This window comes from Diceros bicornis, chromosome 12 (genome assembly GCF_020826845.1).
Source record: "Diceros bicornis minor isolate mBicDic1 chromosome 12, mDicBic1.mat.cur, whole genome shotgun sequence".
NCBI classification, from domain to species: domain Eukaryota; kingdom Metazoa; phylum Chordata; class Mammalia; order Perissodactyla; family Rhinocerotidae; genus Diceros; species Diceros bicornis.
This window is the reverse complement of record NC_080751.1, coordinates 20099258-20171346: the sequence shown is the minus strand read 5'-3', so window position 1 is coordinate 20171346 and position 72089 is coordinate 20099258. Positions and strand designations below refer to the sequence as shown.

Genomic DNA, 72089 nt, shown 5'->3' with positions numbered 1-72089 from the left:
ATCAAATTCTATTGCCCTTGGATGCGGGCCAGCTTAGTGACCTGCATCCAACAAACAGAATGCAGTGGAAGTAACACAGTGTGTCTTCCAAGACTGGATCTTAAATGGTGATATAGCCTCTGCCTTGCACTCTATTTTCTTTTCTTTTATTGTGGTAAAAACACTTAACATAAGATCTACCCTTTTAACAAGTTTTTAAGTGTACAATACAGTATTGTTGACTATAGGTCTAGCTCTTTCTTGGAACACATTCCTTGGAAGCCCTGAGCTGACATGTTGACAGTTTGGCTACCCTGAAGCCGCCATGCTGGAGAGACCACAGAGAGAAGCCACATAGAAATAGAAAGACGCCCAAGGAACCCCAAATGTGCTAGCCCCAGCTGTTTTAGTCTTCCCAGGATTAATCTCCAGATATATGAGTGGATGAGCCTTCAGATAATTCCAACCCCAGCCTTCAAGCTACTCCAGCTGACTTTCCAACTGTCCCCCTTGAGCTCTGCCTAAATTGCACATTTATAAGTAAAATAAATGTTATTGTTTCAAGCCACTAAGATTTGGGTGGTTTGTGATGCAGCATTAGGTAACTGAAAGAGATTAGACCCCATGGCAGGAGCAGTGGAATATCTAACCAAAAATATTACCCAACTCAGATAGATTCCAGGAGTGCAAAGTGAAGGTCACTCTAATTGCACCATCTTACTCTGCTGGTTCCCTCTCTGAGCTTTAGAAAGAAATAGTGTTACCTTGACAGCAAAGATGTCCAGAAAAGCTCCAGGTTGACAAAATATTAACCCCACGTTCCAGCTTCCAGGGAATTTATGCTTTACTTTCCAACTCACACTTTTTTTTTTTTTTGCTAGACATTTTCAACTAATGGTTTCAATGGTATTAATAATGAAATGTGGCTTTTTGCTAGACAGAAGTGGAATATTTGTCCTTTACTCCTTACCAATTAAACCACAGAGATGATCTCATTAAAGTCTAAGAAATTCAGCACAGCAACCAGACTCATTTTTGCTCAAAATTATAGGTGCCCAAATGCAGAAACCATTGCCAGCTTTGAGTCTGCTATGATGGAAATGGCTTTATAGACTGTGGGCCAGTCTCTTCCGTCAGCCCTGATGCTCTCAGTGGATCCCTTTGCCCTCTTCTGGCTGCATTTCTTTTCTAGTTTCTTGTTTAAACATCAAACTTCTCTGTCCTTCACAAGCAATTTACCAGGAATTGAACTAAGACAACTTAAAAATGTAAACTGGTGTTAGATTTGTCTGAAAAATCCAGGAAAATCAGAACATTGCATTTTAATCAGTTGGCAGGTGGTCTATGATCATGATGAATTTCTCACTCTGGTTGATACATTTTTAAATGTTAATGTCCTCTCGAGGAATAAACTGTGTTCTAATGATTGAAATAACGGCTTCGAAGGTGAGCATTCAGCTTATTATGGTTTCAAACCTTGGCACTGTGCGTGGAGAGGTGTTAGGTTATGCACTCGACAGAGAAATAGTTATAACCGCATAATGAAAAGGAAGAGGTTCCGGAGAAGGATTACGAAGAGGACTTGAGTCATGAAGGAAAGAGACTCCTTCAGCAGGATGAAACAATCCTTAATCGAGTGCAGCACAACGTGGAAGACACAAGATCAAGTTTCCTCGAAACTGCACCATTCACACCCAGCAGGGCCCCAGTTTGTGGAAGCATTTTCTTTCTCTAACCTGAAAGGAGAGAGAGTCAGATTTTTTTTCTATCAAAACTCAACTTTCTTTCAACCTAATGCTGGCTCGAGAAAGGCCGGAAACTTGAGAGTAACAGGGTGAGTTCCAGTGTTTTCAACTCTCCAGGAGGAAAGCAGGGCAGACAACCTCCTGGTGACCAAACACACTTCCAGCTGCAGGCCGACTGGGAGAATTTATTTGAAAACAAATAAAGACCGACTGTCAGCAACAGGAGAGAAGAACTGGAAATAGTATCCGGAAAGGAATTATTGGTCTCTTATGGCGCTACTTCTTTACTTTAAGCCATGACTGATAAAGCTGCTCATCCTCTTTGCCGTGCAATTCCTAATTAAACCCCTCAGAGAAAAACATGCAAAGCACTTCACTACAGAAATGCCATCACACATGGAGTACACGCTTAGCCAGACTTTTCATGGTAAAGCCAGGGCAGAGCCTCCTTACCTCTCCTGAGATACAGATAATGCCAATCATATAGGTGCAAAAATTCAGTTGATTGGCACTAAGAAGGCAGGTGAGGGAAAATTGGTTGCCCATCCTCCCAAACTTTGTCTTGTGCCCACGCAAAGGTGGACCTCCAACAGGCACTGTGCATTAGTTTCCTATGCTACATAACAAATTACCGCAAACTTAGTGGCTTAAAATAACACTTACTTATCATCTGACAGTTTCCAGGGGTCAGAAGTCTGGTATTACTTAGCTGAGTTCTCAGCCGAGGGTGCATTTTCATCTGGAGCTTGGGGGTCTCTTCCAAGCTCTCTGGTTGTTGGCAGAATTCAGATCCTCACAGCTGTAGAATCGAGGCCCTCAGGTCCTAAGGACCTGCTATTTCTGCCATGTGGCCCTCTGACAATATGCAGTTTGCTTGTTCAAGGCTGTATACGTCTGCTCAAGCTGCCGTAACAAAATACCACAGACTGGGTGGCTTAACAACAGAAATTTATTTTCTTACAGTTCTGGAGGCTGGAAGTCCAAGATCAAGGTGGTCAGGTTCAGCATGGATGGGGTCTGGTGAGAGCTCTCCCGTTGGGTTGGAGACAGCCGCCTTCTAGCTGTGTGCTAACATGACCCCTTCCGTGCTTGAGAACATGCTCAGGGGTGGGGAGAGTAAGCTCTCTGGTGTCTCTGAGAAGAGGGCACTAATATAAGAATAAAGGCACTAATTCCATCAAGAAGCCCCCACCCTCATGACCTCATCTAACCCTAGGTAACTCCCAAAGATCCCATCTCCAAATACCATTACATCGGAGGTTAAGGCTTCAACATATGATTTGGGGGGGACACAAACATTCAGTCCATAACAGAGAACAACAGGAAAGTGTCTCTAACTTCTTCCATCTCTGACCTCCAGATGTCCTTTTAAAGGGCTCACTCAATCAGGTCAGGCCCACCCAGGATCATCTCTCTTTTGATTAACTTAAAGTCAGCTCATTAAGGACCTTAATTAAATCTGCAAAATCCCTTCACTTTTGCCACATAACATAACCTAGTCACAGGGATGAAATCCCATCCTGTTCACAGGCCTCACACATTCAAATGGAGAGGATTATATAGGGTGTGTACATCAGAGGGTGGGCATCTTGGAGGCCATCCCATAATTCTGCCTACCATACCCTACCATTGACCCTGGAGTGTCCTTTCTCTCATATCCCTTTACCCCTCAGCACCCTCATCTGTCACTCTCACTGCCACACATGCACACACATACACACGTGTGCACACATGCACACACAGACACACTACTTTTCACAGACACCTACGAATTAGCTGCAGGCATCTGGCATTACCTACGGCCTCCCCATCCTCCCTTCCTAAACCCAGATCCATCTTGACCTAAAAGGGCTAGTTTGTTGGAGCACAGAGGAAGGCTCTGAAAAAGGAATTTTTTTTCTTTCTACTAATTATTAATAGGTCTTAGTTTGACCTGATGCCTTTTCTCTAAAGACATTCCCCAGGCACTAATAGTTACCGTGAAGAGCATCTATGAGCTTTTAAAGGACCTACCAAAAATGTTTGAGATCTAAAACAAAATTTTATTGTCTCCAAAATATAAAACTTAGTATTATTAAATAATTAATTAAATGCTTCTAAAACATTTTTTCAAAATAAATAACATATTGTTATATATAAATTTTATTTAATGGGGGATGTGAGACTCTTTTAAGATTTGATATGACGGGGCATGGGGCTCCAAAAATAAGGGCATCTAGGACCTGTGAAGGCTGCAAGCACCTGACTGAGACCCGTGTACCCACCAGTAGAATTCATAGGGCAGTGTTACAGAGGAAAGATCTCAAAACGGCGCTTACTTTACCATACTTTCTACTTTTAAGATATTTTAGCATTCAAGCTTACTTGATCTTACCTATTTCCTTGTGAATTAGAAAAAGCAAATAGATATTATTTTTATTTCACATCTTGGGAAAGAGTAATAAATTAAGGCACTTATCTAGGGCCATGTAGAATTATGTCAAAGAACATGATCTACTCCTAAACTATAGAATCACAGATTCCGCACACCGGACAGTTGGGCACCATCACCTGACAGATGCAGAGAAAATGTGCTGAGCCCAGGACCATACTGGCCAGTGAGTTAGTCGTAGAGACAGGAACCAGGGCTGGTTGACACCTAACCTAGAGGTCTTTCCAATACAATGCACTTTCTCCTTTATCTCTTAATACTAGCCTCATGTTCTTTCAGTCCAACCTCTCTGTCCCAAAGACTAGACCTCACATATATGCATGATTTTCAGTTTTACTTCCTTTTTTCCCCAACCTCACCTAGAATCCTGAGAATAAACAGTAAGCAGAACCCTAGCATCTTGGTAACAGAATGTCTTTCAGAGATCATCTAATCCATCCTCTCTTGCAGGCCGAATATCTCTTTAACAATATCCCTTACACACGGTCAACTGGCCTTTTCTTTAATACCTCCAGTGACAGGGAGTTCATTACCAAAAACAAGGGCAACTCCACTCTGAGCATCCTTAACTGTGGAGATGCTCTGTCTCCTTCTAATTTCACATGTGGTTTTCCAGAGGTTCATGGAAAAGTGGAATTCATTTCAGAGGCCATTGTGTCTCATATTTGAAGATGCCTATCTTTCTCAAATCACTTCTCCCAGAGTTTCTCAGTGTTGGTGTCATTAGCATTTAGAGTGAGACTTCCTCCTCAAGCGGGGCTGTCCTGTGCATTGCAGGATGTTTAGCATCACTGGCCCCCTGGAAACTAAATTCCAATAGCCCACATACACTCACCTGGTGACAACCCATTCATTGTGACAACAAAAGATTCCCCCCATATTTCCAAAAACTCTTGAGGAGGAGAAGGATACAGGCCCTGATTGAGAACCACTATGTGTCCAGGTCGAGAGCCCGAGTGCCCCAGCCATGCTCAGTATTGGACACGTACAGCTGTAGCGTGCTGTATTAGCCCGTGGGGTTCTCAAAGCAGCCGTTATGGGAGCTTCGTGTCACTATCCTCATAAACACAGGATCACAGAGGGGATGAGACAATCAATGAGAAGTATTTAACATTGAATAGAAGGAAACCTTTCTCTTTGCCGTATTTAGGAATCTGCCCTCTTGCACCACTCCCATATGCCCCCCCCCCCCCCCCCCCCCCGTTAAAAGCCACCTCACATTCTCCTATGGTGATTGGGAAGCCTGTGCTGCCAATTAAGTGAATTTGCTGTATTAGAAATCCCGATGACATTGTTTCCCACCCAAGTCGCCATCTCTCAGTTATTCTGCCAGCAGAAGTGCTTTGTAGTTCTTTAAAAATCTTTCATCTTTGGTCATTGTTTTCTTAGCTATTAACAAACTATAGTTATATCTTTTGATTTTGATTAAAATTGCTTAAGTTAGAATGATTGTTAAGACAGAAAATAGTTGAAATCCAAATTGTCCTTGAAATTGCTTTGAACTCAGAGCACAACACCAGCAAGAGACTATGATGTTAGACCATCATCCAGGACCTTCAACATCTTGTCCATTCATTCCCAGAATTTTCTTGACTACATACCTGTTAGCTGTCAGTCTTGGGAAGCAGTGAGCAATGTGCAGAACAGTGGTGAAAGCGTGGGCTTCTTGCTTTGAATCTTGGGTCTGCTGCTACCAGCTGTGTGACCATAGGCAAGTTTGTTAACCTCTCTGTGTCTCAGTTTCCTCTTCTGTAAAATGGAGACAATAACATGTACCTCCTAAGGTTGTGAGGAGTGAACGAGCTGCGCACTATAGTGGCTACTGTCAACATTCCCCCAGACCCCTTGGGAACACTTTCATGTTTTCTCTGCCCCTGTCCCCTGACCACTCCTGGTATCAAGCGCTTTGGGTTTTTTTTTCCTTCGTCTTCTTCCAACTGCCTGTAACTCTGATCAGAAAACTGTTTGAAGGCTATTGAAGCTGCTTTGTGGTGAGGCACGAAAAGCCGGACATACCTGGGAGTTTACATCCCCCAACACCACCATCACCCTGCTGAGGTGGCCTTTAGCCAGCGACTAACTGGGGCTGGAGTCTGAAAGCCCAGTTCCCTTGCCATGAGTGAGGACAAACCCCAGGGTGTAACTTACACTCTGGAGCCCCCCATGCGATCAGGCTGAGGCTGGACCTCACCTGAAACTGCACCCCTGCCTGGTTTCTTCTCCTGCTCTGTTCTGCTTCTTCCAATTCTCAGAGGAATCCTATCTAAGTCCCCTACACAAATCCTCTCCTCCAGGTCAGGAAATCCAGCCTGAGACAGGCACTTACCATAATTCACACCTAGTAAGCATTTAATAAACGTTCATCTTTATTATGTTTGCCATTAATAGCCACTATGAACTCAGTAACACTTTAAAATGAACCTGCATTTTATAAGTCACGACCACTTCTAAATATATTTGAAAAATAATTAAGTGCATGCAAGAAGTTCTAGATGCAGTCTATAACCTGCAGGAGAGTCTGGACTCACTACAATAATCCTACAGCTCTCCATGGCCCACACTTGGGAAATATGGCTTTAAAATGACTCCCTCATTTCACTGAAAATTAAGCCAGGAACAAGAGAGTCTACGTGATGGTCCTAGGCCCAGGGGTAGGAAGTGGCAAGCGGAATTAGAACCCAGGTCTCCTGCTCAGATCAGTGTCATTTTCACCGTAACTTTTATGCTCACCCCAGTTTTGAGAGAGAGCTAAACCTCGGGACCTCAGAGGCCTGCTCAGAGCACGGCCGGTCACGGTCCATCAATGGGTATCGAAGGCCCCGTGTGCGCACCCGCACTGGACATTTTAACAAAAACCAAAGCATGTAGAAACTCCCTGACTTCTAGAAGCTTGTCACTGAGTATAGACAACGGCCAAATGCATGAGAAACATACGAAAATGCCGGAAAGCGTCAGGAGGTTGAAACTGCCCAGAAGTGTGGAATAAACTGAGAGATGGGAGGAGCCTGAGCACGCATGCCGCCTGGTGATTTTCAGCCCATATTTTAAGCAGTAGAATCTGGTTCAAATGAAGGCAGATGCCAAAATTCAGATTACAGAACAGAAAAAAGCAGGAGTGAAGAGGGTGGAAAGCCAGAGCCCTGTGGCCCCATCTCCCCTCCCCTCTCCACTGCCACTGATCTAGTCTGACAACCCACTCATTCACAGAGGAGAAAACTAAGGGTCGCCACCCTGCATACCACGCCCCCCCCCCCCCGAATTCCACTCCATCTCCCTCACACACATTGCTCTGTCTGCAGGGTCCTTCCTACACTGCACCTCCCACTTCACACAAACCCTGTCCCATCAGCCTTCTACCACCTTCAAGGTCCCACAGAAATGCCACCTTCTCCAGGCAGCCTCCTGGGATCTTCCGGGTCAAAAGGGCTCCTGCCCTATCTTCCCAGCCGCAGCCCTCCGCTGAGGCTTTCCTGGCTCCTGCTTCACTCTTCCCCACACTGGGGATATTTGTGAACACCTCACCTTCCCCCACTGGGCGGTTTGATGGGCTTCATTTCACCCATACTCACACCCGTAGGGGAGCACCTTGCCCATAGTGGATGCTCAAGAAAAAGTTCTTGAAGTGGTTGCCCACGATCACACCATGACATTGGTGGCATCAACCTGAAAGGGGACGGAATACCTGGTTCTGGGTGGGGAGCATTTGGAAAGACTTCATAAAGAAACAGCCCACACACTTCCTTGGTGAGATTTGTCATTATCTGTAGGAAAAACCATGACATGAATCTGTTTAAATTATGCAGGCACAGAGCCTTGGGACAATTTTCCAAAAGCCACAACTAAGAGGGTGTGTATATAAATGGATGGGAGGTATTTATCAGGAGGGGGTGAAGTAGGACTGAGGAAAAAGCTTCATAATTTCAACTCCACTGAGGACAAAACCATCCCACTCGGTATTTTTCCTCCAGAAGGGGAATTTTCTTATCCAAGGATGGGCAGTACAGAATAAGTCCTCAGGAGAATGGCCCCTGGAAAGTCCTGCCCTGTCTCAGAGGTGCCCAGGGCCAGCTTGTCATAAAAAATAGAGGGGTGCACCCAATTATCACAAGTACCTAGGGCTGAGGTTCTAGACCCAGAAACACAAATGGGCTGGAAGAGAGAAACGAAACCCCTTGCTGCCAGGGGCCATCTGCAGCATACCCGCCTTTTCTGGGGCAGATGTCCGTGCATTTTCTGCCCAGCTCAGATCTTCCAAATCTACCCAGCAATGTGAAAAATGCAGTTTTGCAGATCTGCTGGCATTCTCTACAAGGAGTGGGCAGGAGAGGCCCGGAGCTAGACAGGAGGATTAACGCTGTCGGCATTCCCTCCCTGTGTCTCAATCACTGGCTTTGTGTCAGGAACACGGCCCAGAAAGGAAGAAGAAAACCAGGGAGTGGCTTCAGGCCTGGGGTCGATCTCTGAGAGCCCAAGGTCACCCCTATTTTCCAGCACTTCCCAGCCCATCAAAATCTGCTTCCAGGAGGGATTCCAAGAGCCATGTTTATGTCCTAAGGGCCATGGTTTCCCAAAGGTGTTCACATATTGAAAAAGGAAAAGGGTTATTTTGCCCACATGGGTTTGGGAAATCCAACATTAAAAGATGTTTCCTTCTTGAGGACTTCTGAGAGCCTCTCAAATCTAAGGAGCACTGGGAAATTCCAACAGTGTGATACAGTATATTGCATTTTCCCAACATGACTTAATCATGGAAGACTTTACCCCAGCGCATCTCCCAGAACCAGTGGAATTTAGTTCAGTTTGTACCCTATCTCCTTCAGCGGGTTCTCAAAGCATGGTCCATGGTCCCACTTTCAAGAATCCACGAGGTCAAAACTGTGTTCATAATAATAGTAAGACATTATCTGTGTTCTTCCCCGTGTGAACCTTTGCACTGATGGCACAAAAGCGTTGGAGGGAGAGGGTGAAACTGCTCGTGCCTCAGCAGGTATCAAGGCAGTGGCCTCCAACTGTGCTAGTGCTCATTGTACTCTTTACCCTCATATACTCGCGAGAAGAAAGAAACAGTTTTACTTAAGAATGTCCTTGGTGAAGTCGGAAAAGTATTAACTTGATTACATCACAATCTTTGAGCATACACATTTTAAATATGTTGTGTAAACAGATGAGATATACACGTAAAGCATGTCTGCTGCATACTGAAGTACAATGGTTGTCTCTGGGAAATGCTCTCGTGCAATTGTTGGAGCTGAAAGCTGAATTGGTCTTTTGTTAATGGGACACAATTTTACTTGACTGACAGACAAACTATGAGTATACAGATTTGGGTATTTGGCAGACATTTTCTTGAAAATGAATGAAATGAGCACATCTTGACAAGGAAAACAACTGAGTGTTTGATGTCAATTACAAAATTTGAGCTTTCAAGCAAAAATCAGAATTTTGGAAAATTTGCATGCGCCACCATGAGTTTGACAGCTTAAGGACTCTAAAGGAGCTCGATGGTGATATTAACATATGTGATATTTTGATATGATACAAAATGAAATATGTCAACATTAGGAAGATCTGAATAACTCAGTGAACTAATATTTTCAAAATAATTGATGCATGATGTTACAAAATCTTCCATGGGCATAAGATCCATTCAAAGTGCAATTTAGACCAAAGGATTTTAATGTAACACAGTATGAAATTTTCATTACTTGGTTTCAGATTCTACATGCGACCTCCCAGAAATTACCACTTGTCAAGATTTGTTGCAGTGTCAAAGAGAAATATCCATAAATGTCTGAAATGACTATTAAAATACTCTTCCCTTTTCTAACTACATACCTTTATGGGGCTGGATTTTCTTCACCTACTTCAAACAAAGCAACATACCACAACAGATTAAATGCAGAAATAGATGAGAATCAAGCTGCTTCTATTAAGCCAGACATCAAAGAAATTTGCAAAAGTGTAAAACAATGCTGCTCTGAGTCTCACTAAGTGTGTTTTGGTTTTGTTTTGTTTTTGGAAAGTATAGAGTTTTTTTCAATAAAAATGTAATCTGTTTTCTTGTAATAGTTTTATTATTGTTATTTTTAGATGAATTAATAAATAAACATTTTAAACATTTCTCATTTTAATTTTTATATCAGGGATCAACAAACTTTTCTGTAAGGATACAGGTAATAAATATTTTAGGCTTCACAGACCATACAGTCTCTGCTGCAACTAATCAACTCAGCCATCGTAGCATTAAAGCAGCCTTAGACAATACATAAACAAATGGGTTCGGCTGTGTTCCAATAAAAGTTTATTTACAAAAAAAACAGTGGTGAGCTAGATTTGGCCCGTGGCCATAGTTTGCTGACCTCATCTTACATGATAAATGTCAGTAGATATAACGGACTTAAACAAAAGCTCATTGGAGTCCTCACTAAATTAGAAGTGTAAAGGGGCCTGCAACCAAAAAGATTTAAAAACACTATTCTACCTAAAGTACAAACACTTCGTCATCTTCAAAAGGAATTTTAGGCATAGGGCAAGGCCGGGGGAGATATATTAGGGTGGGAGCCCTTTATCCTGGGGTCACCAGCCTGCTCTAGGCCCTGTGGGGCAGATCCCATAGGCAACTGATGGTTTGGGAAGGTGAGGTTCTGAACACAACAGCAATCCACTTTTTTTTCTGTGAGGAAGATCAGCCCTGAGCTAACATCCATGCCAATCCTCCTCTTTTTGCTAAGGAAGACTGGCCCTGAGCTAACATCTGTGCCCGTCTTCCTCCACTTTATGTGGGACGCCACCACAGCATGCCCTGACAAGCGGTGCGTCGGTGCACGCCTGGGATCTGAACCCCGGGCCGCCAGCGGTAGAGCGCGCGCACTTAACCACTACGCCACGGGGCCGGCCCTCAGCAGCAATCCACTTTAACATTTCCAGTCACCTCTGGAATCCACTTCATCTAGAAAAAGACTCAGGTTTGGGCCACTGTGGCCACAGCCACTGCCATGAGCCCATCATAAAACTACCCCCCTCACGAAGACAAAAGTCACAGGATGCTAAAGCACATCTGTGGGGTAACCTCCACCCAGACCTGGAAAACAACAGGGGCTTCTCCTGCACTCAGCCCAGTGGCGAGAGGGCTACTGGAGGTGAGGGCAAGAGGTCTGATCCTCACATGAACAAAACACTTCAGTCCTAGATAGCACACAGAAGATTCCAGACTGATCAGAGCATGCCAGTTATAGAAGATTCATTAGGCTTGGCAAAGGGCTGGCCCCTCAGCCCTGGGCTTTTACTGTATATTTTAGAGCAGGAACTGAGTCACACTTGCAAATCCTATGACAAATGATGTTGTACTAACTTTGAAGAGTGCCAGCTCATTTCCTGGGTTCCAAGCCAACCTGACATAATAGGGTCCTTTCAACAACCCACTAGAAAAAGTTGGTATAATGTCCAAAATATTTCAAGGAATGAACGCTTCTTAATTCATTAATAAGTTGTGTGTCAATCAGCTCTAATAGGATAAACGCCCATAATCAGAGACCCAAGGCAAATTCAGAGTGGCTGTCATCACCCTATTGCCTGCTGGATCTTTTTTCCTTGACTGTTCTCTTCCTTCTAGTAATGCTTTGTGTGACAAGAACAGTTTTCTGGTGTCTTTCACACAGTCGGCTCTCCTGTCCGCCAATCTTCTGGGTGTTTTTATTTCACTCCCTTGATGATTTTATTGGATCAACACATCGAGCTGTGAGGTTTTGTCAACATGAAATGTCAACGCAAACACGGATACATCCAGAATAGCGGCGTTCTCTCTCTGCCAAGAGCAAGCCTCACTACCACCCCCAAAACACACACACACACACACACACACACACACACACACACACGTCTTTCCTCAGTCACAAAAGCCATCCAGTTGGGCCCTTCTCCTCAGAATTCTGCTTTAGCTTCACTGAGTGGCAATACCAGGGGTTCCAGTGTTGTTCTTGTTATAAAAGGGACGAGCTCACCAGAGAAGCAAGGCAAACACAGACTACACACATGCAAAGAAGTGGCAATCCACCTTTTAAGGGACAGACCAGGTGGCCTCAGTTGGCTTGGAGTGAATAAAAGCAGCCTCAAGACGAGAACGCATAGTCTTGAAAGGTAGAGAGAACCACCTTCTTAGAGCAGAGAGTCTGCGATGTGGTGCCTGAGCAAGCCGTGAGGAGAGAGGGTTCACGGCGCTGGGGCGAGAGAGAAGGAGGGAACTGAGACCTCTGCAAGGGCCTCAGAGCGCTTTTGAACCCAGTAGGGTAATGTAGGTCCTCCCCAGATTGGGCAACTTTGTGGAGTCGTGAGGAAGCGTCCAGGAAAATTGAGGCCTGGATCATTGAGGAAGGCCCAAAGGCCGGGCATGTGTGATGGATGAGACAAGAGGGCCACGCCACTAAGTTTCCAGCCAAAAGCAGGCATTTAAACCTCAGCGGCTCAGGAAATCTAAGCCCTTCGGGTTGACAAGGACAGACTCACACGGGCCATAACGAAACCTACTCTGCTGCTCACTAGTTGGGTGAACCAGGACAGGTTACTTGGTCTTTTTGAACCCGTTTTCTCATTTATAAAATGGGATAGTGATGGTACTGTAATAGCTCTGGCTGCCGTAACAAAATACCATAGACTGGATGGCTTAAACAACAGAAATTTCTTTCTCACAGTTTTGGAGACTGGAAGTCCAAGCTCAGGGTGCCAGCATGGTCAGGTTCTGGTGAAGGACCTCTTCCTGGCTTATAGATGGCTGCCTCTCCACCATGTCCTCCTATGGTGGACAGAGAGAGCTCCGATCTCTTCCTCCTCTAATAAGCACAATAATCCTGTCATGGAGGCTCTACTCTCATGACCACTCTCCTCTAAACCTAATCACCTCCCAAAGCCACTGCCTCTAAATACCATCACATTGGGGGTTGGGGCTTCATTACATGAATTTGAAGGGACACAAACTTTCAGTCCATAACAAGTACCTACCACAGAGAGTTGTTATGATGATTAAATGAAATCTATACATACGAGGCTTATTTAGCACAGTGCCTGGCACGTCATTGAAACTTATTAAAGATGGCCATTCTTATTTGTCTCAGGGAGTGGGCAGAGGAAGCATTTCCACAGCCCAGCACCACTGTTCACCCAGAGCTGTGTTTGGCAGGCAGTTACGATGATCTTTCCAGCAACGGAAATTGCCTACCAAAGGCAATAAACTGGCCAAGGTAGCCAGCCAGGCCTTGCTCCCTGGTCCCAGGAACCCTCACTCCCTGTGTCTACATCCTAGATGCTACGCAGAGGTCTGCGTTACTGGGAGGGGCAGTCTTCCTCAGGATCTGGCTTCAGGGCGTGTCTGGCAACCAGGCAGATACAAGGGCCCTCCCCGGGTGCAAGAATCCAGGCTGAGTTGGGCACTAGAGGTCACGTCCTCACTTTTTGTCTTTTGTTCTCTAACATGGGCCAGTGGTTCTCAAACTTGAGTGTAAACCAGAATCACCTGGAGAGCTTGTTAAAACCCAGATGGCTGGGCCCCACCTCCAGAGTTTCTGATTCAGCAGGTCTGGGATGGGCCTGAGAATGTGCATTTCTAAGTAGTTTCCAGGTGAAGGTGATGCTGCTGGCTTTGGAACTACACTTTGAGAATCACTGATGTGGACCATGAAACAGAGGCTGCGCTAGCTTATTTCCCAGGACAGGCCAATCATTTTATAAGAGATTGACATTCCAGTAACACCTATGTCTTCCCTCAAGATTCCAAACTGAGGATAAAATCAGCCACTGCAGTTAACAACGCAGGAAAAGGTGGAGTCACTTTGAAAAGTAGAAGTGACAACTCACATTTTAGGTAAGTCAAAGTACAGCTCAGGGAAGTTGGGACTACTACGTTCCCACGGGGTCTGAAAGGGCCTGTCCAGCCTTTGAGAACTAGAATTAGAACTGAGGGAGGGGTTGGAATTCTCAATCTATCCCTTTTCCCCGGCATTTTCCCTGGCATTGGACAGTCTTATCTCTGACACCTGGTGTGAAAACAAAGTATGTCAAATACTTGTCCCGCTTCCACCCTTATGTCGCCCTAGGGAATAATTTGATTGACTCTTGTTTGTGCAAAGAATTCTTTGCTTCCTGTCTGCTGTGGGATCAAGTTTCCCACTGCACCAAACTGGAAATCCAGTAGGTAGAAACATTAAATGCTCTCTATCCACCTGCATACTGGAAGCAATCCCCAGGGAATTCCTGCTGCTTACTGTATTCCCAGATCGTTGTCCGTCCAGGGTGTGCCCTGGAGTGCAGGTTTATTTAGCCCTTTCTAGTCAATACCATTTCTCTGAAGTACACCAGGCCATGTCTAGCTGTTTCCTAGACACCCTCCAAGCATTTACTCTTTACTTGCTCTTCATGGGAGACTAGGCTGTTATCATTGCCACATCTAACATTGGTCTATTTCCTTCCCTTCCCAGGGAGATCTGAACCCACAGCCATGAACGTGAAGGCATAATTACAGCATAAGGCCCTTTGCTTAGTTCACAGCTTGAATTGTTCAATCCAGGACCCAGGTCTTCATGAAGTCCCTCTTATTGAAGAACTCTACCCACTCAGCACTCTAAGAAATTCAGTGGAGGAGCCGGCCAGGTGGCACAGTGGTTGAGTTCATGCACTCCGCTTTGGCGGCCCAGGGTTCGCAGGTTCAGATCCCGGGCACAGACCTACAAACTACTCATTAAGCCATGCTGTGGCAGCATCCCACATACAAAATAGAGGAAGATTGGCACAGATGTTAGCTCAGGGCTAATCTTCCTCAAGCAAAAAGAAAGAGGAGGACTGGCAATGGATCTTAGCTCAGGGCCAATCTTCCTCACCAAAAAAAAAAGAAAAAAGAAAGAAAAAGAAATTCAGTGGCGGCTTACCAAGTTACTTCAGGACACCAGCCAGCCACCACCTTCTCTAGAGATGTTTGCTTCTCTCAGACTAAGTAGCACCACCAGTGAACCCTCATTGCCATACAAGAATTCTTCAAAGATATACCTTTTATTCTTATTTTACTGAGAGGAGGTAGTTCCAATGCAAAGGAGTAACCCCAAGGTTTTTTTCAGGTCATCTTCAATCTCTTTTCCTTCCTGTTGGGTGACCAGAAAGCCTTCAAGTACCCTATACAAACTTGCTGCATGAGACTCACATGCACTTGATCTAACTCAGTGGTCCTCAGCTGGGGGCAGTTCTGGCCCTCAAGGACATTTGACAATGTCTGGAGACATTTTGGTCACTACTGGAGTGAGGGATGCTCCTGACACCTAGTGGAAAGAAACCAGGGATGCTGCTAAACATCCTACAATGTACAAGACAGACCCCACGACAAAGTAGTATCCAGCTCCAAATGTCAATAGTGCAAAGTTGGAGAAACCCTGATAAATGACCGCTCAGAGGGAACAAGCAGCTCTACTCCTGAAGACTCACTCCCTAAGTAATGAACAGGGTCTCTGGTTAAATTTCCACCCTAAGAGCATTCAAGAAAACCCCTAGAACAGTGTAGCTTCTTCACATACATGTGAAAAGAATGAGAATTTAAAGCCATGGCTTCATCCTTGGATGATGGGAATCTTAGGTGAGGTCTTCCCAGAAGGAGCAAGTGTAAGTGGTTCATTTGGGAGGTGATCCCTGGAAACCTCAGTAGGGGGGAAGGGAGACCAGGAGGGAAAGGAAGTCATTAAAGGATGTTATCAAACAAGTTACCACTGTGGGCAACAGGAGCTAAATCCCACCAGGGAATGCCGGGGGAGACTTTAGAACGTTGTCTTCAGTTATCCCAACCGAGAGACAAGGAAGCTGTGGTATTTACTCACACATCCTGTCAGTCAGTGGTTGAGGGCTCCCAAGGGCTGTTAGGACTTCCAGCCCACCTAAACACAGGCAGAGCAGGCACTCGAGCTGAGTCCTCACACCAAGAATCTCAGGTGCTGACGGTGAAAGTCAGGCTGGTGTGAAACTGATAGGTGTGAGTGGCGATGGGTGGGGGCATCAACAGCACCTGCCACGATGGGATTGCCCGGTGCATTCATTTTCTCCATTGTATTTCTCTCATGTTTGAATATTTACCATGGGCATTTATTACATTAGTAGCAAGAATAAAACACTTATAAATAAAAATACTAGAGGGAAATGCAAAAAGCAAAATTAAAAGGTGGGATTAAATGTAGCTCTAGATATCAGTTAGGCTGTCCAATTCAAAACTCAGAACAAGGTGATTCAGAATCATATTTGACCCAGCAGGAGACAGAGATGACCCACTTTGCGGTGTGGGCAGCATCGTCTTTGCAGACCGGTCATCTCATGTGCCACAAAGCTCTGAATCAGAGGATCTTCTTGGTCATATTCCTAGTGACTGCAGCAAGGTCCTGAACGAGACGGATGAAGAAGCCAAGGTTTCCTGGTTTCCTAACCTTCATGCCTGGCTTTTGATCACCCTTCTACAAAACTTGAAAATTCAAAGACTTATAAAAAGTATTACTCCAATTCCACTAAAAAAAAAAAAACTTTTAGCAAAGTAACTCAAGCAGAGACAAGAATGTTACAGGGAAATCAACTGATTTCAGTCAACATTGGAGCATTAAAACTACCCAGTCCATTTGGGGAGACCTCACTTTCCAAAGTCTGGTGCTTGTGGATTCACATACTACATAACTAGGAAGTCTAGGTGTTATCAACCATGAAATATTTTATTTGTTACCTTTTTTTTTACATTACTTTTTAATGCCCAACAGTCTGAACCTCCACTCACGTAATACAGATAAAAGAAACCGAACTTGTTTCAGTTGCATTAACACAAGGTGAATTGATTAAAATGATAATACTATTCAGAAAAATGCAATATCAGTCTAGGATTAATTTTAGCATCTTTCTTACCAAAAGAAAGTTCTCAGTTATTCTAAATTTAATGAAAATAATTTAAAGTAAATTTAAACAAATTTTTCAGATTTCAAAAATACCTCAGAAAATACTTATTATTTATTGATGTATATATTTGTTGTTTGCTATTAGCTCCAATTTAAAAGATTAACCATGAACATTAGGGAAGGAGCAAGGGCGGAGACTTTTGTGATGCCAGATAAGGAAGATCATACTAAAATCCAAAACAATACTTTAAAAACACACACACATTTGTCTTTTTAAATTAATAAACATATTTCAGACATTTTCATTCAGCATAAAATATGTATCATTTTAACTAGAAACACACATCCTTTTGAACTATCAACTATTCAATAATTAATGTAAACTAAATAAGAGGATTCTTAAAAATAGAACGAGTAGATTATTTCTACAGTATCAACTTGAGAATTTAAAGTATTGAGTATGTCATTGAAAATCACACTTCAACCAAAACAAGCCTCATAGGACAGTCCTTTGGGAGCACTCTACCTGCTCTGGCTCATTCCCAACACCAGATATATAGGTCACCTCATCCAAGAATCTATGGATAAACGATACCTGGAAGAGTCCTTTAAGCTAAAACTTAAAGAAGGCAAAATAACTTGCTGAGAGTGGCTGACTCACATTCTAGAATGAGAATGATAAACGTTTTTCTATGGCTGGCCTGGGGAAATGGACACAGCAAACATGGAGTTCTGATATCCAGTTCCTCCTCCTACCACCGTGGTCAAGACCACAGTCTTCAGCCTGACCCTCTCTGGACCCTTCATCTCCTTACGGTGCCTCATGGTCATGAAACTTTTGTCTTATATCATCATGTGCTGAAACTTCAGTTTGTTTAAGGTATCTTACAAATGGATCATCATTTCAAAAATTCTTTTAAACTCTTCACTCAAGGTGGTGAAGTGAGGTGATGCTTTGATTCACCACTCAGCTCCACAAAGAAAGCAACGATAAAAGTGTAAAGACAGAAAAACAGAAGTATAAACTTGGGCTCAAAAACCTGATAAAAATCTCTGTGGACCGGAAAGGAATATAAATGCTAAGCAGTGAACTGGGCTGAAGCTGCAGACTCGTTGGGGTTGTGTCAAACGTATGGGGCAGACAACCTGCAAAGCCTCCCACTGACCAAAGATGGACAACTGGAACCTCAAAAACAATAAATTGAAACACAATAAAAGTGAAAAATCCAGTGTTGATAATGATACTTTTTTAAAAAATTAGTCACCTTTTGAGAATGCTAGAGAATCAACTCATTATTCTGAAGTCCGGCAAACAAAGGAAAAGAATCCAGTATTTATTCTGCCTTGCTGGTATGAACTATGCTGCAGAGTAACAACAGTTGATGAGGGAAAATTCCTCTTTGGGAGAAGAGTTCCACCTAATAAATAAATAAGAAATGATAGAATTAGAATATCACCATTTTGCAACCCCTAATGAAATAATGGATGTGGGCAGTTACCACCAATGGCTGCTAAAACCAGTAAGTAAACAGCTGATCAATCTTAATGTCACGAAAAATAGAAACAGATGTTATGTGCCTCCTCTTGGGTGCCATTGGAAGTGTACACCACCAGTGATGAAGTGTTCTTGCAAAAAAAAAAAAAAATTGAAGCCAAATCTCATCAAGCCTCATCTAGACCTATTGCTATTTTACAGGTAATGGAAGAGGTGGAGGAATATATTAAACCACATCATGGAGGAAAAGAGAAACTGTACACCAGTTAGCTTGATGAATTATAAGAAAATAAGAGGGGAAATTTGAAAACTTTCTATATATTTGATGATTTTGAGTAGTGTCAATTTTTTTAGATGTAACAATTGTATTGTGCTTATGCTTAAAAAAGATTCCTGCTGAAGTATTTACAGACGAAATGATATAATGTCTAATTGTAATTCAAAACAATCCATTGTGGGAGAGAGGAGAGGTAATAGAGGATATAAGACCTGCCATATGCTGACAACTGTGGAAGTTACATCACTAGTTGATATTATATGTATACACAGAGAGAGAGGCGAGGGGAAGGTAGGGGGGAGACTGCCTGGCAATTGAATCTATACGTCTTTGCTAGTCAGTGTGGTTCAAGGACCAGCAGCATCGGCATCACCTGCCAGCTTGTTAGAAGCGCAGAATCTCAGGCCACACGCCAGACCCCTCAAGCAGAAACCACATTGAAAAAGATCCCTTGGTAATTTGTGTGCACAGTAAAGTTTGAGAAGTACTTTTGTAGATCACTTTGCAGAGAATTATTATCCTCCAACCCTTGAACTGCTATACTACTCCATTTATTTAGGTCTACCCTAATGACTCTCAATCATTTTTTATAGTTTTCTGCAGAGAGATCGTATTAGTCAGCATGGGCTGCCATAACAAAATACCACAATCCAGGTGGCTTAACAACAGAATTTTATTTTCTCACAGCTCTGGAAGCTGGAAGCCCAAGATCAAGGTGTCAGCCAACTCAGTTCTTGGTGAGGGTCTCTTCCTGGCTTGCAGATGGTCACTTTGTCCTCACATGGCCCCTCCTCTGAGAATGAGCAGAGAGCCAGAGAGCTCTCTGGTGTCTCTTTTTATAAGGACACTAATCCTATCGGATCAAGGCCCCACCCTTATGACTTCATTTAACCTTAATTCCTTCCTTAGAGGACCCACCTTCAAACACAGTCACACGGGGAGTTAGGGTTTCAACATATGAATTTTGGGGACACACAAACATTCAATCCATAACAGAGGGCTTGCACCAAGTTTTTTGCATTTATTTCTAGGTAGTTGATATTTTTAACTGATTTATAAATTATGATCATTTATCTATAAATTCTTTTAAATTTTCTATATGCATAATCCTATCATCTTCAAATAAAGGCTGTTTGATTTCTCATTTCTCAGTCTGTATACCTTTTGCTTTTTTCTTATCTTGTTCCCAGACTCACAGGGGAAGCATGATGTGTGCTGTGGACTTTTTGTGGTTACTCTTTATCAGAACGAGGAAGTTTCTGTCTATTCCTGGTTTACCAGAGATTTTATCATAGACGGATGCTGAACATCAAAAGCTTATTCTGCATCTACTGAGATGGTCTATGGGAATGCCCCCCTTTCCATTCCTGGCATTGGTTGTCTGTACCTTAGCTATTTTTTTCTTGGTCTTTATTGCTAAATACTTTATTATTAACTTTTGGCCTCATTCATTTTCTCTTTTGTATATTTTTTCCTATTTCATAGATTTCTATTATTTCTTTTTTTCTCCTTCATTAGATATAATTTGCAAAATTTTCTAGCTTCTTGAGGTACAAGCTTAGATTATTGGCTCAGACTTTCTTTTTTAATATAAGCATTTAAGCCTATAATTTTCCTTCTAAGTATTATATTAGCTGCATTCCATAAGTTTTGGTATGACACATCTGCATTCAGTTCAAAATGTTTTCTGATTTTCATTGTGATTTCTTCTTCGTCTCATGGATTATTTAGAAGTATAATTTCCAAATATATGGGGATTTCTCAGTAATCTTTCTCTAGTTAATTATCTAGTTACCTTTTAAGTTTGTGTTGTGATCAGAGAATATATTCTGTTTAATTTCAAGTATTTGAAATTTGCTTTATGGCCCATAGTCAATTAAAAAATTGCTCCAAGTGTGTTTGAAAAGAATTCTACAGGTGTTCAGTGCGATATTCTATATGTCAATTAAGTCAAGTTTATTAATTATGTGACTCAAGATTTCCACACCTTTACAATTGCTTTTCTGCTTGTTCTCTCAATTACTGAGAGGTGTGTTAACATCTCCAACTAAGAGTGTCAGTTTCGCTATTACTTTTAGTTTCCATCCATTTTTGCTTTATCTATTTGAGATGATATTATTAGATACAAAAGTAGAATTGTTCCATCTTCCTAGTACCTCCAATGCTTTACTTGCTCCTCGAGCATTTTAGTGACTGATTCTTTGATAAAGTCTACTGTCTTACTCAGTGCTTTTCACTTGTCCTGTCCTTTCCATGGTTCTTTTTCTCTTCTTTCCTTTCAGATTTGATTGAAAAAAATATGTTTTATTATTCCAGCTCCTTTCCCATTAGTTGAGAAGTTATGTGCTCATTTAGTGGTGACTCTAGATAGCAACACATATCCTTTGATTTATCAAAATCTAATACTGATTGCTACTTTTACCCTTAATGGACAAAAGACCTCAGAACACTTTAATTCCACGTATCTGCCCTTAACTTACACACCATTTGTCATGTATTTTATACAATTTAATTAATTAATTAGTTTATTTATTTCCCCAGAGGACATTATTATTACTGTTTTATACAATTAGTATTCACTTAGATTTACCCATACACTTTCTTTTAGCGGGAGGCTCTTCATTCTTTCCAGACTTTCACCTGGATTCATTTTCCTTCTGTCTAAAGAAAACCCTCTGAATCTCCTTTTGTGTGAGTCTGCTAATGACAAATTCCATAAATTTAATGCTTGTCTCTAATATCTCTATCTTCATTCTTGAAGAATATTTTCAACAGGCTTAGACTTCTAAGTTGGTAATGATCTTTTTTCAGCACTTTAAAATATGATTCCACTGCCTTCTAGTTTTCATCATTTCTGTCAACTATCAGTTTAATTGTTGCTTCTTTGAAGGCAATCTATCTTTTTTTAATCTAGCTCTTTTTAACCGTTGGTTTCAGTAATACTACCACGATGTGCCTAAATATGATTATATTTATCCTGTTTCAAATTTGTAGGCATTCTTTGTGGCTTGATAAATTTCATCAGTTTGGGATAATTCTTATACTTAATTTGTTCAAATTTTGCTTCCACTCCATTCTCTTTCTCCTCTGCTTATGGAACTACAATTACTCATAAATTAGAGATCTTCATTTCACCTTCCATGTCTTTACCCTCTATTCTGATTTTCCATCCTTTTTGTTTCTCCACATTTTATTCTGGATATTTTCTTTAACCCATAAGGCAGTTCACTAATTCTCTCATCAGCTGTGTCAATCCACTGTTACATCCAACTAGTCATGTGTCACTTAACAACTGGGATATGTTCTGAGAAACGTGTGGTTAGGTGATTTTGTTATGCAAACATCATAGAGCGTACTTACACAAGCCCAGATGGTATAGCCTACTACACATCTAGGTTATACGGTACTAATCTCACGGGACCTCCACTGTATTTGTTGTTCGTCGTTGACTGAAATCTCGTTATGCAGCACATGACTGTACTGAGATCTTCCAATTTCATCATTAAATTTTCTGTTCCCGATTTTCTATTTGGTCTTTTTTTAACAATTTCCACATCTGCCAAATTTCTCCATCTTATCCTTTACCACCTTCACCAAAGTAAGTATGTTTATTTTACATTCTATATCTGACAATTCTTACACCTGGAGCCCTTGTGAGTTTATTTCCATTGTGTTGTTTCTGTTGGCTTTCATTCATGTCTTCTGCCTCTATGTTTTTTATTATGCCCTGAAGACTGTATTTGCAAAATTCCTTATAGAAGTAATTTGAGGCCTTGGATAATGATATTGTTTCTCCAGGAGGAATTTATATTTTCTTCATTGGGTGCCTGGGGATCCTAGCACTCTGAATCAAATTGCCATTCACCTTTCTCTGCTCCTAGAGTGCAACCTTTTGGAGGCCCAACTCAAAGTGGGGAAAGGAAGCACTAGAACTCTTTCTCAACCTTGGTGGACCCTGGACACCAATTCCCGTTGCTTTAGCTTCATGAGGCATGAAAACCATTGCATGACCACATGACTGCTCAGCCTCCTCTGCAGGAAAAGGTGAAAAGCAGCCTCAACTCCAGGATCAGCTCTCTGAGCCTTACCCTATCTCTAGACCTTGGACTTGGAATTCTTTGCTGTGTTCACTTTCTGGGCTCTTCAAGCAGTTTTTGTTTGTTTGCTTGTTTTGGTCCAGCTTTTCAAACTGGACACAGCAGGAGGGACAGTCCCAGTTACTCTGTTACCATTATTAAAAGCAGAAGACAAACATAAAACATTTCTTTTCAATCTTAAATAAGAGGAGCTAGGAAAACAAAAAATTTTCTAATTCCTCCTATTTCCAAGTGGTTCCTCAATATATAAATTACTTAATCTGAAGTAACCAAATACTCATTTGACCAAAATAATGTCTTTTGAAAGTATCAATTTGGGCCGGCCCCATGGCTTAGTGGTTAAGTGCGCGCACTCCGCTGCTGGCGGCCCGGGTTTGGATCCCGGGCATGCACCGACGCACCGCTTGTCCGGCCAGGCTGAGGCCGCATCCCACATACAGCAACTAGAAGGATGTGCAACTATGACATACAACTATCTACTGTGGCTTTGGGGGAAAAAAATAAATAAAATTAAAAAAAAAAAAGAAAGTATCAATTTAAACAAATGGTTCTATCAGAATGTAAATGTGACCTCCACTTCAAAATCTTAACAAAACTGCGCTTCATAGCCACAAAGTTTACCATAGTTGATATAACCATAGCAATAACTAGATACACACCCCACAGGAAAAACAACCTTGGAGTTGTTCACTGAGATTACAGTTGTAATAAGACAGCTTAAAGATATTCCAAAGCTTGCTGTAACTTTTGTAAAGTTCTCAAAATGCTTACAGTCCGTAAGTACATTAGCCCAAGCACTATCTAAAAATTGCCATTCCTGTCTCATGATGTATTTTCCAATTTTACTGTACTCAAATTTTAACCCTTTAAGGAAATCCAATTTAAATCAAAAAACACTGATTTTTAGAACCTCTTCAAATTAGCATTTGAGACTGAGAAATTGCTTTACAAACTTTGAAATTCACTCAACATTTAACAAACATTTGTTGAGCACCAACAATACATCAAACATATAAGTATATCGCTAGGTCCGTTTTTAAAATATGTGAGACTCTTGCTCATGTACTTTGCTGATTTATGTGTCATATTAAACATTAGCGTCTGTAACATAATCAATGAAAAGAATATTTCCTTGTTCTCTGTATAATATGTCTTTCTAAGACAGCCTGGAAATTTAATCCAATGTCTGCATTATCTTACTCATAAAAAGGGAAAAATGCAATTGATAGTAAATGACACCAACATTCTTTTCCACTCACCCAGCAAAAATTATCACCTGTGGTTGGAATTTTTCTAAGCAAGTCTATAGCTAACTGGAACTTCAAATCTGTACAGCAGCATTGATGTGAGAAGTGGATAAGGATTGTAGAAGCAGCAAATAAGGTCTCTGGCTTGCCAGAATCACAGATGCAACCCTTTTTTATAAGTGAGGAAACTGAAGTTGAGTGAGAATAAAAGAAATGTTTAATGTCCCAGCTAGCCAAATCTATGGCTATCTCCCAGGTCAATCTTCGTTGCACCACACATGAAATTGAGAGCTTTGATTCTACAACGGATATCCTGAATGTGCTTTTGTTTGTGTGTATATACAAATGAGTTAACATCATTATTTGAATGATTTGAGTTGGTAAGGTTTATTTCCTTTCTTTCTTTTTCTTTTTTTTTAATCATTTCAGACAGACTAGAGAATCACCAATTTCTTAAAAACTGTAATTACTGAGTGGGCTCTTGCTCAAGTTGGGGAAAATATTTCTTTCAAATTGTGTCAATATCTAAGAACTTCAACAGTATCTGAGATGGCTCAGGTAAATTTTATGTTCTTTTTTAAGCTCCTTTTAATGGCATTGTGCATAGATAGGTTGGAAGGAATCACCCCTTCCCTCACAATGCAGCCAAGTCAGAATTGTCCCAGGAAGGACCATGGTTAGCTGACAAGATTTGCTGTCTAACTTTGAGCACATCTTTTTTATGTTTTTTTGTCTTGAGATCACAGGTTTGCTTTGGAAAAGTAAGATAAGAGCAAGAAGAAAGTAATGGATGTTGAAGACTGGTCTCTTGCTTAATTTAAGCCTTTTGCAAAGTTGCTGTTCTCTACTGCAGTCTAGATCAGTGATTCTCAACCTTACATGGCCGTTCTATATCCCGAGGAGCTTCAAACAGCACTTGCCTGGGCCCCATGCTGGGAAAGTCTGATTCGTTAGTCTCCGGGGGTGGGGGGGGTCCTGAGTATGGGGAATGTTTTTAAAAGCTCCAAGAGTGATACTTACATGGAGCCAGAGCTGAGAACCACTGCTCTCAATGCAGCTCTGGTGTTAAGAGGAACAATTTCCAATTGTAACAAATACAGGAGAACCCATCTATTCATTGTGGTGTGGCCTTCTTTCTCCAAATGAATTAGAGAAGGGTTGACACTTTCTCATATCATATGATGTCCTTTCCTCTGTTAGAAATTTTTCACTGCCTGACTCCTTCAAGGATGGGACCATGTTCTCAAGCAACCTAGCAAATCCTTAGCTCTCCAAACAGAGGACATAAGACTCCAGGGTCAGGTTTCAGGCAAAGAACTTGACAAGTGCAAGGTCTGAGAACTCTAACTTCCCCAAATGGCCTCTTCAACTATTAACTTAGAGACCTTGTTTGAGACAAAGAAAATAGAGACCAAACTAGAAAAGAAACTTTCCATCAAATTTGTCCAGTTTTGATGTAAAACATCATTTAATTTTAGCACTCTCGACATAACATTTTAAACAGCATTTTCTTCCAAAAACCTGACCCCTTTTCATTTGAATTTGTGTAGTTGAGGGGGAACAATGGGTACGCTTGTGCCTACTTTATAGACAGAGAAGCATATGCATAATTTCAGCAATTTATTCAAAGTCAACTGTCACTGACAGAATCAAGATGTCAGGGGCTGGCCCAGTGGCACAAGCGGTTAAGTGCCCGCGCTCCACTTCGGCGGCCTGGGGATTGGGAGTTCGGATCCTGGGCGCACACCGATGTGCCACTTGTCATGCCATGCTGTGGTGGCATCCCATATAAAGTAGAGGCAGATGGGCACGGATGTTAGCTCAGGGCCAATCTTCCTCAGCAAAAAAAGAGGAGGATCAGCATCGGATGTTAGCTCAGGGCTGATCTTCCTCACACAAAAAAAAAAAATTTAAGGGCTGGCCCCGTGGCTTAGCGGTTAAGTGCACATGCTCCGCTGCTGGCGGCCCGGGTTCAGATCCCGGGCGTGCACCGACGCACTGCTTCTCTGGCCATGCTGAGGCCAAGTCCCACGTACAGCAACTAGAAGGATGTGCAGCTATGACATACAACTATCTACTGGGGCTTTGGGGAAAAATAAATAAATAAAATTATTAAAAAAAAAAAGAATCAAGAAGTCAAAGCTGTGTTGTAATGTTCTTTCTGATGCTCTACAATTCATACTAAAAAGTATCCTATTGAGATATTTACCTCAAGATAATATTTTAAGAATCAGTGATTTAAGGCTGGATCATCAAATTCCATAAAATTTAAAATAGTCATAAAAATAATGTCTGGGACAAAATAAATCCTGAAACTTGAAAGACAGGTCTCTATAGCCTGTAAAGACAGCTACAAATTATATTTAGTTTCAGCTTTTAGTTTTACCATCACTTGCTTTCAAAACAAACTTTGTTTCATTATATTTATAACTTCCTTAATATACTGACAGTCAATACAAATAAATGAAAATCATGTGTCCAAATGATAGACATAAGGGGAAATTTATAGGTGATTATTACTAGGAAGTGTATAGAACTTTCTTTCCTAAAAATTTTCCAAGAGGATTTACAATCCTCTGACCCCTAAATACTCTGGACTACTAGAAAAAGCAAATTTGACTCTTTCGGCAGAGTGACTCTACATAGTTTCTAAATAAGAAATTAAATACATCTCATAAAAATCTACCTTGCATGGGTACATACAAACTTCTCCTCTCCCAGAAAAATTTGCTACAAGGGGAGGGAATGGTGAAAATAAGAATTATTTCTCTCTCTTCCTTCTCGGTTTACAGCAGACACTGATGGCCAGAGTCCAAGCCCAGGAAGGTTATCAGCTATAGTGTCAGATGGGGGTTCAGGTCTCCATACCTATAAATACTGCCGGAACATCTTATTATGTACTCTTACAGGAAAGTGAACGTTGAGACTCTGGTGGCTGTATACCTAATTGGGAGGGTGGAAACTCTCCTATTTTCCAAAACTTCATTTCCACTAAGAGTCAAATAGTATAAGGTTCACTGATCCATATCATACGTACATCAAAAGGCAACAGTAATGTTGCCAACAAGAAATAAAATTAAGAAGAGTTCAGGCCCCAAGCACAACTGGAAGGTCTCGAGCTCAACAGGGGAAGAAACACATCATTCTTCCATGACCTCCAGGAATAAGCACCAGAATGATGCCTTGGCTTCACTTCAGCTCTCAGAACAAAAGCAGCCTTTCCATCTTGCACTTAGTATTTTGTGTAACTCATTTACAAGTTTTCAAATGGGCTAAATATATTTTTATCTAAAAATTAAAAGATTCTTTTGAAGTATTATGTTGAAAAATGTTTGGGAGAAAGGGAAAACTGTATTTTCACTTAAACAGATTTCAAGTATCTTTACCAAAAAATAAAATAAAATAAACAAGTGTTTGTTACCTTGTCACTGCCTCATGACCAGTTCACACTTTTAGTTGGAGCTATCTATCATATATAAGGTATACTCAGCTGGGAACTCAGCCACTGTCACTTTATAGAAAATGGGATGAGAAATAATGAGAAAACTCATATTACTTAAAATATGCTTGCTAAGTGACTTTTAAAAAGAAAAAAGGAAACAAACTCTTCTCTATGGACAAGATCTCCAAACTCAATTTTTCTCCAAGAATATTCTTTAAAACAGGCTATCAAGAAAATGATTTCTTTCCATTGTCTCTTGACATGCAAAATCTCTGTTCACAAGTTTCTTACTAAATAAGTTTTTCTTGGTATCTGGCTTGGGTTTTTTCCTTCACTTTTATAAACAGAAAAGTAATTACATAGGAATCTTGAAAGATATTTTTGTAACTAAAAGGAGAACTTTATAATATAGCTTTGGTAATAATAAAGCATAAATTTAATTTTTTACACTTATTGTAACATACATTTAGTGATGAGATGTATTGGTTACTTGTCAAGTTTTAATCACTGTACTTTTTTCTCCCCATCACCCATGAAATCCAAATAGCTTTTACTTCGTTTCTGTGTACACAAAAGCAGAACAGAGTATCTTCTATGTTCTTTTGCTGCCACCCAGTGGTTCTGATCAGTAAGTGCAATGATGACAGAGCTAACGTGGAAGGGACGGAAGCACACCTTTAAGAAAACTCAAAGCATGAAATTCCAAATTATTAAAAAAGATAAATTTTGAAGAGGGTAGTTACGTTATAAAGGATTCCTTTATGGTGCATAAAGATTCAGGGAAAACCTCCCCTAGATTGTAAACTCAAGCAAGAGTGAGAGCACTGCCCTTCACTCTTCAGTCTCAGAGGCTGGTTGGCCATCAGCATACAGCAGGGACTCAACACGCATTTACCTCAACCCACTGCATATTTAAGTTTTCATTAAAATGCTTATTATAATCAAGTGGGAAAATAAAAAGCACGATGCAAAAACTATATTTGTAGTTGAATGTAAATGGATGATAGGCTGAAAGACAGTTATTTTAAATGTTAATTATCTCCTGGTGTGGGGGGACTTTTTTCTTCTCATTTTCTATAAAAAGCATATTTTACGTTGCTAGGAGGAGAGGGGAATCAATCAATTAAATCAATTAATTTAAGGAAAGAATTATTTTTGAGGAATACGCCAGGTGTATCAACAGTATGCTTCCTGAATGGTTTTAAGATGGTCTGAGCTAGAGGACAAATTGTCAGACCTGATCAAAAATTCAGGATAATTTTCCCATCGCAAACACTATCAATAGAGCACACCATCAGAAATGTGAGATAGCTCCAAATCACGCTTAAAAGTTGGTGTGCAAATCTAACACTGACACCACATAAATCAAAACTGAAACCAGCTACACAGTGTTTGAAAATTCAGTGCAAGTTTGGCCAAGCAGCAAACAGTACCCATGACTAACCCAGGGCCTCTCCTGCAAAGCCTCCTCCGTGTGCGGGTCCTCAGTCGGTGATAAGCTTAGGGTAAAAGCACAGTGTCCAGAATAGACTTGCATCCTAGCCTCACTAATTGTGTAATCTCAGACAGGCCTAACCTCTCTGAGCCTCAGTAACCTTGTAAACAGAAAATAAACAATACCCACCTCAATCGGCTTGTATAGATCACAAATGAGACTTGGTGTCAGATGCCATAAATGCACAGACTCTCACACATGGGTCATGCATGACATTAATTACACACACATATAATTATGTGTGTGTATATAATGTGTGTATATACAATTATACACACATAAATGTACATATAAGTATATACAATTAATTATATATACACAGAACAATTACTACTCAGAAATGAAGGAATGATTGGAGAATCTTTTGATTCAGAGTTGTAGCCATTTTTTAAATTGAATAACCTATGCTTTAGTTACAGGTACTAGTACCAAAACATAGTAAACATTGAGCCTAGGTTCCAGCTGTGAAAATGACAATCCAGTATTCACTTTATCTTGATAAAAGGCAGAAATATTTAAAACAATGGTAAAGATAGCATTAAAAACAAAACCCTAATAAATTCACTTGCGCTTCCAAACTCACAAATTAACAAGCATTTGCTTTTATAGCTGACAAAACTATATACTTGTGGAAGAGGATTTCAATACTTTGCCTTGTAAAAATTTGAACATATTGAAAATGTCTTCCAATGAGTCATGAAATTTAAGGGATTTTAAGATGCATTTTAAATTAAAGCCCAAGTTTTACTCTGAATGAAATGTTCTAGTTGCCAGCTTTTCAGGACACAGAACCTAGCTCCATTCTGACTTTATCATTAAGAAATTGAAGATTTTCTACAACTCCTTTGATCAAGTAAATAATTTTTTTTGCTTTGAACCCCTACAAAAATGTATGGCAGTATCTACAAATAAAAGCTTTAAAAACAAATTACAACACCACCAATTGCTGGTGAGGATGTGGAACAACAGGAACTCGCATTCACTGCTGGTAGGAATACAAAATGGTACAGCCACTTTGGAAAAGTTTGGCAGTTTCTTACAAAACTAAACATACTCTTACCATATGATCCAGAAATCGCACACCTTGGTTTTTACTAAACCAAAAGAGTTGAAAACTTATGTCTACACAAATATCTGCATACAGATGTTGATAGTAGCTTTATTCATAAATGCAAAAACTTGGAACCATCCAAGATGTCCTTTAGTAGGTGAATGGATAAACTGCGGTACATCCAGACAGTGGAATAGAGAAGAAATGAACTATCAAGCCATGAAAAGACGTGGAGGAAAATTAATTCATATTACTAAGTGAAAGAAGCTAATCTGGAAAGGGTACATACTGCATGATTCCAACTATATGACATTCTGGAAAAGGCAAAACTATAGAGATAGTAAAAAGATCTCTGGTTGCTAGGGGTTGGGCATGAGGATGAATAGGAAGAACAGAGGCTTTTTAGGGCAGTGAAGCTATTCTGTATGATACTGTAATGATGGATACATGTCATTATACATTTGTCAAAACCTATAGAAGATACAACACTCACACTGAACCCTAATGTAACTATGGAGTCTGGATGATAATGATGTGTCTATGTAGGTTCATGGAGTGTAACAAATGTACCACTCTCTCACAGGGGAGGTGGATAATGGGGGAGGTTATGCACACAGGGGGGCAAGTGGTATATGGGAACTCTCTGTACCTTCTACTGTGAACCTAAAATTGCTCTAAAATATGAAATTTATTAATTTCTTTAAAATTACATATAAGGGGGAAGGGGAGTCACAGGCAACAAATACATCTCATACAATTTTATCTTAAGATGATTATTTCAAATGTTTCTCTAAATTTCCAGGTAGTACATAAGAATTAAGCTTAGCAACCCAGAGTCTATGAAGATATGTATTAAGCTGTGCACAGTACCTCCCCTAAAAGGATTAAAACATACATTAACGCTATTTCTAAATGCTGCTTTTAGCATGTCTTTTCAATGTTATGTATTTAAATTATCTTAAGTTACTTAAATGCCTAGCTAAGTGAGAGCATGAAATTTAATTACAGGTATTTCCAATGTTACGTATTTAAGCAACATAACGTAGCTGGGTAACTTCAAATAACAACTTGTGCTAAAATAAAATTTTAAGTGATGTCATTAATTAAGAAAACACTATTAGGTTAGTCTTTATTAGTTTTTCTACAAATTTAAAAAATGACAGATAAAAATCTAGCAATCCAATTCCTTAAACCCTAATTTTAATTGTTCTTAGGACAAATCCAAAAATGATTTTACATTTTATTACACTCCTAACATGTATAACTTCTGATACTGAACAATCAATTTCCAATATAATCTAGTTAGATTGCAATGAGAAAACAGATCTTGAAAAAAGTTATAAGCATATTTCCTATGAATTAGCCTCCTTTTATGAAAATTAGGTACAGTAAAATCCCTTTTCCCATTCGGCATTAAGACACTCAAGCAAAAATCACACCATCCCTTACACACAACCCTACTGGTGTGGTGTCTAACCTTATCTCAAGTAACATTTAGAAGTTTCAAAAGAGCACGGAAGGCAGATTAGAAAGTCATTCCCAAATAAAAATTCTTATTTTCTAGCTATATCTGGACTGCAACTTGTCTAAAATCAAAAATAAAAATAAACTGGGCCCAAATGTAGGAAATTATTAAATGCCTATGACATTTTTATATATAGGTATTTTTAGACAATGAAATATACACTACTACACTTAAGCATTCTTATATTATTTCCCTGTCACTGAAGTATTTTATTTATTGCCTAACATTTCAAAAACTAAATAACTAGCACTCACTGGATTATCTGACTGTCCTGCTACTTCTGTGAACAAATGTCGTTGCTGATCAGAGCTTTTTTTCTCATTTCTTTTTACCAAAGAAATCATGTACATGACAAAACAAAACAGAAAAACCTGTGCTCGCACTTCACCTCTGCTCATGTGAGGGATTATCACTTTTAATCATTTCTGTCTAACTCTAGGTTTACCTTTATAATGCATACCTGCATTGCTATTTTTCACTGGACCTCATCTACTGACTCCCCATCCTAAAAATGAGCATTTAATTTATACTACTCCCTCCTCTTACTCCTTCCAGTTTCTGATGGAAAAATTAAAAAGAATAATATACCTATTACCTAATATACCTATTAACTGAAATAAACTTAAAACTGTATTCATCCAACAGTGTTGTTTGTGTAGCATCTGGATTTCTCCCCAGATAAGGATGCCCTCTTCTGTTCTCCCCATTTCTAACTCACTTCTATTATACCTTTACTTTTACATTGTCAAGATTGATTTCGTTTACATTCTCGTCTTCTATGTTTAATCTACTGGTTGATTCTAAAAGCTGAAAACCAGTAAGCAATATTTATAATAGTAAAACAATTAAACTGAGCCCAAATCATTAAGAGTAAAAATCCACTTCAGAATTCTCTAGTACTCAACTTCAAAGAAAGAAAACCAAATAGCACACTATACAGCTAAGAATTTGAAAAAAAAAAAAATTTTTTTTTAAATTCTATCCAGATGAATTCAATATGAGATTTTTTTAAGGTATGTACTCATCCAAGAGCACAAATTACGTACAATTTGTGTAAGATGTGTAAGTATTTATTTTCATTATTTGAACTTGACTGCTGCATTATATTAGGAAAAGACCACATGGCACATAATAATAGGCTTGGTGAAAATCTCCTCTCCATGGAAACTCGACAGGGTGTTCTTTCCTTCAGGGAAATGAGTTTCTTCAAATCAAGGTAACAAAGTTTAAAAGATGGCACACTCAATCATATAACTGACAATGTCTGCTAGAAAGGTCTGAACATTTTGGCTTCAGAAAGAGTATAACAGAGGCCGGCCCTGTGGCTTAGTGGTTAAGTGCGGGTGCTCCACTGCTTGCGGCCCGGGTTCGGATCCCGGGAGCGCACCGACGCACAGTTTCTCCGGCCATGCTGAGGCCACGTCCCACATGCAGCAACTAGAAGGATGTGCAGCTATGACATACAACTATCTACTGGGGCTTTGGGGGAAAAAGAAATAAATAAATTAAATAAAAGACCTGGTTCTAATTTAAAAAAAATAAGAAAGAAAGAGTATAATAGACCTTTGACATTTCAAGGTCTAAGTCTTGAGATCTTTGCCCAAATTCAAAAATATTCCTGGATAAGTTTACACAGGTTCCTGGTCTTCAGAATTACATTTTCATCTTGTGTCATAGTTTCTCACACTTTCACATCCAAGCTATTAATCTTTTTAATTCCTCTCATCTAATGACCATTGTATTAGTTTGCCACGGCTGCCATAAGAAAGTACCACAAACTGGGTGGCTTACACAACAGAAATGTATTGTCTCAAAGTTCTGGAGGCTAGAAGTCCAAAATCACAGTGTTGGCAAGGTTGGTTCCCTCTGAGGGCTGTGAGAGACAGACTCTGTTCTATGCTTCTCACCTAGCTTCTGGTGGTTTTCTGGCAATCTCTGGCATTCTTTGGCTTATAGAAGCATTACCACCATCTCTGCCTTTATCTTCACGTGGTGTTCTCCCTGTATATGTGTCTATGTTCAAATTTTCCCTTTTTATAAGGACACCTGTCATACCGGATTAGGGCCCACTCTATGACCTCATCTTCACTAACTACATCTGCAACAACGCTATTTCTAAATAGGGTTACATTATGAGGTTTTGAGAGTTAGGACTTCAACATACACATTTTGGGGGAACACAGTTCAACCCATAGCAGCCATTTTTCAAATGATAAAGTTTGACATTTTCCTATCACTACATACTGTTTGGACAACTGCTGAATTTCCCATGCCTAAAACGGAAGCTGGAACACAGGAGGAGCTCAATAAATATTAGTTGAATGAATGAGTGAATAAAAGAATGAGACTGCAAGTGAGGAAAAAAACTGTGGATGCTGAGAGGTTAGCTAGGCTAAATCATTAGCTGAGTAATGCCTTCCTGAATGGAATTTAGCAGGAATAAACACTGTGTCTTGGCAAAACTGCAAAACATTATATACCCTATGGACCTCTAAGGTCATTCACACATAGTCAAAATCACAAATATTAAAACTCGCAAATGTCAAAACCCAGCAACTATTATACATACTTGTAATAATGATTTCTTTCTTAAGGAAAAAATAATAGAGAAGAAAATATCAGAAATAGGGTAGCAAATGATTTCAGTTTAAGTAAGTCAAGGAATGCGTTATTAGAGACAGCAAAGGTCACTAAATAAAACAATATCAGCCAGACACATTACAGCATGGTCTGCAGGCAATCCACTGCTATAGCACTAAATCAGAGGTGATTCTTTATTATAATTATTCTTTTGTTATTTTAATAACTAAACTTCTTTGGATAAGGTCCAAGATGAATTATACACTATAGCAAATTGTGTAATAACAAGCCTCTGTTCTTTTTACAGTAACATTTTTCAACATAGCCTCTCAATAGATAAACACCCACATAACAAGGAATTGAAGGTATTCTTTTCTATTTCTCCTAATCATCTCATTCAAATCATATCACCATGAATTTCCTGGGTACTTGGCTTTAAAATACTGTATTACTATAAACTTTAAATTCAAGCCCTGGATAGGTCTACATTCATTTCAGCAGAAGCATCTCGAAATGTTGAATTATCATCTTCAATTTCCTTCAGTCATTTATCGTAGCTGCCAAACTGAAATGGTGCGCCTTAAAGGCAACACTAAACTGAAAGCAAATAATAAAAAAGAGTCTCTTAAATGTTTCATTTATAAAAGCTTATTTTTCCTACCATCAAATTTTCTATACTGTCTGAAATATATCACTTTACAAAATTGACATCTTGCATGCAGTTATACTGCCATGATACATTTGCCAAACTTCAAGATTTGTGGGGGGAGTGGGGGACTAGCATCTTTTCTCAACCTTTTATTAACAGATGAGTTATACAGAGCTAGGTTGGTTTTGGTTTTTGGCTTTTGGAGGGGGGGACAGAATTAAAATTAAACTTCAATTGCCCATAGATATCACTATAGCTATCCCCTTTTCTAGATAGCTTTACTAATCTTCCTGGCTATATTAAAAATTATGCCATAAAATAAGCACTTTAAAAAGGTAGATTAAGTCAGAAGGTGGCTCGTCTAGGACAGCTCACTCTGATAGAAAAACAAATCTGCAAACCAAAATCATTCAAAGCATTTTCTTGAAATCTTGCTCACAAGCAATATAATAGCAAATTAATCAAGTAGAACAAATATACAGAATTCTATTATAAAGTCCTGTATATTTTCCCCCTAACATAATTGTAAATGACACCTATAAAATGCTAATATATAAAATAAACAAAATATGGTTTGTATTTCCAAAACTGAAGAGTTTTAGACCAGGATATAGGGAAAAGGAAGTATTTTTATTAGTAAAGTACACTCAGATCACATTTATATAAAAGGGGTTGCTACCAAGGTCACTCAGTAAAAAAGCCACTGAATTTATCTGAGCCAGTTTACTAACTATGCTATGAAGGAGAAAATGAGAAGCCAGGGCTTCCTGTTCTTCCCTTTATATACCAACTTAGCTATTACATGAGGGTCACAATCACCGTTCAAATCCTTCTCAGTTAATGTCACTTTGTAAAGCCAGAATTTCTGATAATTTATTGCATAAAATTATAGTTTAACTGTATCATAAACTGAGTGATTCCTAGAGCATCTTTTTCTCCAATGACCTACTTAAGAAAAAAGTATCTATATTCACTACATTGTCCATTTTTGAAGGATTTCCTACATTTCTAGTCAATTTTAAAAGCCTTATTTAGAAATAATACCAATCTATTTCTAATAGCTAAGTAGAACAATTTTTTAATCTGCAAGGTATCTTAAAAACCAATCAACTTGACATAACCTCCTAATTCCAGGAATATAAACCATAATTCAAGCTTCAATTTTCCTCTTAACATACTCTACTTTACTAAAATGAATTCCCATCCTGCAACTATGAACAAAAAGAAATTGTACTTAAAATAATATTAAAAGACAAAATCTCATTATTTAGTATTAGATTAATAGTCTATCATTCCAATCTTAAAAATATCTATAGCCATAACCTCTCCAACTTGTTAATTCCCAAAGAGATTAATAAAAGATGTAATTAACATCTAAACTTAGAGCAGACTGTCACTGGGAACAAACTATGCTAACAATAACCATTCCATAGTCAAATAGATCAACCCATCACCCCTTATGGTTCTGACTAAGGTTAATAAGCACAATTTGTCATAAATTTTCCAGTAACTCTAAAAACTGAATTGCATGAAAAGACTACTTTTTTCATAACACTATAAAAATAGAATCAAGGCTGGAGTGGTCTTATTTGTTACCTAGCACAGTATTTGGCAATGTAAATGTCATTAAATATTTGTGAAATGAATACCTAACAAACAAATAAGCAACCCAATGCACTACTACCATTCAGCCCCTTATTATGTGCTACATAATAAGTAGTTAAAATTATACATAATAAAATGGAATATGCTCAAACTGTTTTTTATTTCTACTAATAAACACTGAAAGAATTATTCACCTAAGAATCTTCAATTTAAGAAAATGTAGAGTAGGACTTTCACAAACCAATAATTTGGCTAATGATTTTCTGCAACTGCATGACATTTTTCATTTAACTCTTTTTTGTGAAATTAGAAAATATACAGAAATGCAAGTTATAAGTTTCTTTGCAATAAATAACACAGGGCCACATGTACACTACACTTGATCTTAACATTTCTTTTTCTCATAAAGAAGTTACTTTAAAAAAGCTGGAAATGTGAGAGGATGAAGGTGAAAAAAGGAATGAAATAACTATAAATGTTCTTCCACTTCAAAAACCACCTGACATCTGAGCCAGAAGACTTGCTGCATCTATCAGTGACTTCCTCTTCATGTGTCATAGAAAGAGTTCAACATGCTTTACAAAATCCATTACATTTTAAGACCGTTTCCAATATCTACTACCATAAATCAAGAAATCCATTTATTCAAGGTTACTTATAGAGAATTAATCACACAGAAAATTTTAACAACTTCTTTTTCAAAAATTAAAGTACTTGGCATTCCTACACATAATGATGTAGATTCAAAGACTGAAAGCATTAAGGGCATATAATTAAAATTCATGGGCTTAGACATAAAAAAAAAAAAAATTTTAATATGTAGAATTCTCTGTAATTTTATTCCAGAAAAATAAATCAGAATATAAATACAATGTAATCTCCTTTGGATTTCTCCTCTGCTTAAGGGACATTATATAACATAGAAAGTTGTTCCAAAACACTTGTATATACTTGCTATAGTCACAAAAACGTGTATCAAAAAATATGAAAAAGTGAGACCAAGAGAACTGTGGGCACTATGCATCAGGAAGAGAAACTCAAGAATTTCTCTATTCCTTGTGATTTCTAAAACATATCTTCTTAATTTCAAGGGCAAATTTACTCAAAAGAGAAAAATAAACAGGTAAGCTACACAACATTTATAGCCTTTATTGATAGGGTATAGCCATTATGCTGAAATTCAGCCATGAATATACAACCTCCCATCAATACACAACCCCATTTCCCATCTAAAGTTAATTGAGAATATATTTTACTTTAAATGGGACATAGAAGAAAAGTGCCAAGAATTAAAGTATAACCTGAAAGTTTTAATTTCACACTTCAAATATCAAAAAAAGCAATAATTCCCAAAATCATGAAAACATGATGAACTGCACAGAAAAAAATGGACATTTAAGTCATTTCATTCTTTCTTAATATTATATAGTGAAAACTGATGTATTTATAATTTCAGCTTTCAGATAGCATACTTCATAAAGTCATTTATTCAAGATAGACAAATGTTTACAAAGAACATTTAACTTAAATTTCATAGTTGCTTATAAAATGGTACTTGAAAGACTGACCTATACAAGGAAATAAGAGTCTTGTGAAGAGAGATGGTAAACTATAAATATAAAATATACCACAATGTTAAAAACCTCACAGTAATCACAGGATAATCAATAAAGATAACAATCTTTCTGGAGGAAAAAAAGTATTTATCATTAGAAATTTAAAATGTAAACTTTATATATGAATTCAATACAGAATACATTTAAACCCTGCATTGCCACATAATCATCATTTTGTGATAAACAATAAAAATGATGTACTTTTTGAATATACATACATCAAAACCAAAAAGTTAATTTTTACTTTTTCCTTTATTGGCAACTTTGGATGCATTTTTAGGTTTTGGTTCCCAGAGGGCATTTTTTACAAATCTTGAAGCTGCGCCTCTGTCCAGCTTGCCAGCCTTTTTCTTGTCTGTTATTTCCTTGACTCTGTTCATGTACACTCTGATTCTTTCCTGAAAGATAAAAAAAGAAGAAGAAAGGCAATAGATTTACTAAGCTGTTCCCTACCACTGAGTTTTACGACACTACACCTCAGTTAAACTCAACAGATATGTATTTACTGCCTATTAAGTGGTGCTGGTAAGTGCAAGTGAACAGGGTAAACACGCTCCCTGCTCTCCCGGAGTTCACAGTCTGGGGGAGTTCAGACATTAAAAAGTCATTGCAGAAGCATTCTGAGTGTTTCAAAAGAGGAAGAACTAGACTAAGACATCACTACAGAGAGAAACACTGAATTGTTTATATGTGGTTATACATTTTTTAATGTAGCATTAACCTAAATTCACATATTAACTCTTATGTATCTGAAGTCTATAATCTAAAACAGGGCTCTCATATACTTGCAACATACAAACCAAACCCTTGAAATTTTTCTAAACAGGAAACGGAAGAGGCAGTAGTTAACTATTTTTTTATGTTACCTTTAGTGTCCCAATTAAAATAAGCAGAATGAAAACACAAGATCTTTCATTCAATTTCATAGTTTTGATTGATAAGCACATGATACTTTCTAATGAAATATACAGTTCTAATCAGACTTTACAAGGTGAGAAACTAATAGGCTGTCACACCACTTGGAATCTTCTGAGACCATTAATCAGAATAAAGGGCTATTCTATACATCAATTGGAGAAATAAAGGTGATGAGGGCCGTAAAACAGGAGAGCAAATGATTGATCACTGCTTAAAAGCAAGTTTCAATAAAATAATCAAAATAGTTACATAAACATACACAGAAAAATGCAGAACCTTAGACGTTAACAGTAAGAGTGAAAACTCTGTTCAAAACCCTCTCATAGCTACCTATTTATTTCTCTTAGAGTAAAAGCCAAAGTCCTCTCTATACACTCCCATCCAGCCCTGCCTGAATGACCTCCCCTCGAATACCCACCCAGCCACTCCCTCTCTTCCTTCCAGTCGGCTCTATGTTAACCTGGTTAACAGGCCCTGCCTTAACCATTTAAAATGGGAATCCTACCCAAGTGCTCCAATCCCCCTTCCCCTTCTTCTTTTTTCCCATAGCATGTAACTTTCTAACATACTATATATTCATATATATTTATTATTTGTTTGTTTGTTTTATAATAATGTTTGTCTCCCTCCACTGGATAATCTGGCTTCCACCACAAAGACAGGGATATTTATCAGCTTTATTCACTGAGGAATCATCTCACCTGGAAATAATGCCTGGCTCCCAGTAGGCAGTCAAATATTTGTTGAATGAATAAACTGACTATTTTCAATGCCTTTCCTCATTCATGACATATATGGCAAATAGGTTTCCTCTCACACACTAACTCCGTGATCAATAAGCAATGTCTGACACAAGGTCAGAAAACCGGAATAGGAGGCCAGCCCTGCAGCCTAGTGGTTAAGTCGGCGTGCTCTGCTTTGGCAGCCCCGGTTAGCAGGTTCAGATCCCGAGCGCGGGCCTACACCACTCATCAGCCACGCTGTGGTAGCAACCCACATACAAATAGAGCAAGACTGGCACAGATGTTAGCTCAGGGCAAATGTTCCTCAGCAAAAAAGAAAAAAATAAAGAAAAGGGGAATAGGTTTATGTTATTTATTTGCCAACCCTTGTCCAGAATATGAATGTACTGCTCTATAAAGTGGGTTCTGAGGGAGAAAGAAGACAGATGATTTTATCCTCTTCCAACGACAGAATCAAGTATTAAAATACTCCAAATAACTTTGTGTTAAAGAAAAAAAGAGGAATTTTATGAATGTAAAGTTCATTATTAGAAAGTTGAAAACAGATGACACAATGCATACTTCTTAGGATTTAAAGCCAGTTATCACTGGTCAAATCAAGATCTGTGTATCATATTGCTTTATATTTTTGCTTTAAGTCTTTTTCACAATTTCTGTACTTAAAAATAAATTTATTTTTCCCTCAAGAACTTTAAAAGAAGAAAATGTCTTGGTCCACAAGTTAAAAAAATAAAGACAACAGATCTGGTTTACCCATTTTTTTTTAAATAAATGACCAAGTACTTTACTAAGTTGTAAATAACATACGTATCAACCACCATAAGACTTGAGAACAATAATACAGTGTCAAGTGTATTTCACATATATTTACTTTATATTTTATAAACACAAAGAATAAATTTATTAATATTCTTATTCATAAAGCCAAGTCAAGAAGGTAACCATAAGTTTGATTTCTAATTTTTTTCTTTTAAATTGAATGATTTAATTTTTGAAGTCAGCAAAAACTCCAAGATACCAGACCTTATATACTGTACTTATACATCTAAATGGAATACAAAGACAAACCTAGAAGATTTATTACAGGTTGTAAATATGTCACTAATGCAGAATTACTGGACAGTACACATACAACTGGTGCCAAAAAAGCTTTTAGCTTTGTTGCTGAACTAGATTCTTTACTGCTGAGAAAATGAATTAATGGAAGAATTGAAAAGGTGGGGGAGAAACTTTCCCGTCTTTGCTAGTAAATCAACTAGAATATACTTTTAAGAATTGTGTAAGAGTTTAAACAAAAAAAAAAAGGCAGTTGTAGAGATGAACAGGATTTCAAGAATTTATAGGAAAAATAATATGGAAGTTATAAATAATTACTAGAATCATAACATTGTCCCATCCAGAGATTTATATAATATATGGAACACCAATTCTCTGACACAAGTAAGAAAAAGAAAAACAAAAGACATGATGAAATCTGGCTCACTTTCATAATTTCAACTCTAAATAATTTTGTTCTCCACAATTAGTGTGAGAAAGGTACTATGACTTTAACTTCAGGCATTCTATAACAGACAGACACGTAAAATAAAAAGAAACCCGCTGCAATCTTACCAATTCCTGCTTTACTGGATGTTCCTTAGGATTAACTCCCTGAGTTGCCAAATAAACTATAAAAGAAAGATTTCATGGAATTAAATGGTGTATATATTAATTAAGAGCATTAATTAAAGAAACTCTACTCACAAAAAAGAAAAGTCACACAAATAATTAATTAAATCTTAAATTATTCAACTTCTATGTAATATTAAATTTATGTGTGGCTCATGGGCATCTGGTATGCTGATTTAAAAGAAATAAATATCTGACTATTAAAATTGCCATAAAGAATAACTGTATATAAATTGCAACAATTTAAAAAATAAATCACCTTTGACACAATACATAATTTGCTTTCTAATTAACTCCAAAGTAATATACATACCCCAAAACATTGAATTTAATGTGTAAGCAGAAACTAAATCCACTTTCGCTTGTTCAAGTGGGTCCAACTATTAAAAAAAAAAAGACAGAGAGAGAATATAAAGAAATACACACAAACTTTGAGCACCATCACATGGTATTTTATACTCTCACCAAGCACAATGTATCAAAGAAATGTTTTTTTCACTTCCTATAATCCAATAACCAAATGCTCTGGAAACAATTTGCAAAAAGAAGAAGTTTCGTTAACCAGTGATTTTTGCCCACAAATATTCACTTCAGGGTACCATCTTTAGTTAGACAAGGAATGTCTATAATCCAAGAAAAATTCTTTTGAATTATTTTAATTCAGGAGTTACGATCTGGGCTTTGTATGTCAAAAGTAATTTATCCATATAAACCTGGTACATGATGCATTTATGTATAAGAAGCAGGCTAAAATGCTTAGGCAATACCAAAGATAGAAGAAACATAATGAGATTTGTTTTAGACTGTCAAAGTCAATTTACTCTTTTTGTCCTATAGGGTTTCCAGAAACCCTGATAACATCATTGTAATACTTAAAAGGTCAAAGATAGAGTCTGTCAAAAAGAATGCTATGAGTGCTCCTTTTTTCCAAAACCAAGTCAAAATAAAAATATAGTTAGGAGGTATTTCCTAAGATTGGAGTTTTGTTTTGTTTTGTTCCCCTAATAATACCCAAACACTTACAAAATTGACATAAAGGGAGAAAGGGGCATATATCATTAATCTATTTCTTCTTCTGCATGTTTCATAACACAGTACTCTGTTTTAGAAATCACATTTTTAAAATACCTTCTGCAACAACTCATTTCTAGAAACAGACATCATAGTCTTCAGCATCTCATCCACAGCACCAATGGAATTCTCAAATGTTGATAAATACTCATGAATTTCTACTGGATAGTCTTCATTAATTTCTTCACCTGCCATTATGGCCAACTGGAAAAAAAAATAAATTCTTAGAATTCATATTGGAGACAGAGATTGCTCTTTAGGCTATAAAAAAAGTCAACAGGTCATATCATTTATTCCAAAAGTGCTAAAAGAGTTAAATCCTGAAGAAAATTAAACAAATCTTCTTAGAATATAATTCTAGAACAACTACATCCAAACTTCCCCTCTTCTTAAGTTGCTTGGAGCCAAGGGGGAAGAGAACTCACCCAAACCCACTAACGCTACACGTATCAAACCCTCAACACCTTTCAAGACTAAAGACATGACTATCAAACATGGAATATCAATTATCAAAATCCTACATTTACAAAACTTTCTGTTGAAATTAAAGACCAAGCAAAGCAAAGAAAGTGTGATAAGTATATTGCCTAATGCTTACTGAAAAAAATGGTAAGCAAACCTCTTTTTTTTTTGAAAAACATATAGTTAGTCCTTCTAAATTTAGGTGTTGATCTAGCAACATAGTATATTAAACTGAAAAATTAAAATCCTAGGTCAGAAATATCTTATGATTATTTATCACCAAAATCATTTTTCAAGCCTATATTTATATATATATATTCCTTAAGCTTCTTTAAAATATTCATAAGAAACTCAGAGTCCATAAATCACACAAAGTCTATAAGCAGAAAAGAGGAAACTTGGGAGAAATAAACTATATGGTTTTCATTTAGGCTAGAGCATACCTTGACAGCCCATTCTTTTAAAATTCACATTTATATCATAATATTTAATGTCTATGTGAGAAAAAGCAAAATCCACATCAATGTATTTAATATGGTATCTAAGACCAAATTTCAGAAGCAATTCCAAGCCATATGTACCATCTTTACATTTAAAAAAACTCTTTTTTATTAGCTGAAAATACCTCTTTCATTACACAGCTAAAGAATAGCATGGGCCGGCCCTGTGGCGTAGCGGTTAAGTGCACATGCTCCGCTGCTGGCAGCCCAGGTTCGGATCCCAGGCACGCACCGACTCACTGCTTGTCAGGCCATGCTGTGGTGGCGTCCCATATAAAGTGGAGGAAGATGGCACAGATGTTAGCCCAGGGCCAGTCTTCCTCAGCAAAAAGAGAAAGATTGCCATGGATGTTAGCTCAGGCTGATCTTCCTCACAAAAAAAAAAAATAATAAAAAAAATAAAAATAAAGAACAGCAACAACGTGCAAAATAGCAAACAGCATAGCAGAATTGAAGTTAAGAGACTTGGGCTTTCCTTCTTGCTTGATCACTGACTTTGTCACCCTAGATAAATCACTGAATCTCTCTAGGCCTCAAATACCTCATCCATGAAATAAGGCAGTTGGTCTAACGATCTGTAAAGTCTCTTATAGTTCTAAACGTTATGACTATGTCATTTAAGTTTAAAAAGTACTACTTGAATATTTAGTCATAATATATCAACATTTCTACTCAATGAGTATATTCCACTGAGACATCTGGTTTCATTTAAAGAAAAAAAAAGTGAGGCCCATCTGACTATCACTATTTGCACTGTAAAGTTACTATCCAACTACTGTGCAACCAGTAATTAAACAAAGGACTATGATAAAAGAAAACCACACAGGAAAGAATTGTGACTTTCTATTTCAAAATGCTAACTGAAAATACATATTTGCCTCTCATCCCTATCAAAATTTCTCCAAAATGACAGAAGAAATACAAAAATAAGTTCACAGTAATGCTGGAAACCAAGAGGGGCACACACCCATCAGGAGACCTCAACAGTAGAAATTTTTGTAAGCTAAAGAGAAAATGGGATCAGACTGATAGGAAAGAGAGTCAAGAAGTCTGCAATCCCTTACAAACAAAAGAGAAAGAGAACCTAGGAATAACCCCGAAATGAAGGGCACTAAGAGCTGGGCCATGAGGGCTAAAAACAGCGAAACCAATCTCTAGATCTGTGCAAGGCTGGCTCCAGCATCCGCTGCCCAGATAACGGCATAAGTACAAGGGATATGCTGCAAATATAGAGAAGACAGTATTTCTTCTCTTTATGTAGAATTTTCAACCAATAAATTTGAAAATCTAGATTAAAAAAATGAGGTGCTGAGAAAAAAATCAATTACCAAAACTAACCTAAAAAGAAATTACACAAACCAAATAGATCATTAACCACAGGGAAAAAAAAATTTTTAGTAGTCAAAGATCTCCCAAAAGGCTCCAAGCCTAGAAGATATGATAGGTAATTTCTCCCAAACCTTCAAGAAACAGTTAATTCTATGGTATTTAACTGTTTAAAAACATAGAAAAAGATCAAAAACTTAGATAGCTATTTCATAACATACACAAAAATAAACTCCGGATGAATTAAAAAGGTAAATGTACGAGCATATTAAAAAATTACATAATATATTTACATAATCCAAATAAAACCCAAATGCTATAAAAGGAAATGGCTGAAACACTTAACTAAATAAAAACTGAAAAAACACCTATATGGTAAAAGTATACCATTAAGCAAAGTTAAAAGGCAAGAAACTGCCTGGGAGAAAATATTTGCCAAGATATAACGAAGGACTAAGTAGATTATATAAGGAGTTCCTACAAAGCAACAAAAAAATTAAAATAATGAAAATATCACCCATTAGATTGGCAATAATCTTAAAGATTAGCAAAGTTCAGTGTTAGCAAGGATATACACTGAAGGTGGAACATAAATTGGTACAGAATTTTTAAACGCACATACCCTTTGACTCAGGAAATCCTCTTAAGAATCCAGCCTACAGAAATCCTCGTATATATGCATATAAATTTGTTAGAATAGACTCAAACTCTTCTCTGAATTTTCCCCATTTTCTCTTGCACCAATTTTTCCCTCTGCTGGATCAGTACCCATAAGCTTAAAATATTTTATTTCTCCATCTCAGACAAGAAACAAACATCTTGATTTCATATCCCTCTCCAGCTAAAGCCCCATTTTCTATCTCCCTTTTAGAACAACCTCCTCAGAAGAGTTGCTTATACTAAGAGTCCCAATTTCTCTCCTTCCATTTTTTCTTGAATCTACCACAATCAGGCCCCCCACTTCTCACTCAAAATTGCTCTTATCGAGGTCACCCAGACAGCCACACCGTTAAATTCAATGGTCAATTCTCAGATCTTGTCAGTTGACATCACTGACTCCCTCCTTTGATTCCCAGGGCATCACATTTTCTTGGTTTCCCTCCTACCTCCCTGGCTGCTTTCTTGGTCTCCTTTGCTGCATCCTTCTCATATCCTCAGCCTCTTAACCTTGAAGTGCCCAAGGGCTGTCCTTGATTCTCTTTTCTTCTCTAATTTACTCTCTAGGTGAGCTGTGGGCTTTAAGTTGCATTAATAAACTGACGACTCTCAGGTTTGTATCCCCAGCCCTGACCTCCCCACTGAACTCCAAACGTACACTTCCAACTGCTTACTCAATACCTCTGGTTGGATGTTAACAGATTCTCAAAGGTAAAGTGCCCAAAGCCAAATTCCTAATCTTGCCTACTGCAGTCTTCCCTATCTTATTTCATGCCAACTCCAACTTTCCAATATTTCAGTACTAAAATTTCAGAGTGGTACTTGACTCTTCTCTAGCACCTTATCTTTAAAACATATTTAGAATCTAACTGCATCCTACCACCTCTACTTCTACCACCCTAGTCCAAACCAGTCCAAGTCATCATTGTGTCTTGCCTGGATTGTTGCAGTAGCCTTCTAAATGGCCTCCCTGTTTCCAGCCCAATAGTTTATTACCAAGAAAGCAGAGTGATCATTCCAAACCTAAGTCAGATCATATCACACCTCTGCTCAGAAACTTCCAAAGGCTTGCCTCCTCACTCAGAGTAAAGGCAAAGTACTTACAATAGCCTAAAATCCCAACACAATCACTCGGACTCACTCCGCCTTCTGTGACCTCAGCTCCTCCCACTCTACTCCTTGCTCATACCATTCCAGCCACAACGGCCTCATTGCTGTTCCTCCATCACATCAGGCATGCCCCTACCTCAGGGCCTTTCTACTTCTCCCCTTCCTAGAATGCTCTCCTCCCCGTCTGCTGCCCCAACTAGCAGCCTCAGAGCTCATTATTTCACCTTCAGCCAGCTCTCTACTCAAATGTCACCTACTGGTAAATCCTTCCTGACCACCCTATTGCAAATGCACACCCCTGCCCTTACTCTGGGCATTGCCTATCTCCTTCTCTACCTTACAGTCCTCACTAGCATCTGACATTTATGTTATTCATTTATTGTCTGTCCACCTCCAAAAAGAGGTAACTACCTGAGAGCAGGAATTTTTGTGTTTCATTCACTAGCACTGTCTGGTAGTCAATAAACATTTGTTGAATAAATAACCTATAACAAAATACTGGAAATAATCTAAATATTCGTCAACAGGGAAATAATTAAATGAATTAGAGTACATCCAAGAGAATATTAAAAATAAAGAAGTAAATCTTTATGTAGTAACACATAACGAGAAGTGATGAAAAAAGCCATAGAATGTTGTATATAACACATAATGTGTCTAATATACGCTATTTGTTCTAAAAAACCTGCATATGTAGACATGTAGAAAAAGGTCTGGAAGGAAACATACAAAAACTAGACATTCTCTCTGAGAAGGGGCAGGATTTAGGGAATAGGATCAAAGCAGACTCATTTTCTTAATTCTTCATTCTTCATTGTTTAAATTTTGTTATTTCAAAAAGCATGTATTAAATTGTAATAAAAAATAAACAATCTTTAAATAAAGGCACATTTTAAGAAAGTATTTTGGCTTTTAACAAATAGTGCAAGTATAAAAAACACAAAAAGGCCTTTATTTCAATGTGAATTTTTTCATCCAATTTTTCTATTAGAAAATATTTTCCCTCTCCAGAATCACGATGAGGATTTTTTCTGCAAAAATTCCCGGTCCCTAAGCCCCAATAAACAAGTAGTTATTTATTGTTAAAATGGGTTAGGGTGAATACTGAAAGCAAGGCAGTAAGAATAATTACCCTCATTAAATCTGAACTGAACCACTTGCCTTTTTCCTAACTAAAAAATAAAGGCAAGGCAGACTAAAAAATAAAGGTTCTTCTCTTGTCAGAAACTCCCCCCAATTCAAATGACTTCCTCTAACATTTTATAGAGACAGTTCCTGAATATTTATTCCTTCCACAGGAAAAGCTGCAAGGGGGGAGCTACAGAAACTTCCCTCTGTTCCCTTTGCTCCTCGGATCCCAGGAGGAAGCAGTGAATGGACGGTATCAGCAGTAGTAGCAAACATGTGAACACCACTGCCTATGAGCCTGGCACTGTTCTAAGCACTCCACACTCATTAACTCATCTACTCCATGCAAACAAGAAACTGAGTCACAGTGAGGTTCAATAACCTGCCCAAGGTTGTAGAGGGTAAAATGTCCAAAGAACAGACAGAAGGAAAGAACTCACCTGCCCCTATCCTCACTGCCCCCACAGGTTCTGCAGGTACTTCTCACCCTTCCACCTACTCCTTCTAAAGCACCAGCTGCAGAGGTGGAGAAAGCGGAAGAGGGCCTCAGAAAATTTGCTTCTCTTCGGCCCCCAGTAAGGTCTGGCTGAGACTAAGGGGCAGAGGGGAAACTCTGCCCAGTAATCCCTACAGGATGTTACTGCCACTCCTTCCCTCCTCTCACTGGTTACAGAGCCACAGCACCGAGAGGAGAAAAGGAGGGGTACACGGCATCACACAGAACTGAAGTCATCTCCCTTCCTCCTCTTCTCCATCCTCTACCTCAGGGAGGTCAGTCCAGCCAGGAACCTGGGAGTCACCCCTCACTCCTTCCTCAGGCCCTAAATCCAATCCGTCCTGTCAAAACGGCTTCCTTTGATCTCCTTACACCACAAGCTTTCCTCCATTCTCACTGACTACATTATTTCAAGAGCCTCTTCCTACTGTCAATTTTTCTCCACTCTCAACTTTAGGATGCTACAAAACATGATTTTTCTATAAACATAGTCTGGTTATGGTACACCCTTGATTAAATCCTGCAATAGTTCCCTACCACCCTGAAGATAAATTCCAACTCCATAGCATGTGGGCCCTTGCTTGTCTGACTAACCTCATCTTTCCTCACTCCCCTCTTCCAATCCTATTGCTGTAGCCATGATGGCAGATTTCCAAATGTGCCATGTCGTTCACTCTAACCTTTCACCAGTGTAGTTCTCTATACAGGAATCGCCCTTCCCGATTCACTTTGCTCAAACCCCACTTATTTTTGGAGGTAAGATCAGGTTTCACTTCAGCCAACGAAGACATCTCTGAGTGCCACCCTCCCATTCTGTCTAGATAAACAAAACTGCAAACTGTCATGTCACTTAAAACACTATCTGGTAACATCTGTTGATTTACTTGACTTCCCTTTGACTACAAGGTCCTTGAGGGGGCTGTGTCATACTGACATTCTATCGCCAGTGGTTGACACACAGAATGACTATATGTCTCAATTTGCCCAGGACAGTCCCAGTTTATACCTTTTGTTCCAACTTGCCATCTGCTCAGCTCCCCATTTCTCTCTCAGCAGTCCCAGTATGAGCAATAAACTATACAGTCACCCTAAACAAAGTAGGTCCTCTGACCCTTACCACCACTCCTCACCCCGTTTTTTTAGAGAAGAGGAGAGTCAGGGGAGTGGCTCCTGGTACCAGCCAGCGCTCAACCAGTGCAGCACAACCAGTAGGAGATATATATGAAGAGATTTATTGCAAGAAACTGCATTATGCAATTGTAGGGGCTAGTTAAGTAATTCCGAAATATGCTGGACAGGCTGTCACAGAAGGGCATGCTGGAACTCTTAACTAAAAGCTGAAATTGCTATCGAGAAGTGGAATTTCTTTTCTGTCAGAGAAGTCTCAGCTCTACCTCTAAAGCCTTTCAACTGATTGAATCAAGCCCACCCAGATTATCTAGAATAATCTCCCTAATTTAAAGTCAACTGATTGTGGATTTTAATCTCATCTACAAATATCTTTGCAGCAACACCTAGATTGCTGTTTGACTGAATATGTGGGGGCTGCAGCCCAGCCAAGCTGACACATCAAAAAGACCACTGTACTCCTTTAAGCCTCCAGAACTATAGCAATGAAAGGTATATTCCTGGCATCAAAAGTTGTTCTGACAGCATTTTCCCACAGCAGTCTTGTTATTCTTGATTGTCAGGTTCCCAAGTAATACAACTAGACTTCAAATTCCAGATAACATATGTAGAAGAAATGACAACTTTAAAAAAAAATCACGATTTTGCAACCCCTCGTGAAATTATCGATTCACACAATGATCACCAACAGATAAAAGGATGATGGGAAAGTTCACAATGGAGGAGTGCAATGGTCACTACCAGAGCCCACGGATGGATCTTCATGTCAGTAGAGTAGAACAAAAGCACAGTATGAACCTCTTGATGTGAAGCACTGTGATGTACACAGCACCATCTGCATAGCATTTCCAACTCCCCAAAAAAGTTGAATCTGAATCCAATTGAGCCTTTAGAGCTAACCTCCATTTTACAGGAAATATGGAGGACAGAGAAACAAGTTAATACCACCAGAAAGCAAAGAGACAAATCTAGAATGAGAAATACTCTACAGGACAAGTGACCGGTTTCTGTAACAAGTAAAGAGCATGAAGGAAAAATAAAGAAAAGGGAGCAGAGGTAGAGGAAGAAAAGATCAAGGGTCGATCTGAAACCAAACAGAATGTGTAGACCTTGTTTGGGTCTTGACTTAAATAAACCAAGTGTAAAAAGATATTTTTGAGAAAAGGAAATCTGAACATGGATTGAGTATTAGATGACAGTGAGAAATTATTAATAATTTTGCCAGCTATGAAAATGGCATTATAGTTATATCAGAAAATGTCCCTATCATTTAAGGATGCATACTGAAGTACACAGGGGTAAAATTACATGATCTCTTGAATTTGCATATTAAAAAAAGCTAGCCTTCGTGGATTAATTACACTTAGAGGGCAAAAATAATAACCTTTGTACATTATTTCTATAGCGAAATTAGCTAACTCACAAATTAACTTTTACAATACAACTCAGTTCACAAATTGGAGGAGTACCTAAATAGAAAGTATAGTCGAGAAAACTTAGGCAACTCTATTACATCTCATTTCAATGCCAAATATAATTGCAGGTGAGGGGAAGGTAAGTTAGTGAGTGCTCACCAGATCCGTGATAGTTGCTGAACAAAGCTTACAAAAACAAGACAGAGCCTGTGGCCTCAAATGAGGTTTTTATTACTAACGTTTCCAACGAAGGCTAACATTCCAGAGTCTAATTATTTCAAGAATGTCATAAATTTCCTTTTAAAAAAAAAAATCCTGATGCCTTATATCTTTACCTGGCACTTATAAAAATGTATGCATGTGAAAATAAGTAAATAAATAAATAAACAAACCAACAAGCCAAGTCTCAAGTCAAATGAAAAATTAGGGGAAAATATTGGCAACATAAAGACAGATAAAAGGAACCTCTACGAATCAACTTAACAACAACAAAAAAAAATACCTACAATCCAGAAGAAAAATGAACAAAGAAAATCAGCAGTTCACAAATAAAGGAATCCAGATGACCAATAAGTATAAAGAAAGCTACTCAATCTTACTCATAATTAAAGAAACATAAATCGCCAAAACAAGATGCCATTTTTCATCTGTCAAACAAGCAAAAATTAAAAAGATTGATAGTACCTAATATGGGCAAAGGTGAGGAGAAACAGCCTCTTATTCACTATTAATTGGAGTGTAAACTGAGCATTTCTGTGAGACAATTTGGCACTATGCTTCAAAATTGTATATGTACAAATCCTTTGACCCAGCAATTTTACTTCTCAAAATGTATATTTTCACACAAGGTAATATTCAAGGACATCCCCTGCAACACTTTAAAACACTGAAACCTTAAAGCAGGGAACAACCTACATGCCCGTTAAGAAGCACTGGTTAAATAAATTATGATATACTCATTCAATAAAATACTCTGCAGCAGTGAAAAAGTATGAATAGAGCTTATATTCCTAAGATATATTAAGCGAACAAAACTTGAACAGCAGCATATGTAACACATTCCATTTGTTTTTAAGAAAAAAGATACGCATGTGGAGGCATACTTGTCTACGCATATAAGTCTTCTTAAAGGATACAAGAGAAGCTGTTAACTGTGGTTTACTTCTGGGAAACGAAAAGCAGGAAGGTAAGGAAGCACATTTTATGTTACAGTCTGGAAATTATGCTTTTTAAACAATAATATGTGTAACATATTACAATAATATATGATCATAAGTAAATTTTCAACTATCCGAAATTTTGAAATTTACTTTATTCCCAATGATAAGGTAATACACATAGTATCAGGACCCACAAAATGGAGGCCACCTCGGTGGGCCCACGCTAGTCACAAATCAAAATCTAAGTCAGCCCGCACTTTTGGGAAGACTCACTGTCAAAGAAACCTAAAGTACACCAATCACAAACCTCCAACTCCGCTTAGCTAGCTTACCTTACCCTAGAAAACAGGCCCTGCAAGCCTTACAAGGAAGTCCCGGATCTCCTGGCCAGTCACTGTGTCTCCTGGCCAGTCAGCCCTGTGTCTCTTCTAATACTCAACTGGCTCTTGTACAAAATCCGTCGGGAAGAGCGCTCCACTGCTTGTGAGGCCCTGGACTCCCCCAGTCCATGGACTGTTTTCCCTTGAATAAAGGACATCAAACTCGTTACTACACTGTTTTAGTTTTGTCTTTTGACTCCAAATATGTCAGATAAAATGTCTTTTCTCCTCACCTAGCAGCTACAATCAAACCTATATTCTTGGGCTGGCCCGGTGGCTTAGCGGTTAAGTGCGTGCTCCGCTGCTGGCGGCCCGGGGTTCGGATCCCGGGCGCACACCAACGCACCACTTCTCCGGCCATGCTGAGGCCACGTCCCACATACAGCAACTAGAAGGATGTGCAACTGTGACATACAACTATCTACTGGGGCTTTGGGGGAAAAATAAATAAATAAATATTAAAAAAAAAAAAACCTATATTCTTGAGCTCTATTATATTCAAAGAACCATATGAAGGGATTCCCTCCCCTACATCTAAATTTTCTAGCCACCAAGAGGCCATTCGCTCCCTATTCTCACGGTACAAAAGCCTCTCTGGCCTCTCTTCTCTCCTTAGAAACTCCTCCTAGAGTTGCTGTGAGGACTTCGTCCCACCATTGTTTTTTGCCTGCTTTTACTCAGCTCCCATATCAAGAATGCTTTCTCAAGGAAGCATTCCCTCTTCCCTTGGATTGCCTTGTCCGGTAGTTACATGGTCTCATAGCACCATGTATTTCTCCATATCATTCTTGCAATTTTTTATTTCTGTGATTATTTGATTAATGTGCACCATCCGCACTAGACTGTAAGCCTGGTGCAGGCAAGTCTTGGCTCACTATTATATTCTAACTATCAGGAGAGCATGTCATATATACTAAATAAATATCTATTAAATAAATGAATCCTTAATGCCCAGCATGTAATAAATCCTCAGTAAATATTATTCGTTTACACAGCATTGTGGAGTATATGCTGTGAAGAGTCAGGGATAAATAAGGGAACTGTCAGGTAACTGAGAGAGGACCTAGTTGAGGCTGGGAAGCATTAATTTGTGCCTTTCGTGAATTTCTTTAGCAGTGTTCAGCATGCCTGGAGCAAGAATGGTTACCCAGAACAAGGCTAGTGGACGCAGGAAAGGACGTACGAAAGCATCTTCATAACAGCTGACTGGGAGGTACGGCCTTGAAGGGAGAGAAGTAAGGCTTTTTCCTCAGTTTGGAATACCCTCACCCTGCACCCCTTTCCTATATTCTGGGCCTGGTGAAACCTATCAATCCTTTAAAACCCACATCAAACGCCCCCTCCTCTATAAAGGCTTCCACGTCTCCCAAACAAAGGTAGTCTCTTCTTCCTCTTTGCTCCCAAGGTTCTCCAGACGTAGTTATCATCTATCTGTCAATAATAATCCTTCTCGTGGATCTTGATAAATCCAAAGGTGTCCATCCTCATTTTACTTGATCCATCAGCTATGCATTGACAAAATTGGGCACACTACTCCACTCTGAATTGCACAAACACTAGACTCTCAAAATTGTCCTTGTCCCTTGCCGGCTGTTCACTCTCATCTGCTGGTTCTTCCTCCTCTCCCCAAACCTACAACTGCTATGACTAAGGACTTAGATCTTGTACTGCTGCTCTTTACTGTTCACATTTACTCCTCTGGTGACTGGCTCAGTTTCACAATTTTAAATTGTGATTTCACAATTTTAAACTGACATCTGTTTACTGACAACTCCCAAACGTTCTTTTCCAGCAGTGACTTTCCCCTTGAACTCTAGACTTGGTAGACTCAACTGCCTACTCAACATCTCCACCTGGATGACTAACAGATATCTCAAACTTAACAGGTCATAACTGAACTCCTAATCCTCCCCCACAAACCTCCTCCTCCCAGTTTTCCACTTCTCAGTTCATGGCAATTCCATTCTTCTCAAGCCCAAAACCTTGACAATTATCTTACTCTCACAACCCACATTCAATCCATAAACAAAAATCTACTGGCTTTGCTGACAAAATATATCCAAAATTGAACTGCTACTCACTACATTCACCTCTTTCTACCCTTTTAAACCAGTATCATCTCATCTGAATTATCACCCCTTCCTAATTAGTCTCCTGGCTTTCACCTATCCCACTCTCCAACAATCTATAGCCATGCGCTACATAATGAAGTTTCAGTCAATGACGGACTACATATACCATGGTGGTCCCCTAAGATTAGTACCATACAGCCTAGGTGTGTAGTAGGCTATATCATCTAGGCTTGTCTAAGTACACTCTACGAAGTTTGCACGCTGATAAAATTGCCTAACAACACGTCTCTCAGAACTATCCCCACCATTAAGCAGAGCATGATGGTATTCTTAACACAGCAGCCAGAGTAATCCTGTTAGAAATCTAAATCAGATCATGTCACTCCTCTGCTCAGAACTTTCCATTGCTTATTCACCCACTAGGCTATTCCTTCAAGGCAGGATTCATGTTGCATGAAATGTGTATCTCCACACGACTAACACAATGTCTTGTACATATTGGGTACTTAGTAACTATTTGTTAACTGAATAAAACCAATGAAAGTAAACTGGAACCAAATTTTGGAGAATCTTAATATCAGATTGGAGATTGGACTTACAGATAATAGGAAGATGCCACATGGATCCAAAAGAAACATATATGATAATGTACATTCTGGGGCTGTTTCCATCCCTATGCCAAGTACAGTTACACAATTATGAACTAAATATCAGAGAATAAATCCAATGTATAATTTTTTTGGAACTAGAGAGACATCTGCAGATATTGCACCAGAATTCTCTTACTGTAAAGACTTTTTTGCACTGCATTATCTTAGAAAATAATAGTGAAATGTACACACAACAATCTCTCAATAAATATTGCTGTCTTTGGCAGACAGTCCATGTTAGTGTCGCCTATAATTCTCCCTCAGACTTACAGTAAAATCCTGAGAAAAGATAGACTTCTTCCCTTTAAAGATGTTAACCTCTAACAACAAATTTATCCCAATGTCTAATAACAAAAAAAGATATAAATTACAAAGAGGTTATTCAAGACTGAGAAGAATAATTACACCAGAGTACAATGAATTTACTTCTATTGTTTAATTCAAAATGTTTTCAAAATTATAGATATGAGGCAGCAACATTACCTTCCAAAACCATGGAATTTACTTATTACAATTTTCTCATTTCTAAAATAATTGTAACAATATACAGGGCTATTGTGCAGGTTAAATAAATAATATAGGCAAAGCTACTAGAACAGTGCATGCCTCAGTTAGCACTCAATATATTAGCTAGTAATGTTAGTTATTATTTTACTAAAATGAAAAGGATCAAATACCCTAATCCAATGTGGACTATTTATAGAGCCATATTTGAAGGGTCAACTGCTTGGAAACAGTAGCTGAGATAACACATAGGAAGAGCCATTTGAAAAATTAAAAGCAAATATGAAAAAATTATACCACCTCTGAACTGTGATACATACAACATAGCTATCTTAAGACAGCTATAACATCTTTTGACTCTGAGAATTTTATTTTGAAAAACCATTGTTCACAATTTGTCATTATTTTATATTTCAATAAAACAATGAGTTCTATCATTTCCAAAAATCACAAACAGTTCTCTGAATTTAAACAGGGGTTATCTGGTTATTTTCGGACTCACTGTCAACATATGGTTACGTCTCCGTTCAGTCTACTGTCAGACAATCCAAAAAGGTTAATAAATGGGTAGCAGACATCTCATCGGGACAGATACATCTTTACCAAGCCAAAACTGAATTGCAGCCAACGAACAGGGAGCCAAAGATATTTTCAAACACAAGTTGCAGTCACAATGAACTTTCCTGGGCCACAAAGAAAAACTACTTTCTTGAGATGACTCACTGCAGATTTCAACTGAAGGTCGAAATCAGCCTGCCATCTCAGGTGGGCTAACACTGCAGCGGCAGGCCGTGTGTGATCACGTACGTGAAAGATAAACGTGGACGACATAAGCAAGTCACTCCTCTACTTTACCTTCCTCCCTAAACAAGGTTTGAAGGCAGATGAAAATTAAGTGAAGTCATGTGTCTTACTTTCTCCGCCTTCCAATATTTGAGAGGCGGAGCTAAGAAGTGAAGAAAAAGCGAGAGGCCGGACCTAGAGAGAGGTAAGGGGCCAGGGTAAGCCAAAGCCGGCGAGCGGCCATGGGACGCGCGGAAGTGGGGGTCCCGCAACAAGGCCGCCCCCAGCGCCCGGGTGTGAGGGACCGAATTCGCGGAGGCGACGCAGCCCGACCCCGCTCCTGACAGTCTGCGGGGAGGGGGGATAAAAGGGGGATCCCACGACAGGAGAAGCGGATATATGCGGAACCACGAGAAAACTCAAACCCCAGCTTTGAATAATACCTCGCCGGCCTTCCACTCCTGTCTCCCGAGAAGCAGTCGGACGGCGGTGACGTCAGTGTCGCACCGGCTCTGCCCGCGGCGCCAACGGCGCTCTGTGATGACCTCACGGGCTCTCCCGGTCCCCTCGTGCCTTGACCCCCCTCCGCTGTCAAAGGCGGTATTCTGAAGTGCTATAGGCCAATACCGTGGAAGGAGTGTGGATATCTTTTTCTAGATTTATATTCGGCCAGCACCCACCCGGAATACGAGTTGAGCGTAGTTAACCGGAAAAAGATGTCAGTTGCTAAAGCTTTGTTCCGGTTTTTACTTGCCCTGTAGCTCTTTCCAGGCCCTGGTTCTTCCTACACCCCTTTCTCCGCCTCAAAATGAGCCTCCTAGAGCAGCTTCCCAAGTGACCCGTGGCGAAGGAGGATTCTTTATTTTTCCAATCTATCGCTAAGAGAGAGTTTTGTAAAATACAGTAAAAATGTTTTAGTTTAAGAGAGAGTTTTGTAAAATACATCTCTTAAACATATGTTTAAGAGGTAGTTTTGTAAAATACAGTGAAAAAATTACTTGAAAAATGAAAAAAGATAAAAGCCTAGATTTTTAATTATTAGTTTCAATAAACATAATTTTCATTTCAATAAATATAATCGGAACAATGTAAGAGAAAAAAGAATTACAACAACTGTACATATGTTACAGCCCAAGATGGGATCCACTGCCCGCTGCAAGATGTGCCAATAGTCAAGAGGCAAGGCGGTAGGCGACAAAGTACTTTTTATTACAGCTTGCTAGAAAGAGGGAAGATGGCCAACTAATGTCTGAAAGAACCATCTTAAGGGGGCACAAAGTCTTACAGCAGCTATATAGGCGGGTGGGTTATTGGGGAGGGGGTTAGGAATGTTGACCCTCTGGTGTTACAGACTGGGAGTTGCCGCATCAGATCTTTCAGTTTTCATTGATGATGGCTATCAGCATAGACTCCCTGTTCAGAGGTCATCACATTCCTAAGGAACTCAAAAGAACTAATCTTGTCGAAGCTGGGAGGTACATGCACAAGCAGGGGTCATAAAATCTGCAGAGCAGTTAGATCTCCTGGAGGGTGCACATCCAGCTGGGTTCGTTAGTCAGAGGTCATTCAAAGTTACAATAGGGTTTCTTTTGTACAATATGGCTTCCCATACATCAACCTTGTCTTGAGCTGGTATTACATATGTTCATTGGAAGTGTAGTGTGACTAAGAGCATCATTTTTACATTTCTAACTTTTTATTCCACAATCATAATTTAACAAAAAGTTATGCATGAAATAATGATTGCATATATCAAATTCCCATAAAAGCACTTTGAACAAACACCATGTGTGTCAGTTTCTAACATTTTTTAAGTGGCAAATGACCTTTCTTCTGATTTGTTATCCTGATCTTGTGGGATTAAAGACAACGGTTCTGGATGAGGGTAGTGTGTATCTAAACTGTTCCTCTGTTTTGTTTTTACACTCAGAGAAACCAGTCTCACAGAGATAAGTTGATGGGAATGGAAGAAGAGTTTTCAAAGCAATTTCGGGAGCCAGCCCTGATGGCCTAGTGGTTAAAGTTCAGCGCACTCTACACTGCGGCCCAGCCTGGTTCCCTGGCAGTGCGGGACCACACTACTCATCTGTCAGTAGCCATGCTGTGGCTGCAGCTCACATAGAAGAACTAGAATGACCTACAACTAGAATATACAACTATGTACTGGGGCTTTGGGGATTAAAAAAAAAGATTGACAACAGATGTTAGCCCAGGGCCAATCTTAAAAAAAAGTGTTAAAAAAAGCAATTTCAGCAAGCTAAGAATATTCATTTTTAACTTTCATCTAAAATGAAACAAATGATGACATTTTCAAATTTCATCTTTAATCCATCAGTTGCCAGTTGCAACAATTTCTCCTTTAAAGCTATTTTAAAAATTATCTTTTGATGAAAGAAATGTATTCCAGATTTTATACATTGTTTGAGTCACAATTACCAAACTAAACTTAAAATATCACAAGTTGCAATGTGGTCATACTGCACATGACTAGTAGACAATTCACACAACATGGGATTCACCACGTGAGTTCAACAACATCCAAATTAATCTACACCCAACTCAAGAAAACCACTTCACTGATCTCAGTTGTTGCAGCAATGCTGAACCGCCATAAAAGTTGCTAAATGATTATTCTCAATTTCTGCACTCATCTTGTTGTTGTACAGGTAATAACAAATAGTTAATGGACTGGCACCAGTCCACAGACCATACTTTGAGTAGCACTGCCCTCGAGAGTTGGGTGGATAACCTTACCACAAAGACTGTTGAGACCTGGCAAGACTGAAACATCACCCAGAGTAACTCAGAACCTGACCTTTGTCCTGCAGCAAGGTGATAACAAGGCTTCAAGGCAAATTGTCACAGCTTTGTGTCATTTGGGTCCTCAGGAAGCAAACACAAATGGAGTTAGGAGTACAAGATGTTTGGAATGAGGGCATGTCTCTGAAAGCTAAAGAGGGAGGAAGCAGGATTGGGCAGAAAGCCTCAGACCGTGATGGAGATGTGACAGGGTCTCAGCCAACACAACAGTGAGCTCTGGAGCAAAGAGTGCCCCATAGAGTAGACCACAATGGGCAGAAACAGCCAAGCACTAGTACCCCCTCTATGCTTGGTCATTGGCAAGATTGTGGCTTCAACTTAAAAGCTGAGGCAGAGCCTAAAGTTACTACTAGCTGGAGGCTGTCAGCTAACTGCACTTCTACAACTGAATGGTAAATTTTTTAAAGGGAGATCTAAGGAGCGCACCTCCTCAGCTGCCATACACTGAACCATCCACACCACAGCAGCACCACAATCCCATGATTTGTTCAACAGATATTTACTGAGTCCTTGTTACGTGCCAGACTCTATCTACATGTTATAGGTAGAGCAGTGAAAAAAGTCCCTTCCCCTGTGAAGCTTACATTTAAATTTTAGCACTGGGAATACCTCTGCCTCTTCTTTTTCCTTCCCTTTACTCCACTTTACTCTCCCATTCTTTTCCTTCACCACGCTTTTATCTCCAATAATCCCTGATTTCAACATTTAAACCTTCCTGGTTCATGCTTGAGTATTGCTCAGCCTCCTAAGGACAATGGAGAAAGAGAAGTTATCCAGTGGAATCTGAGAAAAACAAACTCATAGATACAGAGAACAGATTGATGATTACCAGAGGCGGGGGGCTAGGGGGTGGGCAAAATGGGCGAGGGTGATCAAAAGGCACAAACTTCCAGTTATATGTTCCAGGGATGTAATGTACAGCATGGTGACTATAGTAACAATACTGTATTATATATTTGAAAGTTGCTAAGAGAGTAGATCTTAAAAGTTCTTATTGGGGCTGGCCCCATGGCACAGTTGTTAAGTTCAGCACGTTCCACTTCAGCAGCCCGGGTTCATGGGTTCAGATCCCGGGCATGGACCTACACCACTCGTCAGCCATGCTGTGGCAGTGACCCACATACAAAATAGAGGAAGATTGGCACAGATGTTAGCTTAGGGTGAATCTTCCTCAGCCAAAAAAAAAAAAAAAAAGTTCTTATCACAAGAAAAAAAATTATAGCTGTGAAGTGATGGATGTTAGCTAAATTTAGTGTACTAAAACTGATGTTAACTAAAACCACTTGGCAATATATACATATATCGAATCGTTACATTGTACACCTTACACTAATACCATGTTATATGTCAATCATATCTCAATAAAACTGGGGGCAAAAAAAAAGAAAAGTTATCTGAAACCTCAGGTCACAGGAAAAAAATGCCTGCCAATAGCATTTGAAAACCACTGCATTATGCTACCTCATGGTTTTTGTTACTCCCTTTCACAACAGAAGGCTGAATTCCCCTCATGGTGCTAGTGAATACTCCAGCCCTTGGCTGCAATGAAAAAAGTCGATATGTAACCACATAGCTGGCCTTGGAAATGGAAGATAAATGCACTGATCACATTCCCAGTGCAGATCAGCTCCTTCCCATTTGATTACTGTATAGTACAAATGATGGTGAGCGATGCAACAGCAGCTCTTCAGAGCAAACTAGCTGTGTAACCGTAGGCAAGTTATTTAACCTCTCTGATCCTCACTTTTCTCATTTGGAAAATAGAGACAATAATAATACCTATTTCTTAGGTACTGTGAGGACCAGATGAGTCACCGTAAGTGCTTACCACAGTGCCTTGCACAGAGTAAGCATTTAATAAACATTAATTATTAGTAACAGTAATTATCACTATGCAATATTATTGCTTAAAAAAGAGGAAATTAGAAAATTCTGATGTTGATAAAAAAAAGAAAATTTTGGTGTTGAATTTAGGAAGTTTCTTAAATCTTAGTGTTCAAGCTATGTATAACAAAATCGGGCTCCCAGTGAATATCAGAGTAAAATATTAGAATTTTTTTCTCTCTGCTGAATGATAACATAAGAAAATCACCATTTTACAGCTGATGGTGCTCAGGGCAAGCTACCCCAGGAAGCACCACTCTGGTATGTGGATTATTTCGAGCTGAAGACAATAAGGACTCAGAGAACTCAGGAAGAATATTTGAGTTTCCCCTCCCAAACTGCCTAAAGAATTTAAAACAAAAGATCTGTTTCAGGAAGGAGTTATTATCATGACTGCTATAAAGATAATGTAGGATAGAGGTTACAATACAAAAGGCACCAACAAGCCCATCTTATCGGAAGTTCTGTCTCTCTGGCCACATGCTCTGGATGGCCCTGCGAGGAGTTACCAGACAATCATTTACAAGGGAAGTCTCCATTTGTAAAGGTATCTCCCTCTCTGTATTGGGAAGAGGGGGGATGACCTCATTTCTAGAGACTTATCAATGTGGAAGGTGAGGCCTTAAAACTGCATAATAAACCTTACTCTTGTTTACAGTGCTTTAGTGATAATCTCCTGTAACTGACACCCCCACCCCCAACATCCTCCTTGCTTTGGTTGGACATGGTATTTAAGATGAGAATTTCTGCTATTGTGTTGAGAAACGCAGTGTCCCTGCTTTCTCCCATGTATATATGTTATTAAACTTGGTATTATTTTCTCCTGCTAACCTGTCTTGTTAATTATTTGGCCAGCCATAAGAACCTTAAGGGAAAGGGCAGAGGGAGATTCCCCCTCTTCCCCCGACACAGCCATCATAGTAAAATTGACTCAGGTGAGATTCATCAGTATTCATCAGCTAAAACAATTGGGTGAAAGTTTGATGGAGAACAGGACATTTATACCACCTTAAATCATCTCATCACAGATTATTTTTGAATTACAAAGGTAAAAATGGTAATTTTACAATGGCTAAATCTGTAGACATAGAATCAAATATTCTATGTTAGCACCACTAATGGGATGAACTGACCTCATGTGCCTCCTTTTGTGATGCAGTAAGAAAGACTACACCATCGCTTAATGCATTATTCCTGCCAAAAATATATCACCTGAATCTGATCCTCAGGAAATATCAGACACACCCAAATTAAGAGACATTCAAAAAAAAAAAAACTGTCCTAGATGGGGGCATTAAAGAAACATGACAGTAAACGCAATGTGTGATCCTGGATTGGATCCCAAATCGATGGAAAAAAACTCTATAAAAAATATTATTGGGGCAATTGGTGAAATTGTATATAGATTGCATATTGAATAATAGTATTAAATCAATGTTAAATTTTCTGAATTTGGCAATTGTACTGTGGTTATGTTAGAAAGTGTTCTTGCTCCTGGGAGATGCATGCTGAAGTATTTAGATTAGGGGTAAAGGGCAATGTTGTCTGCAATTTACACTCAAATATTTCAGAAAAAATATTAATAGTAGTAATAATAATAGTAATTATATATGGAGAAAGATATCAAATGTGGCAAAGTGTTTGGTTGATAAGCAGTGAATCTAGTGGAAGGGTATGAGGAGTTCATTGTATTATTCTTGCTACTTGTTTATAAATTTGAAATACAAAAAAAAAAGCATGAGGAGTGGGGGTGTCAGAGAAGAGAGAACCTTCTTGGACATACAGTTGTTTAGCTCTATAGGTGGTTTGCATACAAGACTTCTGGTCTTGTTTGTGACCTTGAGGACCTGGGATGAAAAAATTACCACAGGATACAATCTATGTATATGAAATATTACTTTGCAGAATATTGCCCCTTGTCACCCCATTCCCTCCCCCAATTTTGAAAAGAAATCACATGTCATACTAATATGAAGAATTCCAATAGCAAGTTTTGTTTCTAAATATATCGTGAATTAAAAGATAACTCTGGGGGGCCAGCCCCATGGTGCAGTGGTTAAGTTTGGCATGCTCCTCTTCGGCGGCAGGGGTTTGTGGATTAGGATCCCAGGCACAGACCTATACCACCCATCAGCCATGCTGTGGCGTTCACCCATATATAAAATAGAGGAAGATTGGCAACAGATGGTAGCTCAGGGCTAGTCTTTCTCAGCAAAAAAAAAAAAAAAAAAGCAAAAAAAGATAACTCTGAACTGGTCCAAATCACCAGTTGGAAGCATGTTCTCATTCATTATCTCATTTATTAATCAAAAGTGACTGAATCACTCTCTCTCCTCCCTTCTCTGGCTGGATATTAGGAGTAAATAAGCAAGTGAAGGTTAGTTGACCACTCACCCCCACCGCACCCCACTCCATCTTCCAGCCTTGCAGGAGAGAGACTGATGGAGAGCAAGCTTTACTCAGACAGGCAGGAACTGATGATGGAAATCCCTGCATATATGCCCAGTCCCACGTGGGGCCCTGACTTGCTTCTTCAGAAGACAATCTGCAATCTAACTCCACCTGATTTGACTCCTCCTGTAAGAATCAGCAAAGTTCCAGAGAATGAGAATTTAGCAGCAAATTAGTCTTAGTTCAAGGGAGGTTATTAATATAGCATGACACGTTGAAGAAGAATGCCCAGATGGTGAGAATTTCTGTTTTGAAACAAAGAGTAGGAGTTTTTAGAGGATGAACAATTGATGCCAACACCATCTCAACTATTTTTCTAAATAACCTCAATAAATAAGCCACTTCCTCTTTTCCTATTTCTTTGTCTTTCTCTCTGTTTTTATTTTGTTTCATTTGTTAACAAATTTATATTTTTCCCCTCATTGTCTTTGCCCCTTCAGGCTGCTATAACAAAATACCACAAACTGGGTGTGGCTTATAAGCAACAGACAACTATTTCTTACAACTCTGGAGGCTGTAAGTCCGAGATCAGGGTGCCAGGATGGTCAGGTGAGGGCCTCTTCTGGTTGCTGACTTCTTGTATCCTCACTCAGGAAGGCAGAAGGGAACTCTCTCAGGCCTCTTTTATAAGGGCACTAGCGTCATCATGAGGGCTCCACCCTTGTGACCTAATCACCTCCCAAAGGTCCCAGCTCCTAATACCATCAGCCTGAGAATTAGGATTTTAGCATATGAATTTTGGGGGAAACACGTTCAGACTATAGCACTTATGTTCACCTCACTGTGCCTTATTGTCCTAAATGATTTACACTACAAAAACGGAATAAAGACAGGATTTAAAAATCTTTCTAGAATTAGTCATTTGAAAACATAATTGTGATAAGGCAATGTTTACTTAAGAAATTGATTCCTGACGTACTCCTTTAAAATCCCCTGAAACCTTGACACATAATAACATCCTTCAAAAAAAAAAATCAATATTTATAGGCATAATGAAGATAAGTATACTTATTTATTACTCAGAATGAACCCTTGCTATGAATTTCGTGTAACTGGGTGCTCTGATTTCAGAACTGCCTCCTGCCATTCCCCCATCAAGAATAACCTGAGTTTTCTGGACTGACAATCAAGGAAGTAAAGGGAAAGGGCCTTGGTCCAGGACTCAAAGATCAGTCTTCCTCAACGGTCTGGGCATATGTGATTCAGTTAAGTGCTCGGAACCTGATCTGTAAAATTATGATTCCCAAACTACTAGTTATTTTTTCTAAATTTTATGACAGAAATCGAGTGCTACATTTTCAATTTAAGGCTTTAAGAATGTTTCCATATGTATTCCTTATAAGGCCAGGCTCTACTGAATTTCCCGCATTGTAAGAGACCCCTGATATGAGAAGGCTAAATAGTTGAAACAAACAAGGAGTTGATCAATGAGTGTTTGGCTGTCTCTGTGTCGGTGCCTTTTGCACTGTGACTGTTCTGTTCCTCTCATCGGGATGCGGAGTATGTTTTCCCACCCTTGATTCTGAGCTTGGCCATTTGCTTTATTTTGATCAATGGGATAATAGTGGATGTGATGCTAGAGGAGGCTTGAAAGTCTGGGCTGGCTCTGTTGTGCTTCTGCCATCACAACGACTAGCTCATTGTCCCAGGAGGAGGATGAGAGTCACATGGAGCAGAACCTGGTCACCCAGCCAAGCCCAGCCTAGACCAGCTGACTCACAGCCCAACTCCCAGATGCGTGAGCGAGCTCAGTCAATATCAGAGGTAGGCCAACTTAGCTGAACCCTTCAGGCACCTGAGAAATAAATGTAAAGTATTGTATGCCACCTCGAAATTTTGTGGCATTAGCTAACTGCCATAATATGGTAAAAATTATATGAAAGAGAAGAGGAGTTTGGCTTCTTGGAAAGTGTTCCTTCTCCTAGATATAAAGAGAGTTACTTATTGAACTAAAAAGTGTAAAAGTGCCTTCCCCCTAATATATAAGCTATATACCCACTGGGGCTCATTTCATAACATGACAAAAGTGAAATTGGTGAAATATAATATTCCTGAAATGAATGAAAAACTCCTTATTTTTTTTATTATTATAATGCCGCATATCTGTTTGAAGGTATACATTTGTGCAACAAGAGGCAGGCAGAGAGAAATGAACATCTGACAATGAGTTATGGTCAGGGTATTCATATGGGGGTTCTACAATGCGTCAGAACTATTTTGCTTTATTAATTTATTTTGTATAGATCAAAGAATGCACATGCATATTACACACAGTTCCACTGATTGTATGGACATCAAACTTAATCTTTCCATCCACAGATCCTAATTACATGTTTTTTGCAAATTTTAAGGAAGCCCCTCTAACTATCTATTGCAGTTATCTAAGCATAGTTAGTAGGATCAAAAGACTGGTTTAAGTTCAATTTGTACAAATGGGAAGTAAAATTTGATAGTAAATTGTGTAAGAAGTGGTTTGATTTGTACTCCTGGGCATTGGGAAGGAAGATGCCTGGTGAAAGGTGACAGACTCTAGAGTTGGAGGGAGGGATGTTTGAGGGGAGACTAGTTTTATGAGTGGTCAGTTTTTTGTAAAATGGCCTGTACAACCTCGTAACTGTAGGAATACAGATAATTAATGTTCGGAAGGCAGGGAACCCTGTGCTTCCGCTTTTCCTATACTGCACATACATAAAGAATTGAGGAAATAAAACCGCCAATGAGAATTGGCAGCCAATGAAAAAAGAAAAAAGGCCCAAGAGAGATATAAAGAAGGGGTACTGGGGCCGGCTCAGCGGTGTAACGGTTAAGTTCTCACGCTCTGCTTCGCCTGTCCAGGGTTCACAAGTTCGGATCCCATGCACGGACCTACCCACCGCTCATCAAGCCATGCTGTGGTGGCGTCCCACATATAAGGTGGAGGAAGATGGGCATGGATGTTAGCCCAGGGCCAATCTTCCTCAGCAAAAAGAGGAGGATTGGCAACAGATGTTAGCTCAGGGCTAATCTTCCCCACCAAAAAAAAAGAAGGGGTACAAACTATATTCAATGACTGTCTTCCTTCCGTGGAGAATTATGTCATAAGGAAGACTCTTAGAAGCATATGACAAGAATCCCCAAGTCCCTGTCTCCCCCAGGCTGTGGCTCCACAGAAGGCAGGAATTCACGTAGGCAAACAGAAGTTCCACACAGGCCCATACCCGCTTATAATGTGAGCCCCCAAACATGCTCATGTTAATTTTTTTCAGATTATCGCCAAAGGTAAGATCACAAAAAAATGTTAATTCTTATAGAATTCCAAGGCCCCTGAAAGTTTGTCTTTGGACCCCAAGTTGAGAAAGACTGCTTTAAGAGGGTAGCAGAGAAAAAGGAAGTGTTGTGTAGTGGTACAAAGAACATCAATAAAGTCAGAATTCCAGGCTCATAACCTTGGCACAGAATTTATTGCCTGTGTGACCTTCTGCAAATTACTTTCTCTCTCTGCGCTTCAGTTCCCTCTTCTGTAAAAGGGGATGGTAACAGTATCTTCCTTATAGGTTGTTGGCAGGATTAAAGGAGATAATCCAAGAAAAGAAGGTAAAATTGTGCCTGGCGTTTGATACTCTGCATTAGTGCTCCATATACAGCCAGTCTTACACTAGGGAGGGCAAGCTGATGAAAGAATCACGGAGCTAAGATTCCTTCCCGCTTGACAGCATTCGTTTGCATTTACCTTGTTATTTTCTTCTTTAAAGGCTTAAATGAGCTCCCGAAAACACTATTTTGGCTTTTTCTTCCTGTGGTAGAGAAATGCTCCCTTCCTATCCACACTATTCCTTAAACTCCCCTGAGGAAGCTGTGCTGTGTGCTGATGAAAGCGCCAATTCATTTCTGCTTTGACTCCATAATCGTATGGTCAACTTTACAAGATGTTAATTAAGGAATAAGAGACAATTGGGTGTGTTTTACGAGGCCGTTAGGACATACCCACTATGCCCAGTGAGTGAACCTCAAGGTTGAAATGCAAGTGCTTCGGCCTGCTGTGTGTTAATTGCTCAATTACACGTACCTTAAAGGAGAGTTTCCTCTTGTTCCAAAGTGGGTGTTTAATAATTTGTTTTGTTCGGGGATTTTGCCCTGGAGCAGGTCCTCTGAGGCTGAAGAAATTCTGAAGTTCTATTTCCCAACACGTTCCACGGTTTCTCTTGCTTACTCCCTCGGGGGGAGGAGTATCTTGAAGAGCTTCCCCTGCAGTCTGTGGCCTTGATTCCTGGAACCACCGAGAGGCAGGGCCATTTGTACAGGAGTGCCACCACTGCCCTCTGAGGGATCTGGAGCCTCAGAACTGATTGGGACAGAACAGACGCACACAAAGAAATGCCAGAGTGTCTCATTTATTCACACAGGATCCCATCTTCACTATTTAAGTGAACCATTTTCCATTTTTCTTTGCTTCCTAGAGCATTGCTGGTTCAGATCTCATGGCTGAAGTTCACACAATTACGTGATGAATACATGGGGATTCATCATGCTATTCTCTTTTTTTTAATATAAAACAACAGAAAAATACAGTTCCAGGTTAACATTTCCAATATCAGCTTCTTTTTTAAATTAGTAGTTACATAATCAAATTGAAATGTCATTTTTAAGGAGAAAGAAAGAAAGAATGGTGTAAAGTCCTTGTGACCATAAAAAATTGTGTTTGCCATTTAATAAGTATTTGGATTTGAAAACTTTTTTCACCTACCCTATATGATAGTTGTTCGGCCTTAACCCTTGCATCACACTCTCTACTCAGAATTCCTCACCATTCTTCAAGGGGCAGGAGAGGACATTCTCAGTAGAAAAGACTGCTTGATTTTGCCCTCTATCCTCCACCCCGCCAGACAGGGGCCATGTTGGAAGTGTCAGTACTTAAAGCACTAATTTGAACAAAATATAAGTAGATGTTTCAGAAACATAATTTAGAAGCCGAGACTCCTCACACTACTTCTAGTTTCCTGTCTCCAAGTCATCAGTCCTTGAAGCTTAACAAACTACATAAAGAACCTACCGGCTACAGCAAGGAACCAGAATCACACAATGTGGGCTCACCTCAAGCCCTCACATAAACCTCTAAGGGCCTTATTTGTGGCATCTTATTTACTGAGCAACTACTGTAGGCAGAGTCTTCTGTTGTAAGACTCTATGTGGTAAGGGGCATGGAAATGCTTTGCAAAGTTTCTCTCTCCTCTTCTGAGGTTCCCAAAACAAGCTGATGTACCCCTTTTGGTACCACCTTTGCACCTTGTCTCCAGGAAACCTTCAGCAACATGTCCTGTTTTTCTCAGTGGTTCTGCAGAGTTCCCATCTCTTAGAGCTTTAGGGTCTAAGCCCTGCAAGTGGTTGCTTAAAAGACCTAATCATTTCATTTCTGCTTAAGAATTAAAAATCACCTAGCTGGTTATAAACCCAAACCTACTGAAACAACGGCTGGATTAAATAATCCCATTAATAGAATATCATGATGCATTTCAATATACTTAAAAAAAAAACTGTTTTCTTTTATTTGGACTTGGAAGTCTACTGTAAAAAAAATAACCTCAAGAAGAAAATTAATTGGACAATTGACCAGGTTCTCATGTGTTCTTATGTGTACATAAGAAATTCTTCCACTTCTGTTAAAAAATTTAAAAGTAAGTTCCTCATTGCAATGCAATCCTGACACTAACTACCCAGAGTTAGGTCAGATTTCAAGGCTAAGGACACAGTCCTCCAGAAGACTCCCCTCTCTTCAGACACCAGCCCAAATTCCAGGGTTCTTGGGCTACTGCACTTCTGACCAACAAGTTACAGATTTGGAGGTTTCCACTACCTGTTCAGGCTCAATAATTCACTAGAACAACTGACAGAACTCAGGAAAGTGTTAGACTTATGATTAGAGTTTTATTATAAAGGATCCAAATCAGGACTAGCCAAATGAAAGGACACATAGGGCAAGATCAAGGAGGGTCTCAAACTCAAACCCTCCATGTCCTCAGGACAAGTCACCCTCCAGCACGTGGATGTGTATCACCAACAAACAAGCTCAGCAGAGCTCCAGGTATCCAGAGTTTTTATTGGGGTTTCATTACATAGACGTGAGTGATTGAGTCGTTTGCCACACGACTGAGCTCAATCTCCAGTTCTCCTTCTCTCACTGGGAGTTGGGCTGATATGGCATGGCTCAAAGCCCCAACCCACTATTCACACAGTTGATCTTTCCTGCATGGCCAACCCCCATCCTGAAACTATCTAGAGGCCCACCATGAGTCACAAAATTAGCATAAACTCAGGTGGGGTCTGAAGGGCCCACCATGAATAACAATGCTCTCCTCCTTCTCTGGAAGTTCCAAATACTTAGAGGCTCCCTCACGGGAACTGGGGACAAAGGCCAGCCAAATTTTTTGTTATGTAACACTAATAAGAACTAATACACAGTTAAAATAGCATTTGGAATCCAAATTTCAAGCAATTCTGAAATTCAGAGAATTTTTCAGAGAATTTTGGAGAATTCTGAGAATCAAGAAATTCTGTCCTGAAGCTCTCTTCAGTTGACTTGGTATCGCTACTTTTAGCAACAGTGATAAGACAGCAATACCAAGACCTGGCCTCGTTAAGTAAGTTATGATTAGAAAGTACTTTTGGTTCCCAAAGTAAATGGAAAAATGAGTATATTGCTAATTATGATTGTAGTTCAGTAACTGGGCTAATTTAGAAGGGTAGGTTGGGTTATCTGACAGTTTCCACAAAAAGGGTGAATTCAGAGGAAAGCCTCTAGAGAGGCAAAGCTCACACACCCCGTAACTTGGGCTTGGAGAATAACCAGGTGAAGACTGCGAGTCAATACAGGTGTCTTCAATATAATGGGAACATGGGGTGCCCATGCTGGGAACTCAAGCCCCAATAGCCATTATCAAGCTAATTAATTTGTGATCATAAATTGCAATGAATATTTGAAGAGGTGCTGAGTCCTGCCCTCTCCCAAAGAAAGGCTGGGACCATACAGGCAAAAGGAACTTTGAAGGTGAAAAAATTATCCAGATAAACTCAAAAGTCTGTTAATGCTAACAAAATAAACCAAAATGTGGAAATTATTATCCTGATAACAAACAAGACTGGAAATGTTTGAGCGGAGGACTTTGTAGTAATTTGTGCTATTTTGGACTTGCTCTGTGCTGTGACTTTTGCTAATTGCAAAATAAATAGCTATCCATGAAGAAGCTACCCCATTCTTTAGTAGATCTTCTGCAAAACCCCTGTCCCTAGAATAAAATATTTGCATCTGGGTACAAGAAATAACAGGTTTGAAAATCCAAATTTCCAAAACTGGCTAATCTCATCAACAACATAATTAATTCTCCATTTTCAGAAACAGTATTTAATGTGAAAGAAAGGCTGGGTGTTGTGTGGTTCTATTTGCTTGTTTTGCTTTGTTTTACAGGGCAAATGGTGGAAATATCTCATTGTCATTAGCAACCATCCTTGATGGGTATTTCTTCAATTCCAAATGAGGGAGGAATCTCTGTTTTTATGTTTTATGTCAACGACATATTTGTAGCTTTCATATCAAGTAATGAATGGTCTCTGACTATGTTATTAGTATTATTTTCACTACATTCTCCCAAACACCTGTTAGCCTCAGAAGAAAAATCTCGAAAAGATCAAGTCACAGTGAATCTCTCCAATGGTGACCAACACACACTGGCCTGGGGGCCCTTCCTCAGGATGTCTCTTCTGTTGCTTCCTTTTCACTCTCACCTTCATCAGTATCTTTGGCCCTAGCTGCAATCATCTAACAGCAATTCGGAGGAGGTGGCATACAAGTATAATGTGCAGGTGAACACAGTAGGGAATTCGATCTTCCTTCAGATTGGGTACTTCTTTTATAAACTCCTCAATTGGATTTCCAGTTCTTGAGGACAGCGACCTCTTTTCTACCTCTCTAATTATTTTTTCAGTGGCTGGCACGGAACTTAAGCCTATCTAGTTGTTGATTGGTTAGTTGATGATTAGATTCATCTTTTTAGCTATTATTCAAAGAAAAGGCTAGGAAATGGGTAAACTGGTTAATATAAAGAAAGAAATCCACTATCATTTTCCTCATCATGAACAAGAATATAGTGGAAGTGTTATACTAACAAAGCTGTTAGAAGGAAGAAGTACACCTATATTATAGAAGAAAAAATATGTTCTATTCAGTTGGTACATCTAAATGTAATGTGTAGAAAGAAACAATGTATAGTTATACAAGTAATGGCGTTCGGGTGAATTTTTTATTCTATTTTCCAAATATTCTGTGAAAATTTTATATTATGTTGAAATTAAGAAATACAAAGGAAAAAAACAAGGCAGATTTGGTTTTGCCCATTAAAAATGTTTTGGCTCTTTCATTAGAAAATTTTGGAATAAAGTATTCCATTTAAAAATAAATGGATGGAAAAAATAGTGTCAGCCTTTAGAAACTTTCCACTCTGAAAAGGGAAGTAAAATTATATTGATGAATATAATTTTTACCATGTGTTTATTGGCAGAGCTTATGGCTATTACAGCTTCAGAAGTCTCAAAAATAGACTTTCTAAAGGCAACTGCAACCATACTATTTTAGATAAAGCAACCTTTCTAAACAGGCGGTATTT

General features: G+C 39.1%; 1 protein-coding gene and 1 long non-coding RNA gene across 4 annotated transcripts in view; one reads left to right on the top strand and one right to left on the bottom strand.

Moving 5' to 3' along the window:
• Positions 1-37638: 37638 nt before the first annotated feature.
• C1D (C1D nuclear receptor corepressor) lies at positions 37639-64038 on the bottom strand. Of its 3 annotated transcripts, none has more exons than XM_058551068.1 (5): positions 63960-64038; positions 42588-42734; positions 41773-41839; positions 41403-41458; positions 37639-38528 (listed from the first exon to the last, which is right to left on the bottom strand). In XM_058551068.1, exons 2-5 carry the CDS (start codon positions 42723-42725, stop codon positions 38364-38366), a joined length of 426 nt encoding a protein of 141 aa, XP_058407051.1. In that variant the 5' UTR covers positions 42726-42734; positions 63960-64038; the 3' UTR covers positions 37639-38363. The 3 variants fall into 3 exon arrangements, with proteins under 3 accessions (XP_058407051.1, XP_058407052.1, XP_058407053.1); XM_058551069.1 differs by lacking the exon at positions 63960-64038 and adding an exon at positions 56745-56987; XM_058551070.1 differs by lacking the exon at positions 63960-64038 and adding an exon at positions 52245-52279.
• A 5936-nt stretch (positions 64039-69974) lies between these two features.
• LOC131411895 (uncharacterized) overlaps positions 69975-72089 on the top strand; it is a 17309-nt gene continuing 15194 nt past the window's right edge. Inside the window, exon 1 of the long non-coding RNA XR_009221660.1 lies at positions 69975-70070. This is a non-coding gene — a long non-coding RNA (uncharacterized LOC131411895). The remainder of the gene's footprint in view (positions 70071-72089) is intronic.

Excerpts from the sequence above, each read along its gene's own strand:
- C1D (XM_058551068.1), bottom strand. The coding sequence starts at position 42,725 with ATGGCAGGTGAAGAAATTAATGAAGACTATCCAGTAGAAATTCATGAG. Across the intron at positions 41,840-42,587 it reads GAAATGAGTTGTTGCAGAAG|TTGGACCCACTTGAACAAGC; the intron begins GTATTTTAAAAA and ends TTTTTTTAATAG. Across the intron at positions 41,459-41,772 it reads ATTAAATTCAATGTTTTGGG|TTTATTTGGCAACTCAGGGA; the intron begins GTATGTATATTA and ends TTTCTTTTATAG.